The sequence below is a fragment of the Enhydra lutris genome, unplaced genomic scaffold (assembly GCF_002288905.1).
Source record: "Enhydra lutris kenyoni isolate GAN:26980312 unplaced genomic scaffold, ASM228890v2 scaffoldscaffold6, whole genome shotgun sequence".
Taxonomy (NCBI): domain Eukaryota; kingdom Metazoa; phylum Chordata; class Mammalia; order Carnivora; family Mustelidae; genus Enhydra; species Enhydra lutris.
In genome coordinates, this window is record NW_019154090.1 from 9,186,085 (window position 1) to 9,258,173 (window position 72,089).

The following is a 72,089-nucleotide window of genomic DNA, read 5'->3' on the forward strand; positions in this document are numbered from 1 at the left end:
GTCGCAATTATTAAAATGTGTAAAGAATTTGTCAAATGCGCAATGGGCAATAATTAGGAAGATATCAAATAAACCTTTAATGGATATTTTTAATTTGGTGTTCAGCAGGAATATTTAAATAATGCAACAAAATATGTCATTTCTCGCCTCAGGACTATAGAAGCCAAATCCCAATGTGAAAATGCACCTTTCAGTTGCATCGACTGGGTCGTTCTGGAGGTGACACTCAAAAGATTTTCTAGGTCTTAGCAAAGCTGTAAAGCGGGACCCCCCTCATCCAGCAGACAGCACAGAATCCAAAAATCTGCCTATCAAAAGCATCATTCAAGCCACAGGGCTCTTCTGTGCCTGGTAAAAAAGCAGGCAGAAAAAGAGAAGACAAAGGTCAGCCGTTGTCAATTCTTTATAAATGTGATGGTGCTGGCAGTTTGCAAGGAACTGCTATGTTTCCCTAGCAACTTTGTGCGTGTGCAGATGCGTCTAGTACATTTTTTCCCCTTGTTATTTTCAGACCGTCTTTTTGTACTGCGGACGATTTTGAATGTATCCTCTCGGTTACAGGGGCCTTTTTATTAAGAGGATTAAGAGCTGACATTTTTTGGAAGGGAAGTTTGCTGAATTGGGGGCAGTAAAACTCAGAGTTCAATCTTTAGTCAGATGGTAGATAAAAAGCAGGAGGGAAAGGCTAGGAGAGAAAAGGCATTAGACAGGGAGAAAGCAGAGAGTATCCAGTTTCCAGAAATTGGAACCTGAGATGCCATGACTTTCCTGAATTGGTCCTTCTGTCATCTCTTAAAGAAATGTTCAGCAAAGCTTCTAAGCCGACTCCACCCTGCCTTTCAGGGTCCCCCTCCCCGGCCCCTTGGCTTTTCTGATAGTTCTAAGAGCCTGGAGTCAGTATTTAATTTTGATTCATCTGTTTCTTTTTCTTGTTTATTAGTGGCAGGGAAGGGACATCTGCAAATAACCTTCACCAAGCTCTGTTCTTTATTAATTCACCTGCTGCATTTATGGGGTGCTTATGGTTTACCAAGCGCTGCGCTGGGCATATAGCAGGGGTCTACAAACTTTGCCTGCAAAGCTCCAGATAGTAAATCTGGGGCAGCGATCCTGTCTCTGTGACAACTCCTCACCTCTTCGTCTGTACGGTGCAGCAGCTGCAGACGATCCAGAATGAATGGGCGTGGCGGCACGCCAGTAAAGCTTTCCATATGGACACTGAAACCTAAATTTCCCATCATTTTCACAGATCACGAGATATTATCCTTTTGATTTTTTTCCCCACCATTTAAAAATACAAAAAGCATTCTTAACTTCTGGGCCACACAAAAACAGGCAGCAGCAGGCTGGATGTGGCCTGTGGGCCATGGTGGGCTGACCTTGCATGCAGACCCAGAGGTTGTGTTCTCGCGGGAGTGACAGTACGGACACAGACAGCAGAGAATGCAACAAGAGGACATCAGATTCCTCGAAGGAACATGAAGGAAATAAAACAGGAAGATGTCGTAAAGAGTACCCGAGAGGTAGAGGTCGCTTTAGATGGAGCTGGCAAGGGGGACCTCGCTGAGACCTACCTAACAAAGCGTGCTGATCACCTATGCATCTCTAAGCAAACCACTCACTCCGTAAGTCGTAAGTCGGCTGCACTTAGGCCTAACTTGAATTCATAGACTCACTCTGCAAAACACCAGAAAACAAAGCAAGCGACTTCCCTGGCCCCGTTCTCAAAATCGTGGAAGATGAGCATATGCTAGCGAGAATAACCATACCTATTAATACCACAGATTTCCAGGTGCTGTGTGGAACACCTAATCCCCAGTCCCTAGGAGATAGGAGTTTTAAAGCCGCAGCACACTTTTTCAAAGCAGGGTTGTTTTTGGTTTTTCTGTTTGTTTGTTTAACTGGAAATGGTGCCATGACCTTAGTTCATTTCTCTCCTCCTTTCACTACTCACAGAGTTGAAATAATAGCATGCTCTTAAATTCCAAATTTGAATGGACGGGGCCTCTTTTATTTACATTCTCTTGAGCTCCACTAACTTTATTTTTCATGACTGCTAAACTATTTTTTTAAAGAGAAACCAAATTATCTTCATGAACGTTCTCTCAGAGAAAGAATCATAAAGGGACTCGGTGCTTCATTTGTCTTTGGGGGACGGGCCAAAGGTGAACAATATTTCTACTGGTTTCATAATTTTCTGGTTAATATCAAACATAATGTCAAAAGATTTGATGGTAGTTTTTATGTTATTTGAACGCTCTTGCACTGGACCTTCCTACCATTGTGAAACAGGAGGCTCATGCCCAGGTGGTTATTAGGAGGTGAATTTTTTTTTAAAGGTTTTATTTATTTATTTGACAGAGAGAGAGAGAGAGAGAGAGATCACAAGTAGGCAGAGAGGCAGGCAGAGAGAGAGAGAGGGAAGCAGGCTCCCCGCTGAGCAGAGAGAGCCTGACGTAGGGCTCGATCCCTGGACCCTGAGATCATGACCTGAGCCGAAGGCAGAGGCTTAATACACTGAGCCACCCAAGGTTCAGGGCACCTCTAGGCAGCCTAGAGGTGAATTTTGACTCCAGAATTCTCACTTGGAATTGTCTTTTGCAGTGCTAGGGCTTGAATGGTTGGTTGGTTGGTTGGTTTTAATTCAGCAACGATTGGTGGTTCTTTTTTTTTTCATTTTCTTTTTCTTTTTTTTAAAGATTTTATTTATTTATTTGACAGAGAGATCACAAGTAGGCAGAGAGGCAGGCAGAGAGAGAGAGAGGAGGAAGCAGACTCCCTGCTGAGCAGAGAACCTGATGCGGGGCTCGATCCCAGGACCCTGAGATCATGACCTGAGCCGAAGGCAGTGGCTTAATCCACTGAGCCAGCCGGGTGCCCCCAATTGGTGGTTCTTTTAAAAGGCTTTGCTCTCTCTCACACCGAACTTGTATTTGTACTTCTGTGGCATTTTCCAAAATCAACAGAGTATGGACTAATACATGCACACCCCCTCCAGATTCTCTTGAGAATAGATGGCCATGAGCCCTTTCTAAAACGCACTCAAAATTTTCCTCCTTTTTAAAGTATTTCCACTACTTTTAGTGGAAGCTCTAAGAGTTCTAAGACCTGGCTCCTCTGCTAGGCATCTCACTCAAGGTACAACCTCCAAGAAGCTGCTCTATTTTCCTGCCTATGAAATGGACTCTTGATCCACGGTTCCTCCTTCTCACAAAGCTATCGTTAGAATCAAATGAAACGATTACACAAAAACAACAGGAAAACTATAAAATGATAAAATGCCTGTAGATATTATCATGACTCCCCCTGTTGTGATATTAGCAACACTTAAGCCTTGTGTCTGAATGAGACCACGTTATTTTGTAATTGTTGACATGTCACCTATAACCAAGTTCAAATTCAACTACAAACTCCACAGGAATACAATTAGGTTCGTCCCTTCTTCCATGAGCCTTATGGAGGATTGTGCACGCAGCGGGCTCCCAAATGTGCTCCATAACTGAGAGACCAAAGAACTTTCTCACTCGCCGGTGCTGTGAGTCCCTACACATAATGCCCGCCACCACTGAAAGAGGGTGAGTCCCCAGATTCATGTTTTGAAATATGGTTCCAAGTATGTTACTCAGCACTCAAGTCCCAGAGATGTTGTGCAAACTAAGTCAGCAGTCAGACAGTTGGAGGTGGCAGCCATATTGTACCCCTTTTACACAGTCATGGAGTTTGAGGTAGGCCATAGGGTCACAGCATTTCTGCTAAAAGGCAGACATCTTTCTTCACTTTGGAACCCACCTGACATCTCACAAACCCACCTGAAGAACAATGGTTGCTTTCCATTAGCAACTATTTGCACCCCTGCCAAACAACTATCATCTTCAAAGTCACTTTGGAAAATGCTCAGGGAGAGTGCTTTGCAAACTACAGTTCAGAAAGTCCATTCAGTGGTCTAGAACGGGATTCAATAAACCATGGCCCAAAGACCAAAACCAGCCCACTGTCTGTTTTCTATGGTCTGCAGGCTAAGAACGGTTATTACATTTTTTACTTGGCAGTTTTAACTTGATTGACATACATACTAAGATTTATGTCCATTCAAAAGGTTAAATAAAATGTTTAATACTCCTTAGTTTTTTGTATGGGCTTTATAATTTTACTAGCTAATGTTGACTATTTCAGGAAAAAGGATTTGAAAACATAGAAAATAATTTTTATATTTGAGAATTTTCCATAAAGATATTTAATAATTTTTACATTAATTTTTTTCCATTGGAACATGACTGGCACAAAGTGATACCTACCTTAGTTTCAGGTACACAACACACCACAAGTGTAGCTGCCATCCATCACCATATAACACTATTACACTGCCAAGGATGCAAGTCCCCATATTCTACCTCTCATCCCCGTGACTTATTCATTCCATGACTGGAAGTCTCTACCTCCCATTCTACTTCACCCATTTTGCCCATCTTCCCACCCAAGAATGATTGTTATATTTGTAAGTGGTTGAAAAAAATCAAAAGAAGTATATTTTGTGACACAAAAAATTTACATGAAATTCAAATTTTAATGTCCATAAGTAAAGCTTTCTGGGGACATGACTGGTTGATTTAATTGTGTCACCTATGTTCCCGTCACACTACAAAGTAGAGCCGAGTAGTTTTGAGTTGGCCTTCAAAGCTAAAAATATTTACTATCTGGCCTTTCACAGAAAAGACTTTGCCAACTCCTGATTTAGAGCAGCCCTTTTTTAAAATGACACAGAAAGGAGTAGAAAATTCCAGAAGGTATCCCATGTGGGAAGGAACACTAAGTAGTGTCTCGTGGAACATTCACTTCAACAAAATGTATGTATGTGATGTATGTGGGCACAGACTGGGTCACAATGATTGTGTTCCTCACTGAATCACAGTTCAAAAAAATTTTTTTTCAGTGATTCTAGAAGCAGATTAAAACCTGCCTATGTCTTATGCTTACAACTCAAGAGATCTTTGGTACCATTACATAAGATAGCTGGATGGTGAGCAGGGAAGAACAGAAAAACAAGGCTGATTAACAAATTCAGTATTCAACTAGCTACGTCCACATAAAGCATCTCATTGAAGGTTCTTTCCTAATGAAGAAGAGATGAAATTTTCCCAAAAAGCATTATCAGTGATCCATAGAATATTTTTCCTCACGCTCAAGGGTTTATCAAAGACTACACAGAATCAAGGAACATTGTTAAGGTTTCTTGAAGCTCAGAGAGGGCTAGTAACAGTCCAATACACAGTCATCAAATCCAAGAAGACTAGGAGTAGAGAGATTCAGGTAACCTGAGTAAACCGCCCCCCACCCCAAGTAATGACCATACTATACAATAATTATTATAATAACTAAAATAATATTTATTCAACACCACTTGTCAGGGATTGTACCAAGACCATTCATGTCACTCAGTCCTCAAAACAACTGTATTATTTGGGGTCGTTATCCCCCCATTCTCCAGATAAAGATAGTGAGGCACAGAGAGGCTAGATAACTTGCTAAGGTCACCCGGGAAGTCAGAAAATGACATGGGATTGGAAACCAGGCAACAGGATCCCAAACCTGCCCTTTTGACCATGTCATTATATTTTCATGCCACACTTATATCTCATCAAGTCATATCTGCCTGGAGAAAAAAATGAACCAAATGAGTGATAGATCCATAGAATATACATTTTACTATGAAAATTGTTCTATAGAGATAATGCTACAACAATCAAAATAATAAACACTTCCCAATAACACATGTATAACCTGATATTGTTAGAAATGCAACTGCCCCCATATTGAATGATCAGAGGCAAATGAGTTGAATTATAGAGGCATAGCACGCATTATCCCTTTTGCCCGGGACCTAGCCCAAATGACATATTTTTTAAAGAAACATTTTGTGCTACCTTGCTTCCTCATGCCACACGCTGCCAGGTGAGAGCTACAGCCTTCCGAACGTGATTCATCAGAAAAATCAAGGGGGAAAATAGTCATGATCTGATATACCGAGCACTCTTAAATTACACAGCAGCCCCTTCCTGCATAGCGCAAGGAGAAGACAGAAATGCGGTGACTAAGTACATCGCAGCCTGTCTCGTCGGTGAACTGAGGAGTGGGGCAGGTCACTGAATCATGGTCCAGCACCTCCGCACATCCATCGAGACACAAGGTAGCCAAGCCAGCTTGCCCGAGATGAAAGTCTGAGTAATTCAGAGGAGGCTGTAATTCTTTATAAAACATACACTAAGGAGTTTTGTTGACGCTTACACGACATTTCCAAGGTGGTTGGGAGACCAGACCATTTGTTATATAGAATCTAGATCAGTAGAGCATGAGGAGGAAGATGAGCAGTGTTTAAAGAAAATAATTTAATTGCACAAGCGTTGAATAATTCCAGACTCACAAAGTCTCCAATGTTATGGCTGAAATTCAAAATCAAGAAGAATGAAAAAAAATCATAGCAATATGGCACAGCACCAGGAGCCCATCTCTCTTCTTAGACACCATTTAAAGAAGAAAGGAAGATATTTTGTCCCATTAGACAAAAAAATATATATATACACAATACGGAAATGGTCAATTGCTTTTATCCCTGCTTTTTTTTTTCTTTTTGCTTTTTTTTTTTTTTAAGTGGCTGTCGTCAGCGTCACTCTGACAGGAGCCTGAAAAATTAACACATCACTAGGACTTACCATGTAAGATTTAACTTTTGATAAACAACAAAGTGGGTTACTGCTGTGCTAGCTATTTTTAATCTACCTTGTGAGTGTGCTTTTTTTATTGCTTTATACAGCATATCTGATTCCCTCTAAAGCACCAACTGAAAAATCTCTCCAGCTGTCATTTGCTGCCCGGTTACATCTATCATCGCACAGCCTGGCAGGTCTAGTCTATGAGGCAGAGGGGAGAGGCGACAGGAGGCAGAGTCAAGGACTGTCACATGGGATGGGAAAAAAACCTTGTCACAATTATTTATGACTCTTGCTGGGGTACATCATAGGACATATAAGCCTGTTTCAGTTTCAAGCACCCTTGCACGGCTGTTCCCTTGTCGAAGTTGGACGCAGGCAGGTCTGCTTTACACATACAATTTCCTGAACAATGCCAAGCACTTGGGAAGTGACAGTGACAAATACTGGGGTTGGTGGCTGGAGCTCTGTGGGCTGCTACGAGCGTGCGGGTGTCAGTAATCAGGAGAAGTACCACGTGAAGCCTCTACGTTCCTACTCCTTTCTTCCTGGCAAGAGACGTCCTTCCTCCTCATTGCTTTTTAACTGCTGGAGGCACGTGTTTCCAGAAATGGGAAATGGTGCATTCCAGCCGTATTTTATGATTCTAAGTGCGTTCTTCCTACCCGAGGAGGAAGAGTGGGCTTGTGTTCCCTCCCTGAGCCATCTCTACACCCACAGAGCGAGAAGCCAGTTCCCAGGCTTCATCACCAAGTGTCCTTTGGTTTCACATCCTCTCAGGATCAGGCTTCTGAGCACTTGGTTCAATGAATGTTCTGCCTTGGATGAATTCTCAAGAGCTAGTGCTGAATGAGATGGTAATTTTCTCCAGTTCTGTCACCTAAGTCCTGCCGCAAGGCCCTCTGGTCTTTGTAACCTCATACAGGTCTAACCCTTTGGCCCTTTGGAGAGACCCGGAGGAAACTCCATCAACATTCTCTCTACCCGACAGACCATAGCACACCGAAGAGCTGAGCTTGCAACGTTTAAGATAATTGCACATAAAATGGGGGTCTGGTCCAATAAGTGACTCTTGCACACTTCCTGACTCTAGCACAGCCCGGCATTAACCCAGGTGCCCGCACAGAGCCCTCGGGCACCTTGGCATCGCCTGCCTGGCCCCTGACGAGGAAAAATGGCAAAGACCCATATTAAAGATAACAGGGGCACAATGGCCTCTATGTACCCTGGCAGCCAAAGCAGAAATTAGTATGGGGAAGGAGAAAGCCTATGAATAGGAGCACCAGGAACATTGGAATTGCTCCAAATATCTGTTCAGACATCCCTAAGCCCAAAGTCAGCCACCCCAGGTTTGCAAATTCATAGGAGGCTGTGACGGGAAGGAGAAGATGCGGGTGTCTCTGGGTGAGCCCCAACCTGTCAGGCCAAATGCACAGAAACCAAAATTTTAGGATGCAGCTACTATCAAACAACACCACGTGGTTAGTGGGAGTCGGCCTCCGACTGTCTTAAGCCACAAAGGCATCTATACTCCTATAAAGAATGACGAAGCTGATAGCAAGCGCCCAGACCCGCCATCTGCCCAGGGACCACCCTCTCTGTACCACATCCTTCCCTCCCTGCTTCTTTACTGGTTCCCCATCTCCGTCTTCTGGGGAATTGCAAAGCTGAGTTCTACGGGCATCCCTGAGCTTGCTATGTCCTGTTTGTCTGCAAAGTGATTTTTTTTAAGCATGTCGAATTCGAATATCTTTAGGCTAAATAGAGACCCAGGTCACCAGAGACCTCCTCGTCCCCTCTCTTACACGCAGCCCTTCCTACATACATGTCCCATGTCTGGCCTCTGAGGATGGTTCAGTTGGCAACCCCTGTTTCCCTTCCTCTCTGATTGTTTTCTTGTGGTTCTTCCATAAGCAGTTTTAGGCAGCAACCTTCACCCACACATCCACACGCTTCTCAGATAGGAGAGGGACGACCTCTCCCCTTCCCAGGCGGGAGCACACAGCACTCCTCCCCTCACTCCCTCCACTGCCTCCCCATCTAACCAGCGACTCAGTGGTCAGGGGAAGACCTGAGATCTATGAGACCACACCCCCCCCACCTCACCCCCCAGCATAGATTCACCACACTGGAATTCCTAACGGGCTCCCTGCAAGAAGGTTCCCACAACCAACTCAACTTATAGGACCGCACGTATCGTTATGATGCAGACTTTGCTCAAACATGCACAGTTTCCATTTCCATCATTTTTAGGAAAAAAAAAACAAACCACTTATTCAGTAGATAATTTTTGAGCACCTAGGGCCCAGGAGAGACAATAGAGTGGGGAACAGGTACATCATTTCTGTTTTCATGCAGTTTTCCCCATGACGCCCTCTTAGTTGCAGAAGTGAGCCAGGCGTGGCAAAGGAGATACAGGCGCAACAGAAAACACATTTCATGCAGGGACCTGCCCCCCTCTGGAGGAATAAGGGGGTCTCTCAGGGGACATGGCAGTGACATAGTTCTTTGAGGATAAGGAGAGGGTGTTCAGGGTGGTGACTTAGGTGAGTTACTTAGCGTCTCCACTGGGAGAACAAAATGAGCTCATGCAGGTAGGTAAACCCCACATAAACTATGAAAGGGTCAGTTGGTGATGTTGTGAAAAGGAGAAAGGTGACAGCATACCCTAAATGTCACTAGAGGTACAGATCAGAGGCTATGGAGTCAGACGGTTCAAGGCCTAACTCTGCCACTCACTCCCGGGGTTGGGGGTGGGTCGCTAGACCGTGACTGAAACCCTGTCCATCTCAGTTTCTTTGCCATTAAAAGTGAGATCATAACACCCGATGAACCAAAGAGGAGGACACACGTAAATCCTGTTACAACTGTCCCTGGAATACATGTAAAAGTGCTCAGTGAGTGTAAGTTTGTTTTTCATTGTTATGTCTCTGGCATCCAGAAAAATGGGAGGCAGGGGATAACAATGTAATTGAGAATCACTGACAGAGAACCATCCAGAATTGCAACATAAAATGGATAATCAGTCCTTGTATTTGAGTAGCACCTAGAGCTCCGTAAGCACTCCCACATTCATGATCTCATTCAGTCCGGCTGCAACCTCTTTAAGCAAGAAGAACAGGTGCCTCTATTTTCATCTAATAAATGAGAAACTATAAATCAAAAAGTCACCTATTCAAGATCTTCAAAATGCTCAAGATTAGTCTGGTTCTGGTTTCTAATGCCTGGTCTTCAACCACAACACACTCTAGTCTCCAAGGTACTACGGACCACAGGGTTTGCAGACCCTCTTTGGATTGCTTTCTCTATAGCCAGGGTCAGCAACCTATGACCCAAGGGTCAAATCCAAGCCCCTGCCTTTTGTTATAAATAAAGTTTTATTGGAACACAGTCATGCTCATTCATTTATGTATTATCTTTGGCTGCTCTTACTTACAACGGTAGATTTGATTAGTCGTAACAGAGATCAGATGGGCAGCACAACTGAAAATATTATCTGGTCCTTAAAAGAAACATCTTGCTAGTACTGATCTATACCACTAGTATTATGACAACTCCAAAACATGTTGCAAAACTCAGGGTGGAATGGGAATGGAATTATGAATTTCCAGCACAACAATTCATTGAAATAGTTACTTACCAAGGCAAGATTTTCTGAATGTTTTAAATGCCTCTACTATTTAAAAAGGGTCTTATAACTGATCTTTTGTGGTATTTCTAATTTGTGGTTACATTTTTTAAAGTCTTCCTCTGTAAATATATATATATGTGAATATATATATATATATATATATAAAATAATTTACAATGAAAATATACATGACTGGTATTTGCTTTAAAATACACCAGAAAAAAAGGCAGATGGGGGTAGGGATTAGTGAGGCAAAGATGAAATAAAAGTGGCAAAATGTCAATAATTGTTGAAGCTGGTTGATGAGGTACAAAGGAGATCATTATACTTTTCTCCTTACTTAATACATGTTTGATAATTTCCATAATAAAAAGTTATATTTAAACAGGGAATTTCAAAAGGCTAGATGAACTCTTTAAAAAAAAAATTCATCTGACTATAACAATGTGCATTTTTTTTTTTTTTGCCGCAGAATAATGTTTATTATCTGAAGATATGGCCCAAATAAGCAACCACGTGATTTGCTTTCTCAGCAAAGGGAGACCTAGTGCAACATTCTACAAAGAGCCCATTGTTCGTCCTTCATCTCTGATGTTCTCTCCTCCCAGCTTCCAACCTGCTCTCTGCTCTTGCATTTGTACATTTTTTAACATGATATTAAATATTTAAAGATTCATTTAGGGAACTAAAGTTCACTGTAGTTTGATGTCTTATAACCACAAAATAATGTTGTTCTACCTGATCTTTCACATCAAAAGAGACCAAATTACTTTGGTCTGTACACGGAAGCTGTAACCCGATCTATGTCACATGGTTCAGAAGAGAGTGCATTGGGCTTGCGAGCCATCAAGTAGAATGAAATTGAAGTTGGAGTTGCAGTTTTCTGTATACTATTAGAGTCTATACCCAGATTAATTCCATTGACTGATGGAAGGGATGTCTTACGCTTGAAATTCTCCCCCTCTTTGTCCATGTGGAGGATCCTACAATAATCAACATTAGTCTGAGGAAACTGGTGATGGTTAAAATCTTCAAATCACCTTCTTCTTCTCTGTCTTCATCCTCTTCTTCGTCTTCAACTTTAGTATCGTCTCCTCTATCACTTATACAGGATTGGCAATTTGCCAATCATAAATAATTCCTTTTACTCCTCACAACTCCAGGAGATAGATAAAATGGAGTTGCATCATTATGTGAATGGGGAAAAAAAAAAGCAAGAAATATAAATAGCCATCTGATGGCATATCTAATATACTATAAGATTGTATTTTGCATATGTGCTATTTTATAGTGTACTTTATTGTATGCATTATTATACATTTACAAACACCTAGGCTGCATAATTCTGTATAATTATATGTATGTCCGTAAAACCAAGAGTAATCTTTTTAATGGGTGATCAGAGTTCTCAAACAACAACATTAACTACATCCAATTAATGGCTTGTGAGTTCATTTAAAATCTGAACTCTGGGTAAGCTGTGACTTCACTGTTTTATTACACCTATTGTATGGACAAGGAAAGTAGACTAAACAGCTAAGTATCTCGTGTGAATATTTAGACACAATCACGGACAGATTGCAAAGTGGTCCTAAAGCTGTGTGAGAACAAATGTACCATGTCAACCACTACCCTCTACTGTCTTCTGAGAGCAGTTCATACTGATCAAGTACAGAACAAGAGAGTGAAATAAAACAGGACTTTAACATCTTATTTTTTGTTTTCAACTGGCAAACAATAAGACAGGGATGGGATTAGGGACAAAATCAACCAAACTAAAATAGGAATAGTAACCTTTCTTGGATGATACATCTCAATTTGCTTTTCCACACTGGCAGAGAGATGTTCAGTGATGAGGTCATCCTTCTAAAGGAGTTCTGAACCTCTGATCAGTAACAAAGCACAATTGATTAAGACAGTAGTTGAGTAGCTCTCCTAGCCATCTTCAATTTCTGTCCAGAAGCCACCTTCCTTGTTTTTTCCAATTTCTAGGTTGCCATCTGCTTCTCTTCCTGTTGTAGCAGAGCACAAAACTGTCATATGAACTAGGTGAGAAATGGAGATAATAAAACCTAATCAACGTAACAGAACAGTCTGCCTAGAATTGTAATGTTCCTTTAGAAGAGAAATCGTGCCCAGGCTGCACTTCATGTAGCATGTGGAACTTTCCTGAGGTCTGTGGTCTCCCAGTGTCATAAACCCAGGAAAAGTATTCACAGAATTGGTATTTCCAGAATTGGTCGATTAAGAAAGTTGCCTGCAGAAAGTTCCTCTACCACATCAATGAAAGGGGCAGTTCTGGAAGGAAACAAGTTGTATATTTGACAGTAAATAAGCTTTGGTCCTCAAATAGATCTTGGATCATGTCTTCCCAAACAGTCCTCTTGGGGCTTTGGTGTTTGAATAACAGTTAACCCCACCCCTTTTCAAAGTTCCAATGAAGCTCCCAGGCCCATGATACCTCTTTTGAAATAGTGCACCAAATACAGACATGTGTGAATTACTCACGCTCTTCAGGCCCCAATATTGATGCCATTTTTATTTAGAAAAAGAAAAAACAGAGCTCAAATAAAATGAGAAGAGGTAATACAAGGAGAGAAGTAAAATTTATCATTAAGGAAAGAACAGACAAGGCTCCAAGTTTCCAAAGGACAAAAAACACTCACACTGTTATTTACTCATCAGGCACGTATTTCTCTAGTGTCTACAAGGCCTGCGACCTCAGATACGTACTAAAATAGATTCTTGAATGCTTTAATTTCCTTAAATCCATCTGTAGGTACTCAGAAAAAAAAAAAAGACAGAGGGCAATTGAGCACAATTTAAATAGTTTGGAATATTCCACCAATATGATACCAAATAAGCATATGTCCCCAGAGGTGTGAGATGAACGATAGGAATTTGCTGTATATTTGGAGAGAAAGGGTCTCTATTTTCTCTTGGTATGAAATCCTCTATTTCATTGAATAAAGATGCCTATCTGTCATTCAAATAATGACACAGCAATTGTTTTCATTGCCAAAGGTAAAACTTACTGTGCTGGACTTATTTAGGGTTGATAAAGGACGGAAATCTATGGGAGATTTCAGGAATTCTCAGGTGTCACTGGAAATGAGTTAGGTTTTACTGTAAGCAACTTTCACCTTAGAGATTAACTTCAGATTTTACTGAAGAGTGACTAATCCCCTGCTTCATAAAATTCAGAGCTAAATGGATGAAATAACAATTAAAAAAAAGAAGTAATTCTATTTACAATTTTTAAGGGATAAGAAGAAAAGAGAACTATGCATACATCTCCTAACCCTGCCCATTGAGAGGACCACGAGACAAAGACGACTCTAGCAATGAGCGCACCGAGTGCCCAATCTTGGTCTCTAAATGCCGTTCTCTGGTAAAAGAAACCATGAACCCTTGGAGAAATGGCTGATTCCAGAGCTACAGCAGGCCAAGTAAAAGATTATCTCAGAACATCTCATGGTATCAAAATAATGATGGGAACACATGAAAAGGACACAGAAGCTAACCTTAACAGACTCCCATATACCCAATCTCAAGTAATCTGAGCATCAAAATACTAGTATTAACAGACTGAGATCCGTTGAATAAAATACAAAACCGATGCGCCCATAATGGTAAAAAATAGAATCATAAGCTGAAATTTTGATGAAGAATGGAATTGTGGGAAGCAGAAAAATTGATCCCAAAGCCATCTACGCCTTAATCCCTGGAATCTGTGAATATGTTATGTTACTTAGCAAGGGTGATTTAAATTACAGATGGAATTAAGTTGCTAAACAGCTGACCTTAAAATAGGGAGATGACTCCAGATTACATGGTAGAAGCCAGTGTAATCATAAGGTTCCCTAAAGTGGAATGAGGGAGGCAGAACAGTTAGTGTCAGTGTGATACAGTGGGAGAAAAACTTGACTGGCCATCACTGACTTTGAAAATGGAGGGGAGCCACAAGCCAAGGATACGTGGCAGTGTCTAGAAACTAGAAAAGGCAAGAGAAACCATTCTCCCCTAGAACTTCCAGAAAGAAGCACTGGCCAACCAACATCCTGGTTTTAGCCCAGTGACACCCATTTCAGACGCTGACCTAAAATACGGTATTGTATAAATTTGTGTTGTTTGAAGTCGCTGCATTTGTGGTCATTTGGTATAGCAGGAGTAGGACGCTAATACAGAATACTTCTAAAGTTTCAGAATACTTCCCTATGAGATGCTCGTTAACTATGAACAGACAAATAGCAACATGATGGGGGGGAAACCTGGCAGACACCACTGTAGCTGAGGGATCAAAGGGAACGTCTCTGCTCATAAGACATGTTGGCGCCATGAACCTCCAGAAGTGAGGCCCTGAGACAGACACAGCTCCAGTCCTGTGGGATCCTCCCTGGTGCTGCTCAACACTGGTCTGATCAAGAGAAATCTTCAGACAAACCCAAATTGAGGGGCATTCTACAAAGACCCAAATCAGAGGAATCAAGGAGACAGAACAACTAAATGCAATGTGGGATCTTGGATTAGATCCTGAACCAGAAAGGGGGCATGAGTAAGACAGTTTGGAATTTCAAATAAGACCTGTAGGTTAGGACTAAATCCATTTTAATTTTTGGTTTAGGATATTAGACTATGTTTATGTAAGATGCTAGCATTTGGAGAATCTGGGTAAAGGTGTACCCTGGGAAATCTGTGTGCTATTTTTGTAATATTTTAAGTCAGGCTTTTTCTAAATAAAAAGGTTTAAAAAAATGTGATAGCGATCTTGTGCTAAAAAGGTCTGGGTATTCCAACTACCTTTTAAAGAGCCCATTCATTTCTTTCTTTAGAGAAGTCACTTCAGTGGGATCTATGTGTCTACCTGACTTTAAGTTTTGGTGATCTCTTTCAACAAGTCATGCAGGACTCAGCAAAGGCTTCACAGGTTTTATGATAAAAAACAAATATTTGTAATATCTAGCTACTTTGCAGGTATCAAAGCAAAAAAGCAAATATTTGTAACATTAAAACTGAAGTCTTGGTTCTGGAGGGATTTCCCCTAAAGAACAAATAAATAAGAAACATTCAACCCAGGTTAAAAAAAAAAAATTGTTCTCCTACTCCTGCCCCCTTCTAGGTCATTCTTCATATAAATTTTGAACACTCAAATTTTGTCCTATCACTCCCTTGGTTTAAAGCTTTGAGATTTTTCCCATGGAGCACAAGGGCCTGCGTGGCCCTCTCTGGTTGCTTCTCTGTCTCATTGTCTTGTCTTCTACATCCTCACGCACTAAGTCCCAACAAACTAGACTTCGTTCAATCCGTTCAGTGGGTCAAGGTCTTTCCCACCTTCATACTCCACACAGGTTTCTTCTGCCTAGACTGTTCTTCTTCTTGTCTTAACCTAAGTCAATAAATTGCCTAAGGGCAGACAGCTAATAAACAGCGAAGTCAGGATTCCAATGCTCCATTAATAAACCATGGCCTTTCCAAAGAAAGAAATATTCACTTTAAAAAGTATCAGGTAGGGGCACTTGAGTGGCTCAGTTGGTTAAGCGTCTGCCTTCAGCTTAGGTCATGATCCCAGGTCCTGGAATCAAGCCCCAGGTTAGGCTCTCTTCTCAGCAGGGAGACTGCTTCGCCCTCTCCCTCTGCCTGCCACTCCCCCTGCTTGTGCTCTCTCTGTCAAATAAATATAGAAAATCTTGTGTAATAAACAAACAAACAAAATCAGGTAGCTCTGTAAGTACTGATAAGGAACACAGTCTTCCACAAAGATTCCATAAGACAAGCATATACAATCAAAACCTATTTCTCACATGTTGATTATATATTCACCTATTATATGCCAAAAAAATAAAAATAAAAGAAAGAAAGAAAGAAAACATCTGGGAAGATATATTCAACGGCATTAACCATGATTAATTTGGGGTGATTTTTAAATTTCAACTTAAGAAATATTATGGCGATGATTTTAAATGTGGCTAAAATGCCTTGTGAATTTTGAACTCAACCTGCCGTTGGATTTGACACCCCTCCCCCGCCATCACCAGAAACAGCAGACTGCTCTCTGCTGAAGTGCTACAATGCTGTTTTCATTTTGCGGGGACCTCTCCTGCTTCATGCTTCCATAGCAATGAGGAATCCAGTCCATCATCCTGTCCTACTGAGGGAAACCCAGAATGCCGCATGGACACTTCAGAGAAGCTCAGTACAGGTTAGAGTGGATGGGATCCCCTTGAGGAAGGGCATCAGACTCATCTGAGTCTGAGATCTCAGGGCCATCGTGAATGTCCATTTGTCCCCCTAACACAGTGAGCTCTTCCTCACCAGCCTTTGCAGTGGTTGATCCGATCAAAATGTCTCGAACTTTACATATCTCTGCAGAGCTGACTTTTCATCCTTCATCTTGCAGGTGAAATACTGCCCCCCAAGAAGATACGGTCCCCCACAAATCACTTCATGGGAGCCCTCGATTGGTACATCCCTTCAACTTTCACCAAATGAAAGTTAATCTCTCAAAATGTAACTACTTAGCCCATTTTATTTGAGTATGATTCTTAGACTTTATGCCAGACACCAGTCAATACTTTGCTGTATAAGAAGCTATATCAATACATAACATAACTAACTACACATAAGACCCTTTTTTATTCCGAAATTGTATCTCAGAGGGAAGAGTGCCATGGAAGAAAGCCTCTCAGATTATGGGACACACTTTCAGGGGCTTGCACCAAACTTTTTTGTTCAAAATAAAGTAACCTTCCAAAATAGACTCTACCATCTTCTGCCCGAGAACTATCAGATCATTCCGTGAAATTCCTCCTCAGCATTTACCATTGTTTGAAATTATCTTGTTTTTGTATTTGTTTCTCTTTTTAAAATTTGCCACTGAGTAAATATGTCCTGGAGGGACAGAAGGAGAAGGAGGGAAAGGGAGGGAAAGGGAAGGGAAGGGAAGGGGAGGGGAGGGGAAGGGGAGGGGTGAAAGGGGAGGAGAGGGGAAGGCAAGGGGTGGGAGGGGAGGGGAAGGGGAAGATGAAGGGAAAGGAGGAAAAGAAAGGGACAGGAGAAGGAAGGAAAGACTGAGGGAGGGAAGGATAGAAAGGGAATTACGAACTGTGTATACGTCCCAGTTAACAGCTACTGAAATTCAGCAGACCACCAGGTAAAAGAGGACAGTACATACCGCCTTTCGTCTTTCATCTAGGAGCTCAAAATCTTTTCTTTTGCTCTTAAATACGAATCATTTACATCATCTTACATACATTTTAAAAACAGCTCTTTCACCTGGGAACCTTCAACAACAATTAATCCAACAGTTTCCCAAATCTTTTTAGCCATAGATTCCAATCTTAACACAAAAAAAAACAATAGAAACCCAATCAATAAAACAGATGACCCACAGCTGTTTCAGATGAAGCCTGGGGTGAAGGGCTGGTGGGCAAGGCCGCCTGAGCACCCAAGCACTCAGCCGTCCCTGGGATCCTGAGGCCCGCCAGCCCCCAGACCCACCACTTGCATCCAGAGCACAGTCTGGAAATCACTGAAAACTGAAATTTAGAACTTTCCTTTCAAAATACAAAAGAGCTTTCATTAAAATTGCTGTATCAGGGGCGCCTGGGTGGCTCAGTGGGTTGGGCCGCTGCCTTCGGCTCTGGTCGTGATCCCAGGGTCCTGGGATTGAGCCCCGCATCGGGCTCTCTGCTCAGCAGGGAGCCTGCTTCCCCTCTCTCTCTCTGCCTGCCTCTCTGCCTGCTTGTGATCTCTGTCTGTCAAATAAATAAATTAAATCTTTAAAAAAAAAAAAATTGCTGTATCAGCAGTTCTACATTAAGCTTCCATTTTATTCCAAATGGTTATGATTTGATGATGAGCCCACTCATTCGGGTGGCAAAGCTATGCTTTTTTATAATTAGATAACAGAAGGTCTGAACACCAACAATATTCATCTTCACCATCGGTTTCGTGCAATCTTTCTAGGTGGCACCCTGATACCACGGATGTACTGACATTTTTTTAACTTTTATGCAAATTGCATGTATAATAAATCCATGATATACTTTAGCATGAGTTGTTCCTCAATTTGAGGAAATGCTGATTTAAAACACAATTTAACAAATTATTCCGTGGAGCATAATAAGGACAAAATTCTCCCCCCCCCATAAAATTTTCAGACATTTGGACAAAGACAGCAATAGTTTAGTGAGATTTGCTGAAAAACCTCTAGCTCGCATATTGTTTTTTTTTTCCCCAAGTAGACAGTTACGAAGTACTGATGTCCAAGCAGAGACTGTCCATTAAAAAGCATCCATCTAATGCAATCTTTAACAAACTTCTCTGGAGCTACAATGATGACCTCAAAACCCACAGCATGAATTTTTTAAAACAAATTTGATGCTATTTAAAAGGGACGGATTGACAGCCCTGGAGACTGAAGTCTTCTATTCAACCACAACCCCGGGTGAAACACAGACAGAGGCGATGAAAATCTTCCCTGCTTCTCTACTTCTGCTCCTTGAACTTCTAGAAGAGAAAGACACTTATAGGCAAGAAAGGGGAGCTGTGTGGCTCGTGCTGTGTTTAACCACGGCCATTTCACAGGCCATCTTTGCAAGGATGGACGTTCTAATCCACATGAGGGAAAAGGACTGGAGATTTCCTCACACTGACACCCTTTTGTGGACCAAATCAGAAACCAGCTGCTCAGAGGTCTGGGCCACTGGCCTCTCACCAAACACAAAGCAAGAACCTAGAACAGATGAGGATATGATGCGTTGGTGTCATTCCTGAGGAAGGCAATGCTAGAAATGAACCCTCACAGTGACAGCAGAGCTCCGGGCTCCCCACAGAAACACCTGTGGTAATCCCAAGGACTTCAGATGATGAAGTCCTGTGAGTAAAGTCTCAAACTTACCCAACAGTTCAAGGTGCCACCTCCCCACAAGATTTCTCAATCTCGGCACCCATCGACACTGGGGACTGGGTCGTTCCCTGCTGGGGCAGGCAGACCTGTGTATGGGAGGATGCTCGAGTGCGTTGTAGGATGCCTGGCGGCATTCCCTGGCCTCCTTCCCCCAGACGCCAACAGCACCTGCCCCACTGGGACAACCACAAGCATCTCCAGACTTTGCCGGGGATCCCCTAGCGGTCAAAATCCCCCACAGTAGAAACTCTGCTCTGTATGTTCGGTATCCGTTCCACTTCTTCAACCCTAAGATCAGCACGGTTGTACAAATGTCTTTTTTATTTTCACATTCTCTTCTTTAACCCCAGCCCTGGAAGGATAGTTCTAAACACATCGTCTGACAGACATGTTATTATATACATGGCGCGGCTGGGCAGAATTTGGCGAAGAGCCATGGGCCCTGGGCTGTCTTCTGCCCTTTGTCGGGAGTATCTTCCTGTTTTACAGTTGGGTGAGTTATGCTCGGGCTCCCAGGCAGAGCGGCTGGAGGAGATCTGACGAAAACCACATTGTTTGGTTCACGGAATGTGATTTACACCCCCTAGATACTGGATTTTAATTTGTTATATATGTCTATTAAACTCTGCCTTCCTCCTCCCCTTTCTTAGGATGAAAAGCAGATTATTTAGTGCACAATCTAAAAATCGGCCGGTTATTAAATTTTCCTTTTCGTTTAGTTTTGAAGCTTTTATGCCTCTAAAACTTATTTACATGCTGTATATATTAAATAAAGTGTAATCCATAGCACTCATAGGATTCAAAAAATGATGAGGTACTCTTCCCAGGGTCTCAAAGCAGAGTCTACCTGACTCCTCAAAAGAGGGAGACATTTATGGCATTGATCTACAATTCAGGGATACACTTCCCCCAAAGCGGCAACTTACACCCATATTAGGGAAGTACACAAGACGCAGAAATAGAAATGGCCCATATCTTCTAAATCATCCATTGCCATATTGACCCCTCATGCCATAAAATATAGTCCTATGAGATGCTAATAAGCAAAATGCGAGTACTTATATATTATTGTTTATATCATATATATATTTTATATTTTATATTTTATTCAGCAGCATGCTTAGGAAACAAAAAAAATAAAAAAGACAGGGAAAGCCACAATATTACATTTTCAGTTAAATTTTCCTTGCAAAAATTAAGTCAACCTTTAGCATTCTTAAAAATAAAATGCATTAATTTGCATAATCATGAATAAAGCACAGGATAGCTCTCATAAATACGGCTTCCATATATTTAGCACCTACTACTATAGGAGGCATGTGACATGTTTATTTTTTTTTTAATTTAATGCTCACCATGCCTTGAATTGGCATCTTTAATCCCATTTTGCAGAGGAGAATAAGGAGTCAGAGAGGTTAAGTAATTTTCCTAAGGACATGTGGCTGGCAAGGAGCGGAGCTGGAATCTGAATCCAGTCTGGATGACCTTATTGTGCGTGCGCTGGACCCACCTCATTATCCTACCTTCTTCTCTAATCAGCTATCTGCGGCATGAAGTTGTTTGAAATCAAGCCAGTATCTTGTGGGAAATACAGAGTCAATTGCATGCATAGGCTTTTGGTAAAAGTCCATCCAAACAGACTCATTAGCATTTTTTTAATGTTTAAAAAGGTCCTCTTCTCAGATTCATGGAAATTAATAGCTACATATACTATTTTGATTGGCAAAACAAAGCATTCCTGGTAGTCTTGTCCCTCTGCTGTCTTCTGGTCGCTCCTCTTTCCGTGGCCCCCTCTTGGAGCCCCATCCTAGTCCACAAGCATTACGACCCCACCCTCACCTCTCCCGATCCCAACCTCAAATTCCACGACGCAGCCTCCCTGACTTCCTTGCAGCTCCCATAACATCCTGGGCCTCTTTTAACATCGATTATGTTCCTGTGCTCAGTGTTGAGCTTGTTTATCAGGTGCCCGCCCGTTGTAGGGGCTGGGAAGACCGTGGTGAGACAAAGTTAGTGCCTTCATGAAGCTTATAGTCTACCTTGGGAGAGACATATAATGAGTGAATCGGAAGCATATTTAACAAGTAAGGTATCCAGCATGTCAGGGAATGATAAAGGCTTTGGTAGAAAAATAAAGCTAGATGGGGCGCCTGGGTCACTCAGTCGTTAAGCATCTGCCTTAGGCTCAGGTCATGATCCCAGGGTCCTGGGATCGAGCCCTACATCAGGCTCCCTGCTCAGCGGGAAGCCTGCTTCTCCTTCTCCCTCTCCCACTCCCCCAACTTGTGTTCCTGCTCGCTCTCTCTCTCTCTCTCTCTCTCAAAAAAATAAATACATAATCTTTAAAAAAGAAAAAAAAGAAAAGAAAAAGGCTAGGAACAGCATTAGTGAGTGCTGAAAAGCAGAAAGTTCTTGCAAATTTAACAAGGAGAGCCAGGGAAAATTACCCTGACAAGGTGGCCTTTGAGCAAAAACTAGAAAGAGGTGAGGGAGTAGCACAGGCTTGAGTCAAGCTGAAAGCAGCAGACCCTGTGGTAAGGGCCGGAGGACAAGGTGTCACGTAAGGGTTGGGCGGTCTTAGGAGGGCTGTGACACTTATGAGTGGCATAAAGGATCTCTCCCTTTTTCGTGCCTTTGGTATCTTGGAAGCTATGTCCTATCATAGTATCTGGAACTATCCTAATGGTCATTGGTTTTAACATAGGGGTTGAAAACTTAGGGGGCCAAGAAGCTGCTGGAAGTATGAAAGGTGGTAGAAAGGGATGCCTGGTCTAAATGAGGCTCCAAGGACGGCTGCCAAATAAAATATAGTCCTAGGCCTAAATATCACACAGCTGGGCCAGCTGAGCCCAGTGGGTCACCAGTGTGGCCTCTCTTGTCACTAATCATCTGTTTCATGAACAGATAAGACACAACAGCGCAGCATTTTTGAGAACTATTGTGAACCTCAAGAGTAGTCTAGAAACTCAGTATCCACCCACATTAGGCCTTCTATGACAGACTGAAGGTCTGTGTCCCTTCAAAATTCCTATGTTGAAATCTAACACCCAGTGGGATGGTATCCGGGGGTGGAGCCTTTGGGAGGTAATTAGGTCAGGGGCACTGTGCCCCCCAGGAGTAGGATGAATGCCCTTAGGAGAAAAGCTGAGAGAGCTAACTCTGCTCTCTGCTCCCTGCCAAGTGAGGATGCAATGAGAAGATGGCCATCTGGGGATCGGAAATCAGGCCCTCACCAGAACCAAATCTGCCAGTACCTTGACCTTGGACTCCTGGCCTCCAGATCTATGACAAATAAATTGATAAAGGTCACCCAGTTCGTGGTTTTCTGTTACATCTGTCCAAACGACTAAAACAGCTTCCATTTCATTGATGGATCCAAAGTTTAAGAGTGTTCTCTCTAATGCACTATCAAACCAGCCACATTTGGGAAAATGAAGCTTCCTACATCCTATTTGCCAGAGATCACTGCCGCGTCCTAAGGTTACCGAGACACTGCCTGCCTCCTCTGAAACACCTTCCCGTTTCTTCTGCCAGAGCTGCTCATTTAATGGAGCAGGGGGGGCGGAGGGGACCTATACATGAAATTTACTTAATTGCCACTAGAAAGGATTGCTACCTTTTAATGCAGGTGTAAACAAAAAAAAAAAAAAAAAGGAACTTTGTTTAAAAATGGGCCAAGTTAAGCTTAAGTGTGGAGAAGATTTTCTGTTGGCTTTAACTGGGGAAATGCTGAATATGCAGTGATTTTTTTTACATTAATAATAATAGGAAACAGTAGATAGTGGCACCTCAGCACAATTCTAATTTAATGAGAAACAATAAAATAGTTTTCCAAAGGGGCCTATTTAGGTCCAAGAAAGGGAGATATTAAAGTTCCAAGATTTATTCTACTTTCGTTAAGGTATGCTGATACACATTTTCTAAGGCTATATTCTACTCACTGATTAGATCTCTCTCTTTATAATTTTCTTACTTGTAAGGGAATTAGATTGGTATTTTCCAGGCCAAATAACTTTTAGACAAAATATTTAAACTGAATCCATTCATTTCCGGCACAAGGAAGGTTGATCAAAATCCTATATCACTCAGACAGCTCTATGAGGCATACATTTAATATATTTAGATATCATTAAGTGCAAAACCATGGGAATCAACTATTACAAAATGGATTTTAGAGAAAAACGGAATATACATAAAACTTCTGGCAAAGTACTATCTTTAAGAACCGCCCCCTCCCCCAGCCTTTTTTTTTTTTTTTTTTTTTGGTGTTTTTCCAATTAATTGCACCAGCTAACCAATAGGGATTAGTCATTGCAATGTTCAAGCAGTATGCTGTGTAGGGTCAGATGTGATGATGATGATGATGGTGGTAAGGAAGGTGACAGCTGACATTAATTGAGCCCTTCCTATGAAAAGCCCATTCTATCCCTTGCTCGCTACATATTCTAACATTCACTCTGCTCAGGTTTGTGTTAAATGTGTAAAGGATTTTCCAGTGCCTTGTAAGTTACACTGCCCTGTGCTCCCATTGACAGATGGGCCAACTGACACCAGGACAGGTTGAGCAACCAGGAATCACCGGACTGGCCTGGACAGTCCCTACAGAGAGGTGCTCACCAACTCTGGGGCATGGCCTTAGAACAAACGGATTGGATGTGATTTCGAAAAACAGAGGCTCACGACACTGTGTACAGTCAAGATGTAAACTCATGCGGCTTACGCAGAGACAGATGTCCAACCAAGTCCCTACCTTCCAGAAACACAAACTCTAACATCATTGCTGGGAGATGGGAGTAGCACAGAGGACGCACCCCAAGATGGGGAACACAGAAAGCAGGCAGCCCTCCACTGGGGGAAAAAAAGACGCCAGCGCTCAGTCCTTTGTTGGGCTGGAGCAGAAAGAAAGTGCTGCTCCTCATTCAATAAGGAGCATGGCCGTAGCTGCTCCTTAAAGAGTTCAAGTTAGAGCTATTCATTCAATAGCACTGAAGAGGACAGACAGCAGGTGTAGACATCCCATTGGAAGGCATCATGAAAACCCCGAGGACCTTGAACATAGAAATGGCAGCAAAAAAAGAGGCAACACAAAGAACAAAATTCAGAAGACCCAGGACCAGAGTCTAAAAAGGTGTGTGTTTTCCATAATAGATTTTAGGGTCAAAGTCAGAGGCTGGGGAAGGTCTGCAGAAAACAGGGTGAACCCCAGCTCTGCCACCACCTAGCCATGGGGACACAGCTGGGCAACTACTCAACCTGTCTGAGCATTTGTTTCTTCATCTGTAAAATAAAGGTAACTGTGTCCCCACCTCTTAGGGCTGCTATACAGTTTAACTGCGTACATAAAGCATTTGCATACCGCATAAATATGCAGCAAGCACTCAATAAATCCTACCTACTAATACCATCAATGTTCTTGTTTCTGCCAGCACAGATAAAAATATTTCTACATTCCTCTTGTGAAAAATCCCTGCTTACTGGGTAGCAAAGAAAGGAGGGAAAGAAATCAACAATAGCACAAAGGGAAAACCCATGAGGAATCTTCTTCTTCTCATTCCCTTGCACTTAAGATGTCCTGTGTGAAGATGCCAGATGGAGTCCACTTTGGTGGCTGAACGGGAGTCCCTGATCAGAGGAAATGAATAAATGCACTACAGTTTAACACCTAAACAGGGCTGATAATCTGGCCAGCTCTCATCCCTGAGGGCTAAATGTCAAGCTGATATCTATCTAACCTGAACTAAGTTCCAAAGCTGGAAACAGTGACTGGTTTGAACCAATCTTCAGCACCATGTTTAAGTTTGAGCTCTGCTGCCAGCCCCTCGTCTACAATACCACAGCTCTCTGATCCATCCAGGGCCAGTGACCTCTCCTGAGCCCCACATCCGAAAACCCCAGTGCATCACCCACAAGAACGAGCATTCCTCCAGGGCTTACTGTGTGCCAGACTTTGTGCTAACTGGTTCACATACAGCGTTTTCTTTTTTTTTTTTTTTTAAGTTGTTTTTTGTTTTTTTTTATTTGACAGACAGATCACAAGTAGGCAGAGAGGCAGGCAAAGAGAGAGAGGAGGAGGAGGAGGCAGGCTCCCTGCTGAGCAGAGAGCCTGAATGTGGGACTCGATCCCAGGACCCTGGGATCATGACCTGAGCCGAAGGCAGAGGCTTTAACCACTGAGCCACCCAGGCGCCCCACATACAGCGTTTTCTTTGAGCAAACAGAGGTACATCAAGACTTAAGCTGTAAAGTGAAAGTATATGATTTCTCTTTCTCCACCTCCTTCCGCTTTAGGAAAACCATTTACTGAATTCCTTCCATGAAACTTCAATATAGACTCTTACTAAATAGATAGGGTCGATCGCCTGCTCAAGCCTCAGAGGACGTCTCATGACATTTAGAATAGAACCTAAATGTATTTAAATGGTCCCAAAGTCCTACATGATTTAGATCCCACCTGGCACTCTTATCTGCCAATGTTTTCAGTTTCTAAACCCTAGCCCTGTGGCATCCTCTCTTCCCCTGGAGGACATGCTAAGTTTGTGTCCACTTCAGGACCTTTGCACCTGCAACATACCCACTCTGCCTGGGGAGCTCTTCCCTGGGATCTTCCTTCCCATGGCTAGTTAAAATCGACCATGGTAGAAGTATTTACACCAAAGAAATTGGCCAACAATCAAATCAGGGCTTTTGCCTCCCAGAGAACCACTTACTGAACATTTACCAGTATAGAACTACCTACTTCTATTCTCCTACTGTGACTGTGCAACACGAGACTACTCAGTTTCTTCTGACCATCCATCACTCTGAAATCATCTTTTCCCCGTGTTGTTTACTTTATTAACACTCTCTTGCAGCTATCATTTAAAGAGAGCAAAGACATTATCCAAATCGCTTGCTACCATATCCCTGATACTCAAAAGCATGTGTACAAGAGCTTTAACTGTTTTTGTTGAAAGAATGAAATCAATTCCGTGCACTTTCTTTGCATTACTTGCCCCACTGTATCTAAGATTTCTGATTTTCCTCATGGGTTTTTCACGGCTAAGATTCTTTTAGAATTTTCTAGGAGCTACAGCTTCAAGAACAATCAAAACTGACAGTGTACGTATGCCTTACCAGTCACCAATTAAGGAATGGAATGATGATTTAAAACATCATTTACTAGTTTCCCTACTCTATAATATCTGTTTGGAAATTGTGAAGAGTTCACCATTGTCTCTTTTCATTCGAGAGTTCTATGTAGGAAAAATGTCTCCGTTTTGAAGGGCACTGACTGTATAATCCCTTTGTTAGGATAACAAGACCATCTGGCCCCATCCATCTTGCTGCAATTTGATCCTGGGTTAATTGCACCCTGTCACTAGCCAAGATTGACACTGTATGTTTTCTCTCTTCACTAAGTCTAGTTCATTATGGAGGCAGCTTTTTGAAGACTCAAATTCTTGAGGACTTTTTTACAGCAGGATGAATGGGACCAAGGACTTCTGCTGGGGTTTTCCCAGTGGCCCACAGAATCAGTGCATCATCAAAAGTAGGATATGAGAGAGGAAGTTGGCCACAAGAGGAAAGAAGATATAAGTCCTTTGGAAGGTTGACAAGCAGCATCTAGTGGGCAAAGGAGGAGCGGAGAAATTAAGCGATCCCTCTAATTGATTATCTAAGCCGAATGACGTCAATGAGCAATACCACTTAACAAAAGTAATCGCATACTTGAAGTGTTTACATATAAGATCCCAAATTCAATTGCCTGTAGGAGCTAAGAAGGTAAAATAAATATTGAGGTAGTTGGGATATAAAATAATATTGGCGGTGGGGTGCCTGGGTGTTTAAGCAGCCAACTCTTGATTTCAACTCAGATCATGATCTCAGGGTTGTGGGATCGAGCCCCGTGTTGGGCTCCATGCTCAACACAGAGTCTGCGCAAGGAACTTCTCTCTCCCTCCGCCTCTCCCCCTGCTTATTCTCCCTCTCAAATAAATATATCTTTAAAAAATAATAATAATATGACAAATTGAAGACTCCATGAACCCTCTAAAGGGAGCAACTGACACCAGCTCTAGCCAACTTCTGCCAAGAGGAAGTATGAAACCTACAATGTCAGGTTGTAATGGATACCGTTGACTGCTCGCAATTCCCATCCTCTCCTTCTTTGTGTATGTAACCCTCTCCCCCAAGATGACCCCTTCTCCCATTGCATCCTCCAGGTCTAGAACATTGGTCCAAGCCAGTTGAGAGAATTCTGTTTACCTTGTCAGTAATTAGCATAAGAACACGTGCGTGACCCAGTTCTAGCTAAGGAGACATAAGGGAAGGCCAGTTCAAGGCTTGGAGTTCCAAAGAAATAAAAAAAGATCATCTTTCTTCCTCCGGACAGAGTTGTGTCTTGCTATAATGCCAGAAACTGCTGTTGCCATCTTGCCACACAGAGCCTGGGGCATCTGGACCAGATCCCTGGAACACCACATCTGGCCAGCCTCTGGAGCTTGTTTTATATAAGATAACAAATTCTTACAGCTTAAGCCAGTCTATGTAAGGTTTTTCTTGCTACTTGCTGACAACAGTACCCCCACGTGATATACCAAGCTTCCAACTTTTCAAGAGAAATAGGAAATCCCATTTTTTTGCAATTCCATTTTCTTAAATTGTGGCCACTAATTTTTAACATTGTACAGGAGATTCCCTCTCTGATTAAAACAACACAAAACAGAACACACTTGAGGAGGGTGGGGCATATGTTTTTAACTCATGGCCGAGCTTGACACCTTCGCTTCAGGCTCTTAGAGGAATCTATCCCAAATTGCACATCCTGGGGATGTTTTAACTTCCTGGAGCTTTCTGTCCCCTCGCCACTGATCAAGAGAATGCTCATCCCTGCCTGACTTTCAGAAATTCACTGTCTGCATAATTTAGATAGAATATCAATATCCAAACACACCATAGTGTGGTGCTCAGCAAAACTGATGTGGGGTTGTTGGAGAGAAGACCTTCAAGAAATGAAAGGTTTGTTAATTAAGTTTCTTTGCCAGAAAAAGGTCATGGAAATGAGAAAATACTTACCTTATTAAAGTCCAGCAAAACCAATAAACTCGAATTATTATGTATATTAACATGGTTAGTTCTGCAAATATGATCCATTCTTGTCTTCTGAGCTCTGCTCATAACTTGCTCCCTCTTGAAAAATACTCTCTCCTGTCTCCTTTGCCCACCCATGGTTTACCTAGATTTTAAGACCCAGTTCAAAGCCTACCTCTTCCAAGAAGCCACCCCAGATGGGAATTTCTCAAACTGTTTCTTTCTGTGTCGTTCACACACCAAATGTGGTTGCAGAGTCATCTGGGGCTGTCTGTCTGTTGAACAGAAGATTTCTGGCTCAGACCAGAGCCACTGGGTCTGAGCTTGGAAATCTACAAATTATATGCTCTTCAATTTCGTCTTCTACACACTATTCCAATGTACTCAGTAGAGTATCATTTTAATAGAGTTTTGAATCATTATCTGGGTTTATTTTCATATAATTCTTTCCAAGGAGGTCATATCTTCTCAATTATAAGCTCCTCAAAAGCAAGAACCTGCTTTTCTACTTCCATATTCTTACTTACACTGAGATCCAGATTCCTCATCAGAAAAAAAAAATGCAGATTTATAGTTCAGGGGTCCTTTTGAGGATTAAGTGAGGTAATAAAAATTTTCAAATAGGTTGAATCCTAAGTATATAGTAAGACAGAGTTCTAAACCTTAGGTATCTTGTTTCATCTCATCTTCCAAACAAACCTGTTAGGAGGTAGGAGCCTCCTCTCCGTGCAGAGCAGGAGACTGACCCCAGAAAAGGTGGGAAAGCTGGAAAAGTTCACAGAACCAGTAAAGGTGGAGCTGGATTTCAAAGCCACATTCCTCTGATTCAAAAGTCTGTTTTTACTCCTATTCCGATGTCTGTGCAAATACCCATCACCGGCGATACACAAGTCCTGGGACACCGCAGAAGCCCGAAATGTACTAACACCCACCCAGCCCAGACCTGGGGGTAAAGAACAATTGCTTCCGTCTTCCTGTATCAAGAATAACGGATCCTGGGAGCCTGGCTGGCTCGGTCACTGAACGTCTGCCTCCCGCTCAGGTCGTGATCTTGGGGTCCTGGGATCAAGGCCCACATGGGGCTCCCTGCTCAGGGGGAAGCCGGCTCTTCCTCTCCCACTCCCCCTGCTTGTGTTCCCTCTCTCTGTCTCTGTCAAACAAATAATCTTAGACAGAAATGTGTCCCACCTCAGAGGGCACTGGGCCCTCATAACAGAAACTCAGGGGAAGCAGCAGCTCCCGTTGGAAACCCCATCAGATTGGAAGCAACCCGTGATGTCACACCAGCAGCCTGGCCAGGAGGAAGCTGTTGCCCTCTCACTCATCCATGACGGTATTCTCAACCCCCACTGCATCTCAGAATCCCCGGGGACCTTGTTTTTAAACTAATCCAGATGCCTCCGCCTCCGGCATGGAGATTTTGAATTATTCTGGGGTGTGCCCAGGTGCCTTTGCCTTGCACCCAGCTGAGAAATCTGTCTGACAACAGACTTGGCCTCCTCAGCTCAGCCCCCATTGTGGCCTGCCCTGTGGGCTTGGGCTCACCCTTTCTTTTGCATCTCGAATGCAGCCCCAGGAGCACCTGCCACATAGCAGGCACTGAAGAAATATTTGTTGAAAAAATGACCAGTGAATTTTGAAACTTGCTAACCTAAAAAAGGGCCTCATTTACCCTCTTCCTCTCCCCGAGGACTCTTCCACTCACCTCTGATGATCAATGGTCCTCTTGCCTCCCTCTGGAGTCTGAACAATCAGGAAAACAGGAACCGTGTTACTTAACCCGGCCCAGAACGACATCAACTCATAAAAGTGCTAATCGAGTTTGGGGTTCGCTAACTCAGTCTTCCTCGGGAAGCGGCTCTCCATGGGTTTCTCACGTTTCGTGTTTCTGCACGTCCTGTGAGCAGAGGCCCTAACAGCTTTTGTTCTGGACTATCTTTTCCAGGATGTTCATACAGCAGGTGGCCTTGGAAGACAGAAATAGTAGCGCTCTCCGGGCAGAGGGCAGATTTGCTTCCCAGCCAGCCTAGCAAAGACGATGTCCTCCTCCAGGGCAAAATTGGAAGTCTGCTAGCAGCTCCCTTATGAAAGATCAAGTTTCCTAAGCTGTGAGTTCCTTGCCTGTGCTGCAAACACTACGCATATAAATCTACCTGGGCCGTTCGTCTTGGCCCCCATGGACCTCGAGGGCAAAGGGAACCAAAGCGGACACAAAGCTCACAGAGCCTGCTGTGCTGAGTAATGAAGCCCATTCTTTGTCTCTGACTCCGGGGACTTGAGTCTTCTGCCAGAGCCTCTGGAACCGTGATGGTCTCACTTGTTAGTCTGCAGGGAGGACAAGGCCAGACCCTCCCCACTCCTTGACAGACTCCTACAGGTCTGTCTTCCTCACTAGATCCAAAGCCGCCTGTCCCCATCTCCCTTCCCCATCGCGCTGACCTGAGTCTACCACCGTCTGCCTCCCTCCCTGCAGCCACACTAGCCTCCTAGCCTCAGAGCTTTGTCCCGGCTCTTCCTTCAGCCTGGAACGTTCTTTGTCCCAACCCCAGATGGCTCCCTCCTCCACCTCATTCAGATCTGTTTCCTTAGTTAAGCTCCATGAGGGGCTTGGTCGACTTTGCTCACCGTCATAACCTCAGCGCCAAGCACTGTTCCAGGAACAGAGTCTGACACAAATAGGTACACGACACAGATGACAGATTCACTGCACAGACAGATGAATTAAAGGGTAAAAACACCCAGCCTAACACTGCATATACTGCTATTCTGGAAAAGTAGTTTCCATCAGCGTCACTGTGGTGGATATACAAATTTTAGTCAGTAACACCCAATACACAAAATGTGGGGTTTTTTTTTTTCCCAAAAATAGAAGATATTTAATATTAACATATTTTCCTCTTTTTATATGTATTGTTTTTCACACAATAATGTATTAAGAATATCATATCTGGATGTTTACGCATTATACTGTAATTACTACACAACTGAAACTTATAAACAATGATTTCTTATGGATATATAAAATTCTATCCTGTAGATATTTCAAGATTTACTTATCCATTCTGTATAGGTGGGTATTTGAATATCCCACTTTATCCCTACAATGTAAAGCTTAAATCATCATCTTTGTGTGTGTGTGTGTGTGTGTGTGCATAAACAATGAATTCTGTTACACTGAAAAGAAATTAAAAAAAAAGACCTTGATCAGAGAAATAAATAAATATATAGTTGCCTTCTTTTTTTTTTTTTTTTTTAAGATTTATTTATTCATTTAAGAGAGAGAGTGCACGCACCCATGTGCAGGGGCAGGGGTGGGGGAGAGGGAGACAAGCAGACTCCCCGCTGAGCAGACAGCCCAACACAGGGTTCAGTCCCAGGACTCTGAGGTCATGACCTGAGCCAAAATCAAGTCATCAGACGCTTAACAAACTGAGTCTCCCAGATGCCCCCCAAATGTGATGTTTCTGTATTTCTTGAGATGAAGCTTAATCTGCTTCAAGCCCCCTCTCCTGGGCTGGTGAGAAACTCAATCTTAGTTACTGGGAGGGGCTCTCTAGGCCTCTCTGGGATCATGCAAGAACCCAAGGGGGTGGACGCAGCTCAGAACACTCAGAAAAGGGATTTTTGGTTTTGGGATAATAGTTGTCACTACCGATATACATTGCGCCCCCCCAAAATACACACACACACACACACACACACACACACACACACACACACACTTCCTCCGAAAAAAATCGTATCTGTAGAGCACCACAGATGTCCCCTCTAAGATTTAGCCACTGCCTGGGACATTGCAGTGGAGCATCTGACCCATCGGACCAGCAAAAAGCAAAAGCAAATCCCCTTTACCAGCTCCAAGGATTCTCCCCAACTTCTCTTTCTCTCCGTGGGCTCCTACCTCCACCTCCCAAAAGTTCTCATCTCTACCCACCCAATGCAATACCCTTCAAATGACTGTAGATTTTCCAAAACTTAAACTTGGAAAGTTTTGCCTTTGGCCCTACTGCACACAAGCTGCCGTAAAATGCTAAATGAGGCATTTAAACAGACTTGTTGAAATTCAACCAGGCAAACTCAAAGTCTCAGTTTCCCTCCTTCACATGGCGGGGGAAATACAGCAGAGAGAATAAAATACACAGTGATACCCGATAAATTACCTACCACATTAGAATTAGTCTGTGTGCGCGTGTCCCAGCATTTACCATGGTGCCTGGCACAGGGGTATTGAATCATTGTCGGTGGAACTCATGACTGCATGAATGAATTTAATTTATCTCAAGTAAATGTACCTCAAGAAATGCCCCTTAGGGTGGACATTTCCCTAGAAATGCTTTGCTCCTCTAGATTCTCTCTCTACTCTTCTCCATCTTCTCTTGGGCTCCAGGAGGCTGACCTTCCGCCTTTGGGTGGGTTTCCTTAAAGGGGTGTGTCCGCAGGACATCTCAGTGAGGGAGAAGAGTATGATCAAGGTATGAATTCTCCCCACCCCTGGTCAGCTTCAGTGGCATCACCAAGAACGGTGTTGCCTGTTCTGGTGTTTGTCATGGTCTGATCCCAAATTCGCAGGTGGAAACCCTAATCCCCGTGTGATGGTGTTTGGGGTGATTAGTTCACAGGATGGCACCCTCATGAGTGGGATTAGTGTCCTTCAAAGAAGAGGCCATTGAGCGAGCTCACTCTCTTTCTGCCCTGTAAGGAGACAAGGAGAAGTGGACCGTCTGCCACCCAAGAGGGCTTTCACCGGAACCTGACTGGGCCGGCAGCTTGCCCTCAGAATTCCAGACTCCAGAACAGCAAGGAAAAAACTTCTGTTACTTAAAAACCACCCAACAGGGATGCCTGGGTGGCTCAGTGGGTTAAGCCTCTGCCTTCAGCTCAGGTCATGATCTCAGGGTCCTGGGATGGAGCCCCACATTGGGCTCTGTGCTCAGCAGGGAGCCTGCTTTCCCCCTCCTCTCTCTGCCTCTCTGCCTACTTGTGATCTATCAAATAAATAAATTAAAAATCTTTAAAAAAGAAAACTCACCTTAAAGAAAAAAAAGAACCACCCAATGTATGGTAGTTTGTTAAAGAAGAGAACCACTCAGAGAAATATATAAATGATGTGTGTGTGTGTGTGTGTGTGTGTGTGTGTGTGTGTGTACACACACAGGTGTGAATGCACACAGGTACATCTGTATTTATTTCAGAGTCCTCACTGCCAGCACTCATGGGAGCAGGTGACATTATCAGTCCCCAAAGAGCTACTGTCTCTGTGTCAGGTGCTGGAGCTCGAGGTCCATAGGGCAGGCAGTGAGGAGGAAGACAGATGGAAAGTGGGGAAGAGGATGAAAAAACTAAAAGCCACCAAGATGATCTGGGGCTCATGTGGACAGACTGAAACCTGCCTCAGTTCCCATTGTCCCTAACCACAGTGACAAGGCTGTCCGGGAGTGGCCAGGCCCTCCACCGCGGAGAGAACACGCACCCGGCCTAGGAGTGCAGAGACTGAGAGAGCCGGCCACCGGGAGAAGGGGGAGCAGTGGCAGGCCCAGCCGCTGCCTCAGGCCAAGGAGGCAAGCCAGCAGGCAAGCCACAGGGTCCCAGATTTCATACCGGATCCTTGGTGGCCCTCCGTAGAAGGCGACTCCGGGAGACGTGGTTCAGCCCAGCCACGCCAGCACACCCAAAGCCAGCAGTTTCCTCAAGGAAAGCTCGTAGCGAGCCAGGAGGCTCCCCTCCCCGCCAGCGGTTCTCTCGCAGGGTCTCCCTCCACCCACCAGCCCCCGGACACTGCACTGTCCCCTGTGGTTTCCACCCACACTGCCCATGCTGCTGGCGATGCGCCCCCTCCACGCTCTCCCCAAACTTCGCAGCTGGAACCCTGCTGGGACCCTGACGAACCATACAACCACCCTCGGTGTGGAGGAACAAAGAGAACATCAACTGGTAGATTTTATTGTTTTTCCCAGCTGGAGCTGGATTTGCTTAAAAATATTAATTGAGCATCTACAAATGGAGACCCTACATGCCACACAAATGCAGTAGGGGTCCAGAGGCGGCCAAGGGACGCGATCCCCCACCTCCCACGATGCTCACCCTCCAGCAGAGGGCGTGGAGCATACCTACCTCTGCTTCCCTGCCTTGCGGCCTCATGGAGTAGACGCATAAACTGGGGATACTCATTAAGTTTCCAGAACCTTCCGAGGAAAGGTGGTTTATGAAACAGAGTTATTGTCCTACTGCATCTCCAAAGATACAGTTTATCTTGCCTCATTTTTAAGAATAAAAGAAAGGGGGATTTATCATGAACACAGGCGGAATGACAGACTCTGGACCAGACTCTCTCCGCAGAATATCTTGTTTCATTTTCATGCGATGGCACAAGATGCATGGCCAGAAATTATTATCTCCACTAGGTCAATGGAGCGACTAAAGCCAGGAGAGGTAAAATGGCCAGCCCAAGGTCACACGGCTAGCAAGGGAAGTAAATGGGATGCTTATTTTTGGTCGGGGCTCCCTACATGGAAAGGAATTAGGCCAAATGTTCTATTTTTTAAAACCTTACAACAAGCCCAATAAGATAGGTTTGATTACTAGCCCTCCTGTCATGCCAGAGGGGGCTCCAGGGCAGAGAGGACGCACAGATACTGAGTGAAGGAGTCAGGAACCGGACCCAGCTTGGCCTGATCACAGAGCCCACCGTCTTGCTACTCACCAGAACCCATAAAACACAGCTGACATGGCATTTGTTCAGGCCATGTTTCATTCCTGAATATCTTTCTCCATAAATACACAGAGAGATCTACATATCAGTAGAGATAGAGCCCCACATATCCATTACATTCCATTCAACACATAATACCGATACTCCATCTAATGCTTCAAGCTGTTCTACTCCTAGTATTGAATTATTTGCTTCTCCCAACCTCCATTAACCAAGTTTGGGGAGAAAAGCTAGCTGCCACATAAGTCTTGATGAAAATAAAGTCTCTTTATTACTATTATTATTCCCCTAATGGTCTGTGCAGTATTGTACATAACTTTTTAGTCCTTCATAAAACCCCGTTGATAAACATTTGACAACTTGTTACGATTTTAAAACTTTCATTGCCAGATCTGAGCCAGCACCACCGGAATCTAACAATGTGATATGAAGGCAGCCGCAGTATCGGTGATGCAATAAAGGATTTTGCAGCCCCTCTCAGGGCCTAATTTATGACATGCGCACTGATGAATGATCAAGATTCACTATTTGCCATTATAAGAAACAGGCCAACCAATTCATAATTTTCAGGAAAGCTGGTTTTAACAGCCCTATTAGTTTTACAATTCCGACTTTTGTAAGCTTCAATTTGTTATGTTTAAGTTATTTGCTCTGAGGAGTTGGAGTGCTCTTACTGGGGTCTTAAGGTCTATTTTTTTCCAAACAGAGTTTGCAGAGAAAGACAATAGCGGTGCTGAAAAGTTCAATTAAGATAAACTCTGAAAGTCAAAGGGAAAAGCTGTGGATATTCATTCAAGTTGAAAATACACAGAGCCTTTCTACCCCTCTTCTGTTTATTAAAAAATATACATAATAAGCTGGAGGGGATGTGTGTTGCCGTCTGTGAGGTGCATTAGAGTTTTTAGACATTTGCTAGACCAGATCTGATCTCCAGACTTCACAGTATTAATCCCTCTGTCTATTAAGGGATGGTTAAAATGTTAAAAGAGTGAGATACATATATTCAAAAAGCATATTTGATCTGGGTCCATATATAAGCTGCTCAAATATGGAAGCTAAAAAATAAGTTTTAATACGTACATATTAATATGTACTTAGCCCATACATGGTCATTCATTCATTCATGAAAGAAATGGTTTTTAAACACCACACAGTTGTTGGTAAACTATAACCTGCAGGCCTAATTCAGGCCTTTGCCTATTTTTGTGCAGCCTAGAAGCTAGGAATGGTTTTCACATTGTTTTAGTCAAAAAGATCAATAATATTTCCTGACATGGGAAAATGATAGGAAATCCAAATTTCGGTGTCTGTAAATAAAGTTTTATTGGCACACGGTCACACTCATTTGTTCCCATGTTGCTGAGGTTGTTTTAACACTGCAGTGTTGGAAGTCAGTAGAGTCAACAGAGCCATGTGGCCCACAAAGCCTAAAATATTTACTACTTGGCCCTGATCCATTCTATTCCTGGTCCTGGAGTTGAAAGAAAGAAAGAAAGAAAGAAAGAAAGAAAGAAAGAAAGAAAGAGAAAGAAAGAGGAAGGAAGAAAGAAAATAGTAAAACAGAACCGGTCTTCCTTCATTAGGGACAGCAGTAAATATGTCAAATGATTTTAAGTGCTATGGAGAAGAGCAAATCAATAATAAGTAAATCAAATACAGACTGATAAGGTGGGTTGAATGTATGACTCAAATATCAAGGTGCCACTGCCATCAGGGACATGACTTTTGAAACAGGGAATCATTCTTGGTGAATTTCCAAACAGAACAGAGTAAACTCTCCTTCCATTTATGCAGTGTATATTAAAACTATACAAAGAACACTTTGTGCTATATATAAAATGGAATTTGGTTCTAGGTCAAGATCATCGTAATCAGGGCTTTTCAACTACCCAACTTTCTGACATGACGCTAGAAAGTCAAGCAGGATGTGAAACAATCCTTCTTTGTGCTGCACTCTCTCTCAGATGGCAGGATGTTGAGTAACCCTGGCCCTCACCCACCAATTCAACACAGACATTAAAATCCCTGAGACTGTTGTCAGGCTTGGAGGGGGAAAAACAAGGTTGAGATCTGGGAGCCAAGTTTTCAACAGATGAGGAGGGTGGCCAGGAAGGAGGTAGATAATCTCAAAGAAGTGATCGTGGTATGCTGGTAAATGTTTAATAAGTCGCTCTGATTTGCCAATTTCCATGGTGTAAATACTCCCACAGTGGCCAGTTTCAAGCTACCAACATGATATCATTGAATACGGAAGGTGGAAGGAGGTGTATTCAACTAGCTCTCCAGAGCCAGTATGAGCCAGCCCCTGGGATGGATAGTGGTTGATACACATAAAGGGCATGAACCTCCACCAAACAGAACACTTCACCTGAGCGAGCAGGAACAGCCATCTGAAAGATACATCAGTGAGTGACCTATCACCGACCTAACTTCCCAACCCAGAAGGATATGGAGGCAACAGAGATAAAGCTTTCCCTTCACTAAGCGGCGACCTCAGGGATTCAACTAAGGTGAGAAATGAAGAAGACAGTTTTTGAGGCTGATAAAGATTTAGCAGTGTGTTTACCGGGAAACAGAATTCTGGAAGAAGAAATATGGGGACATTTTGGAGACAAGTTAGCAGAGGGAGGCTGGGTAAGGAAGTTTCCAGGCCAAAAACATTCTGGGTATGACCAAGGGTGACAGAGAGCCTCTCCCCATTCCAAACCAAGCCCGACAGCCATCGAAGAAGCAGTATTCCAGCAAATTCATCTTGCACACAGTCATCAAATTATTATAAGTTAGCTTCTGCAACTACAGTAGCTGCTCAAAAAACACATTACTACAGTAGAGCTCTGCGAAATATTTTGCACATACAGCAAATGTGGCAAATTTTGCCACTTCATTGACTCTGTAAAACTGAAAGATCTCCCCCTTTGTCTTGTATAATTTCACTAATTACATCATTAGCAGAAGGCCATTGGACCAACATGAAGGAGATAAAAACTACTTTTTCTACATCTAAGTGGAAATGTAAGTTAAAATACAGAAATATCCATGCCTATATGGTACAAAATCCACAGGAGATAAGAGAGTCAAGTGATTAAGAGAGACGTCATCTTTTTTTTTTTTAAAGATTTTTTATTTATTTGTCAGAGAGAGAGGGAGAGAGAGCAAGCACAGGCAGACAGAATGGCAGGCAGAGACAGAGGGAGAAGCAGGCTCCCTGCCAAGCAAGGAGCCTGATGTGGGACTCGATCCCAGGACGCTGGGATCATGACCTGAGCTGAAGGCAGCTGCTTAACCAACTGAGCCACCCAGGCGTCCCAAGAGATACGTCATCTTAAAAAAAAATCAAAAGAATTGACATCTTTTATGTACAATTGCTGTGATCAGACAACCAATCTCAGTTGCTCAATCTTGCTAATACGGACACTCTTTGATGAAGACAGGAAGGCAGGGTGAATGAAAAAGCTTCAGCACAAGGAGTGTCTGAATAGAAAGGGATGAGTATAAGAGAACAAATAAATGAAAGTGAAGTTCTTGAGACTGGCCAAGATAGAAGTGATGTCTCAACCCTTCCCAGAGGCACGTGGTCTCCAAAGGTGGGACGTGCTGGCAGTCAATGGCAATGCATAGGGCAGTGGGCCTGAGGACAGGAATGAATTTTAATTCTCTAGGAAGTGACACGCACAATGAACCTGACTTCCCAAAACTTCACTCTACTACATACACAGGAACAAAGAGTAACATATGTGGCATAATGAAATCTTGTCTGGAAAACTTTATGCCTGTGGTTATAATTATGAGTATCTATGAGTCGGCTGAATTCTGTCCCAATTGAGGCCGTGAGCATTAGCATTCAGTTCTTGGAAATATGACTCAACCCGTGCCAGCCAACTCCATGGCGAAGTTCCCAGTGGGGACTCAGCTCTGGAGAGCCATGTGGGTCATGCAGCAAGAAGGCACTGAAAGAACTTGAACAGGAGAACCCTGCGGAGAAGCACATGGACTTTGAAGTCAGCCCTGGGCTTGCAACCTGATATCTTACACAACCTCCTAGTGTGAGATTGGGCAAGTCAATTAAGCTTTCGAAGTTTCCTCATCGGTAAAATGGAGGTTGAATAGTATGTACATCCGAGAGCCAACAATAAAGGAACTAAATGAGATAATGCATTGATGTGGTTAATGCAGTGACTGGCATCTATTTTGTCTGCAGTAAATGTTGGCTGGTGATACCAGTTATAACAGGAATAGACTGGCATGAGTGTTTCTGCTACAGAGAGACCAACCCTAAAGCAGCAGTTATGAAGAACAGAGGATGGATGGGTTGACCAACTGGAGGTCTAGAGTCCATTCTAAACATTTCTTTGCTTAAGTAAACTTTATCTGTCCCTGAAGTAAATGGGTCCAAAAATGTAACTCAGGGGCTTACTATATGTCCCAGGCACTGACCTAGGTACTGGGAATACAGCAAATTCAAAAGATTAAAATCCCAGCCATTGTGCAGCCTATATGGCAGTGGGGAGAGACAGACAATAAATTAAAAAAAAAAAAAATCAACAGTACCGTATAAACAGTGACTCCCAAAGTGGGGCCCTTGGGTCAACAATGTCAACATCAACCTGGGAACTTTTTAGAAACACCCAACCTGGGGCTTCCCTCCAGTCCTGAAGGGAATGAATGAATCAGGAACTCAGAAGGTAAAGCCCAGAAATCTGTGGTCTAAGAAACCTTCCAGGGGATTCTGACACAAGCCAAAATTTGAGAATCACTGAGACTTTGCATTTCTGACAAGCTTCTAGGGGGCCCTGATGTGCTGATATGGAGACCACACAGTTAGAATGACTGATATAAACAAGCCAGGGATAAGAGCTCACCGAGTAAATAAAACAAGCAAGGGGGTGTCTTAAGCCAAGTTCCTGCAGAAGCAGACCCTGAGATGAGAATTTGAAATGCCGGTGGTTTGTTGGGGAGATGGGAAGCCCAAGAGGGGAGTGAAAAAGTGAGACAGGCTAAGGGAAGACAGCCAACATGGTTGTGAGCACGTGGCTCATGGCTCACTGGGACCTCCAGGAACTGTACGGAATATGCCTCAGCTGTCCAGCCCAAGGAGTGAGGAAGCTGAGGTACTTACTTAGCACTTCGTCAGCCACTGACTAAGGTCACACTCTGCGGGATGTCTGCCCTATCCCTCACAGAGGAGAAGAGAAAGCCCTCAGCGCGAGAGAAACAGGTTCTTGCAGCAGGAAGCAGTTTCCAGGGGTAGGAGGAACGTGGGGTATGAGGGAAGGCAGAGAAGACGAGCTCGTGGAGAAAAAGTGGGAGTTGAACAAAGACCAGAGGACAAGAGGGAGCAAGTCCTGCCCATATCTGGAAACTTCCCAGGCGAAAGGAACAGAAAGAACAGATGCCCTGAGGTGGGAACACACCCAATAGCCAGCGCATGAGCAGAACAGTGAAGAGGCCGCCAGTGTGTCTGGAGCAGCAAAGGGCGGGAAGGGGGAGGGCGTGGGGAGCTACAGCAAGGACTGCAGGGGGTGGGTGAGGTCACTGGAGGTTTTGAGTACAACACCTGACTTCAGTTCAAAAGGACGTGGAGGGAGAGAGGCTGTTGGTTGGATACAGAATATGAATATTCTGGTAGACAGAGGTACAGGGATAGAGAGATATGGAGACATGGACCCAGGAGAACAGGGACCCCTGTGAGGAGATCACTCTAAACTTGAGGCAGAAATGCTGGTGGCTTGGACCAAGGTACAAGGATACTTCAATGACGTCATGAGCAGCCCGGTTTTCTCAGGTGAACCCCTCAGCTTTCCTCCGTATGGGCTTCAGAGGGCCAAGAGGAGGCAAAACCACGAGGAGCTGCTCCAGGATTACACACTCAACGTGCAAAGCCATCCTGGAAGTACGAGCAGTCTCTCCCCGACAAGTTGGAGCAAGGACCCAGGACCAAGCCTGGGTTGCCTGCGGGGCTGTAAACTACCCTTCACAGCCATGGTCATGGGGTGCCCTGACGGACCACGTGTGGTTCACGCACCCACGGCTGGAAACCAGAGGCAGGAATAGCCGCACCCCAACCATGTGTTCTGAGAGAGCTGGGGGGGTGGGGAATTTCTCCTGAAGACGTCTGATGGCGGTGGTACATGACGCTCTCCATCCTCCCTTCCATAGTAATAGAGTTTTTAGCCCAACCCATGGCCACCTGAAGTCCACACTCCCCAGTCTTGCTCACAGATCGATGGGGCCACATGATGAAACAGTGGGCGAACAGAAGGGATAATACCCAGGGGCGGCTGGATGGCTCAGTCGGTTGAGCGTCCAACTCTTGGTTTTGGCTCAAGTCATGATCTCCGGGTCATAGGATGGGGCCGCAGGTCAGGCCCCCATGTGGGGCCCTGAACTGGGCTCCAGGCTCAGTGTAGGGTCTGCTTGTCCCTCTCCCTCTGCTCCTCCCCCCGCACTCACACTCACTCTCTCTCCCTCTCTCTCTAAAATAAGTAAATAAATCTTAAAAGAAGAAGGAGGACGAGGAGGAAGAGGAGGAGAAAAAGAGGAGGAGAAGGAAGAGAGGGAGAAGTGATAATGTACAACTTGCTATTTTGCCCTTAAAACAAAGTGGGTGCCATAGCCCTTCTCCTTCCCTCCCGATGGGAATGCAACTCCAGTGATGGCGATCCTGGGGTCCTGAGGACAATGGAAGCATCATAATAACAGAAAGCAATGGGACAAAAGGACCCAAGGTTCCTACCAGATTTTCAAAGCAGGATCACACTATCAGCTTGGATTTTGATTTCTGTGAAACCAAAATAAAATTCCGTTTCTTTTTTTTTTTTTAAGTTACCATTTTGAAGGGCCCAGGCAAAGCAGACCAAAATCCTAACTTATACAGAGACTGGGTTTTATTATCACAAGGAGGAGAGTTTTATTATCACAAGGGGGACTAAGGAGGCAAAAAAGGGAAAAAAGCAATGATAGTCTTCACTGTCACCATACAGTTAGTTCCAGAACTTTAACAGCCACTGGTGTGGGGTTTTTTCACAGAAATTTCCTAGTTCTGTGAGAATTCTATCTCATCTAAGATCTATGGCTTCAATTTGTTCAAACAAAGCTTTGAACCTTTTTCATTTACAAATGTAACCAACCTTGCTAAATCTTGGCATTATGTCTTCACTACTGAGCTTGTCGTTGGGAGTCTTCGAGAACACCTCTGAGATCCAAAAAGACACCAAATCATCAAGTTAAGCGGGGCCTCCACAGCTGGGGTGGAGCCCCAGATATCACCAGAATGGGGGTGAGGGAGGGGAATTTTAAAAATCTGATCACTGTATCTTCTCCTAAAAGACTTCATTTAGGGGCAAGAGTCAAGATTCTCACTGCTCTGACAGGAAAGAAAAATGCACACAGGCCACAAACAAATGTATTTTGTCCAGTGATCGAGGAGACAAAGATGGTCCTCAAACCCAGAAGAATAAAATTTTTACCAAATTATCTACAGTATCGATAAAACTACCCTTTCTCACTAACATTTCATCATCCCAGTGTGTTCCCACATAAAAGCAAATGAAGACTCCATTTGTTTTTTTTTTATTATTTTTATTAACATTTAATGTATTATTTGCCCCAGGGGTATAGGTCTGTGAACTATCAAGCTTACACATTTCACAGCACTCACCATAGCCCATATTACTTAATAGTATACTTTTCATTACATAGCATATGAAATAGTGTTATCATACGAATGGTAATTTTTATTAAGTGCCTACATGGACCTTCAATCCATCTTTTGCACCAAATCCTCAAACTACCTTGTTAGGTGGGTATAATTAACATCATCCTATGGATAAGAACACTGACCCACAAAGAAGACAAAGAACCAGCCAGGGTCACTCATTCAGGGAGTGGCAAGTCCAGAAATGGAAGCCAGAAAGTCAACCTCTAGAGACCACATCACTGAACATGACTCTCCCAGCCTCCTGGACAGAGTCCTGGGCCACCCAGCTCTCCCTCCACAGACATCTGCTGCCCAACTTCAGGAATGTGGTCAGCACATGACCAGAGAGCTGCTCCATCAAGGTCTACACAGGCAGCAGGCTGTGTCCTCAAGGCCATGCCCTATGAGGGAGGGACAGCCCACTGGCAGTGACCAAGCAAGGCGTGGCCATAAATTCCCGCCATCTGGGGGCACGTACTTCCCCTCGGAGCATTCTGTGCTCCAGAGCTTCCCACAGGGTCGAACAGGACTTTGTAGACTGGCACACCAACTCCTCCGCTGCTTCTGTCCAAATGTGCTTCCCCCTGCTCGTCCCTCAGCAGATGTGGAGTCCAAAGAAACACCTCGAACCCCAATCTCCGTCTTGGTGCCTGCCTCTGTCACCTGCGCCACCAGATTTACCAACAGAGATGTCTGTTGAAGGAATGAATGACCGTGTGACTATAAGAGGAATACGGAATACTCTATCTAAGCCTTGGTTTCTGCATAACAATCCATTCAACAAATAAATAACCTAACACTGTGTTCCAAGCGCCATCCTAAGCAAGAACAGAACGCGCAAGGTCCCTTCCCTTAGATGCTGATGGCAATTATGGGACCTATGTCAGTGGCTCTCAATCTTTTTTTTAATTTTATTTATTTATTTGAAAGAGAGAGAGAGAAAACATGCATGCACAAGTGGGAGGAGGGGCAGAGGGAGAAGCTAGGGCTCGATCCCAGGACCCTGGCATCATGACCTGAGCCAAAGGCAGATGCTTATCCCACTGAGCCACCCAGGGGCCCCAGTGGCTCTCAATCTTGATGGCTCAGGAAAATCACCAAGTACTTTTTGGTGTTTTTGTTTGTCCATGCCCAAGGCCCACAGAATTGAGCTGAATAAGAGTAAAGTGAAGGCAGAGAACCAGAGAGAGGATTTATACCAGGCCTTCTCAAATTTTCCTGGGTATATGAATCCCCTGCAACTTTAGTTAACACCCAGATTCACCCAGTAGGTCTTCGGCAAGGCTGCCGGAGCTGGGGTTGGTCCCAAACCACGCTGGATTTAAGGGAAGAAAGATGCCGGGAAGCATCAGTAGAGGCACAGAGAGCCCCCGACTTATGACCTGCAATTATTTGATGATTTTACGTTATAACTTCAGACCCTGCACATTAAGATCTTACCAGTTTTAGAGAAACTGCCAAACACCCCTCTATCCGTCTTGTTTCTTTAAAGATAAGAGCCCGGCTCAAGTGACCGTGAGTGTGAATATTGTAGAAGAATACAGAACACCAAACCACTTCTCCTTATACCATTGAAACATTCAAATAAAACTTTGCATAGTTTACATTTTGCATTTAGAGGCTAAGCGTGCAGACCGGTGTGTGTGTGTGTGTGTGTGAGAAAGAGAATTCCGAATGTATCAAGACTTTTCTTCTTTCTAAACACCGTCATCTTCACAAACAACTTTGACAATACACTTTCATTTTGTCAGAGTTGCCTGGGATGAAATTCGCTCAGCCATTAAAAGGTGGGAAAGTGTCCTGCTGCTGTGTGTATAAGACAAGGCCACTGTTTTGTCATACGTCAGCTACCCATCAGTCGAAGCAGAGAAAGCGATTGGTACATGATGGGGTCGGTAAGAAGCCCTCCAAACCTTAATTATCGGAGCGCCCCCCAGTTTCGCTGGGCTTGTCAGTGACTCCTGACAAGCTCAGAGGCAGATGAAAAGACAGGGCATCACCAACTGGTTAATTAGCAGCCAGCACAAAGCAACCTAAATTACAAGCCCAAGAAAATATGCCACAGGGTTGTATTTCGTATGTGGGATTTAAGCAACACGTGCAAGGGAAAACGTGAATTTTTCATATTCCAAAAAGTATCTCAATTGTTCTTTGGGATCAGCTTGGGCAGACAGGAAGACAGGTCACTCTTTTATACCTCGACGAGCTGTTGAGAACCTACTGGAGTCTGGTCCTGAGGCCAGGAAGAGGCATCTAGGGTGGCTGACCCATTCCTTCCTTCTTTCATGCATTCATTCATTCAACAAATATGTATTGTTGTCTACAGTGACCCATAAGGATCCAAGCACTGAGCTAGATTCTAGGTATGTGGTTATAAAAACAGGCATATTCTGACACAGGCTGCACTATGGATGGCCCCAGAAGGCATATGCTAAATGAAATAAGCCAATGGCAAAAGGACAAGTAGCCTGTGATTCACTCTTACGTGGTACCTAGAGCAGTAATATGCACAGGACGGGGAATAGGAGTGTGGTTGCCAGGGACTAGGGGACGAGGGAATGGGAACTACTGTTTCATGGGGGCAGAGGCTCAGTTTGAGAAGATGAAAACACTCTGCGGGGTGCCTGGGTGGCAAGACGGTTGCACACTGGACTCTTGGTGGGATTTGGGGGTTATAAGATCGAGCCTCATGGCAGGCTCCACACTCAGCAGGGAATCTGCTTAAGATTCTCTCTCTCCCAGGGAAACCCTCCTACACTGTTGGTGGGAATGCAAGCTGGTGCAGCCACTCTGGAAAACAGTATGAAGGTTCTTCAAAACGTTGAAAATGGAGCTACCCTACAACCCAGCAATTGCGCAACTGGGTATTTACAACAAAGATACAAATGTAGTGATCCGAAAGGGCACATGCATCCCAATGTTTATAGCAGCAATGTCCACAATAGCCAAACTATGGAAAGAGCCCGGGTGTCCATCAACAGATGAATGGATAAAGAAGAAGTGGTGCACACATACAATGGAATATTATGCAGCCATCAAAAATGAAATCATGCCATTTGCAATGACATAAAGGGCATTATGCTTAGCGAAATAAGTCAATCAGAGAAAGACAATTATCATATAATCTCATGGATATGTGGAATTTAAGAAACAAGGTAGAGGATCACAGGGGAAGAGAAGGAAAAATGAAACAAGATGAAACCAGAGAGGGAGAAAAACCATAAGAGACTCTTAATCATAGGAAGCAAACTGGGGATTCTGGAGGGGAGAGGGATGGAGGGATGGGATAACTGGGTGATGGACATTGAGGAGGGTATGTGTTATAATGAGCACTGGGTATTATATGGGACTAATGAATCACAGACTTGTACCATTGAAACAAATAATATATGTTAATTAATTGATTTTAAATTTAAAAATTAAAAAAAAAAAGATTCTCTCCCTCTCCCTCTGCCCCTCCCACTTGTACCCTCTCTCAACCAAATAAATAACTCTTTAAAAAAAGGAAAAAGCCACTCTGCAGGGGGATGGTGGTGATGCTTGTACAATGTAAATGTGCTTAACACCACTGTACTATACACTTAGAAATGGTCAACATGGGGCACCTGGGTGGCTCAGTGGGTTAAGCTGCTGCCTTCGGCTCAGGTCATGATCCCAGGTCCTGGGATCGAGCCCCACATCGGGCTTTCTGCTCGGCAGGGAGCCTGCTTCCTCCTCTCTCTCTGCCTCTCTGCCTACTTGTGATTTCTCTCTGTCAAATAAATAAATAAATAAATAAAATCTTTTTTAAAAATATTTTAAAAAAATGGTCAACATGATAAATTTTATGTTATGGATATTTTACCACAGTTTAAAAAAAAAAAAATTCTTTAAGGGAAAAAAAAACCACCACCCAAAGGCATGATTCCTGCTCTAAGAGAAATGACAACCCAGTGGGAAGAGAGATGTGAAATAAACTGAAAAGTTAAGATTTAACTATACATAGAACCGCTGTGAAGGCAGGTCCCTCCCACCAGGGTCAATGTGACTAACTTTCCTAAATGCAGAAACAACCTTAATATTATTTGCTTTAGAAACATTCCTCGCTCGCAAACAGATCTCTCTGATCATAGCACTCCTGAGTATGCTGGAGGTTTACAGATAAATCATTCACCACATAACTAAAACCTAAAGGCAGAGAATTGTCAAGATAAAGTGTTACGAGGCAGTGCCGATTGAAGATCAATCAGAAATTACAATAAGCATCTTGGTAATTACAGCAAAAAACCACCGGAAAAAATGATCTAACTCATAAAAGTTTACTAGAGACCCAGTCTTATACACTTATCCGTATGAAATGATGCGATAGAAAAAAAATCCATAGGAGGATGTGTGGTTTGCATATCTAATAGACACAATTATTGCCTGTGAGCATAATATTCCATATTTAGTCGTCCAATATCCCCTCTCCTGCTGATTACTTGAGCACTGGTGTTTTTCAAAATATAAAAACAGCATGTCACTTCAATACACACTGCTCTTGTGCAAAGGGTTTAAACTTTTGTGCCTTTGTTTTAAAAAAAAAAAAAATCCTTAGCAAAAGCTTCTCATTAAAATATAGAGAAGATAAGCATCCAAAAATTTAACTTGGAACTTGCATTGAGGGAAGAAAGGGAAAAACTACACAAAGCCTTTGGATTGAACACTGTGCTTTTATCCTCTGACAACGCGGCAAACGTTCAGCATTTCCTGGAATATTTTCCAGCTCCTTTAAACACCTGAAGGGTTTCTTCTTGTATGTTGGGCTGGTTGGCAGAGAGGGTGTGAGCAAAGAGAAAATAGTGCAGAAGAAAGAAGGAAAGAAAAAGGCAGGGGGGGTAAGGGGACCTATTAGATTCACTCACCAAATAATCACATCCCTTAACAGTGACTTTATCGGGTCTAAAACAAAGAAAATGCTGCCAGGATAATTAACAATCCTGGTTTTAAAAAGCCGAAGTTGATTATCTAAAGGGCAGGCTGCTCTTTAAATTAAAGATGATATCAGAGGCATTTAGAGCTATGCATGTTATAGCCACCAAGACCGCACATAAATATATAGGTCGGGGTCCTCTCCCAACTGTCCAGAAGAGTCCCGGCAGGTGAAACAGTGGAGTGGAGCCGGCTGGGAAGGGGCAGAGATGAGCTAGAGAGACCATGCTCTTCGTCAAATGGGTAGATGTTTCTCTCCCAACCTTGGCCAGGCAGACATGGCCCTGTATGGACCGAGCGTGCAAATTCCAGAAGCCAGAAATTCTCATCTTCGCGTCACATTTTCCACTTTTTAAATATTGACACATAGGCAATTTGGTAAATATGTATAATTCTATAATTGCTATGCAAGCCAATAAATATATCAGCAAGCTGAATTTACTGGGGGCCATGCACTTTGACTTACGTCCCGGTTGTTCTCAGTTCCCAAACATGGTGGCAGGAGACTATTTTGGCTGGCCGGCCCCACCAAACCCTTTGGCGGTGGGTCCCACCCAGAGAGCAGAAGCTCCTTGAGTCCCCGGGAGAGACTGGCTCACCATGCAAGGCCTTCAGGAATGCTCTGCTAGCAGATTTCATAACCTTGGCATTGGATGCCATGGGTAATATCAAGGAATCACCCTCCAGGGAGAAGCGTGGCCTTCAAGTCTTGGCTTGGAGACAGTCCAACAAGCACTCCCTAGACACAGGCAGAACACACTCTGGGGTTTGCATAAATGCCTCTCCATTTCTTCCTGGTTCTCCCTGTACTAGAACCTAAACAATATGAAGGTTGTACCCAGGCTGCTTTCCAGAAGTCACAAACGGTTTTCTGCATGAAGATACGAGTCCATGAAAAGAGTAAGAGACAAAATCTCAAGATCCATGTCTGGCAAAGAAATTAAGGTATTTCTTCCAGCTAGTTCTTGCCCCAGTTTCAAATGGTTGTCCTTTCTTTTTTTCCCACCAATGAAGTACCTGGTAAAGGAGGGTAGGAGAGATATCTGATACACTACAGATACATTTCCTTAGAAAAACAAAATAAAACTTCCTTCTGATATGCCCAAATCTTCCAAGCTTTAGTACCAGATTCCCAAACTAGTAGGTTTGGGGGAGAATCTGACCTTGAAATGGTTGTACTTGCCTTTTTTAATATTTTTTAATTTTTTTAATATTTTTAATATTTGTAATTTTATCACTTGGGGATGTGCACTCTTGGGTTTGGCCACCGGCCCCAATCCCCCCATGTGTCTTAAGCCCAACTCTTTTTTTTTTTTAAGAAAGAGGAAAAATGTGGACACTCCTCTGCTCAAATAATGTTCGCTCATCAGTTGAGCTGCTTAGCAAAAATGAGAGGGATCCATGACAATATAAATAAAGAAGTGGAATAAAATGAGAGGATGACGAGCAAACTCTCTACCTTTTTCCCACTAAATATGCCCTTCCCCAGTCATTTCTGTCCCTTTCAATAAATGGTAACTCCATCCTTCTCATTGTTCAGAATGGTGTGGCCATCCTTAGTTTCTCTTTGTCTCACACTTAACAGCCCAATCAACAGCAACTTCTGTCGGCTCTACTTTGAAAAATATCCCATATCTGCCCCCTTCTCACCATAGCCCCAGCCGCAACCCTCCTCCCAGCCACCATGATATCCGGCCTGATCTACTACTTTTGCCCCATCACCTCAACTGTCTACAATTTACCCAGTTTTCAGACAAACCATATTAAAACCAAATTCCTATCATGCCCTCCTCTTCTTTAGCACTTTATTTTTAATTCTTTTTTTTTTTTTTTTTTAGATTTTATTTATTTGAGTGAATGAGCGAGTGAGAGGACATGAATGGGGACAATGGGCAGAGAGCGAGGGAGAAGCAGACTCCTCTGAGCAGAGAGCCCGACACGGGGAGTCGATCCAAGGACTCTGGGATCATGACCTGAGCTGAAGGCAGACACTTAACCCACTGAGCCACCCAGGCACCCCTCTTCAGCACTTTCCAATGACTCCCATCTTGCTCAGAGGAAAAGCCTAAGTTCTTATAATAGGACACCAAGTTTCCTGTTCTTGCTCGGAATCCAGCGCACCGATAACCTTGCTTCTCCTCCAATAGGCCACGCACTTGCCCACTTGCTGCTGGTTCTGCCTGGACTGCTCTTCAGGGAGAGCCCAAAGGCTTGTTCTCAACGTCCTTCATCTCTGGACTCAGGGAAGTCCCTTCTCCCTGAGGCCTTTTCTAAAAGTCCTATGTAACAGAGCAACGCCAGTCCCGTGGCTTCCCCTCCTATCTTTACCCCAGTTCATCTTTCTACACAGCACGTCCCACAATCTGACAAACTATACAGTCAGTTCTTACTCCAGTTGTCTCTACTGGAAGTGAGCCCCAGGAGGATAAGAATTTTATTCTGTCCACTCCTTTATCCTCAACTCCTGCAAAGTGCCAGGCACATAGTTACGTACTCAATAGATATTTTTTGAACAAATATTGGAATCAGACAGATGGACATGTGAACTCCAGCTCCGACACTTAGGAGCTGTGTGACCCTGGGCAGGTCACATTACCTCTCTGAACTTCCAGTTCATTAATGCCCTGTTAAATGTGATAATGATCTTCTCCCGGCAAGGTATAGAGGCAATGCATTTTAAATGCCCACACTGATCAAGGGTAGCTGTTCTTACCATAGACACTGCTTACCTCCCCCCTCTCCAACATCCTGGTTCACCCTGTTCCAGCCACACAGGCCTGAGCACTCTTACCAAAACATATCAAGAGAGCTCCCACGAGACCACGGCACCTGCCGCTCCATTTGCCAGGAGCACTGGTCTCAGCTCCGGGCATCACAAGCTTCTCATTCCTCACATTGTGACTATGACGGGGCCCCTCTGCAGAAGATGTCCCTCGCCACCCTGCCTCAAGCACCCTACCAGCCACATTCAGTTACATCATCAGTGTTTTTCCTGGATGGACTTAACACTTTGTTATTCATTTGTTTGCTTGCCCTCTGCGTGGCTGTCCCCAGGAGAAGACAAGCTCCAGGAGGAGAACACTCCTCAGTTGTGACCACCAGCACATCCACAATACCTGGCACGTAGGACACACATAATAAATGTCTATTATGTAGATAAGCAAAAGACTTCATGGCAGAAACACACATGGAGAACAACGTATATGCACAGTTACGTGTTTTTATGATCCGTCTGGTAGAATCTCGGTCCCTTATGGATTTAGAATCGAGCGAGGAAGGAACAGGGAAAGGCAGAATGGCAAGAGACTTTTGAAGGATTCTACAGCCCAAAGGAAGAGACCTGGAAAAAAAATTTTTTTTTTTCCAAGAGAAAAGCGAGAGTGTAGTTTGGGAAAGGTGCTCAAATAGAAAGATCATCAGTCTTATCCCGATGACATCAAAGACCTAGGAAAATAAGGAGCCTCTGGCCAGAATCACAGCACCGGTCTTCACAGAGGACAGCCCGCGGCGCGGAGGACACTAAGGACCCCGGCAGGATTCGTGTCTGAGCAGACACAACAAAGCTTGGGTGGTGGGGAAGCAATGACGGCCGGCTCATTCCGGGCCGGCTCATCTTCATTCCACGCCCGCATGGAGACAGTGTTGCCCTTTGGGCATAGATCTTGAAATGCCTCCTCCCCTTTGGGATTCAAAACAGAAATGAAAAACATCTCTGAAAGAAAGGTCACGACTCAGGTTTGGGAGATCTGCCAGTGCAACCCAGAACCAGATCAAAAAATAAAAATACTGCTTCAGTGTCTGCGATGGCTTGACACAACCCTGAGTGTCTAAATGGAGTCCGTAGCACAATAAGACCGTGACGTGGCAAACCTGAGGCAAGAAGACACAGCCACACTCGGGCGCACAGAATTCAAGGAGCTGCTTTGATGTCTAAAGGTATTTTAAAGAAGTTACTGATCATCGTTTGGGAGAACAGGCATGGAAACATCAGTGTTTTGCTTATGGTCAGTTGAGTAAACATAGAGAATGCTAAGCAACCTGGCAAATTTTGTCTTTCCACTTGTGCAAATTCAAGGCTGATATTGAAGTAAATGTCCCATTCAGGACAATTAGTGAAAATTCATGTCTTTCTTTCCTTTAGCATTCCCTATAATTCACTCTCATCATGGTGTACAGGCAGCAAGAAATGCCTGTAAAGAAGGGCTTTTAAACTCTTAATTGTTTGCAGAATATTAGTAACACTATAAAAAGTTTATGTTAATTAATGCTGCATTTTAATAGATTTCCTGGAAGTTTGTAACTGCATACTATAAAGGCTTTCAAGATAATGTATTATACTATGGTTAGCATAAACTCCAAAGCCGTTCAAATATTCCTTTTATGTCTCAATAACTTTCCCCCAAAAGTTACAGTATTTAAAAGATTCAAATGCAGAAATAAAAAGAAAAATTTTCCCCACCAAGGGATATTTTAAATTTTTATTTCTCTCATCACGATCAATCTCATTTCTCAGCAACACTGTACTTAAGCTCGCTTATTAAGTGCAAAGCCATCTGCATGTCCTATCAGCTGTATTAGGACAGACCGTCCCCGCTACCCCGGCTGTGGGGCCGGTGTCACAGAGGTCAGGCAGGTCGGATACCTCATGACATTCATATTCTTCTGTTCCAAGACATTTTATACACACACACACACACACACACACACACACATATATGAATATCCCTTATCATTGTTCTCTCTCTGAATTTGGGCAAAAAGAATCATTTGCAGTTCAAAGCAACACCATTTTTCATGATCAGCAGGCAGACCAAAGGGGGAGTTTTATTGTTTTAAGAGTTTCAAGAGAGATCAAATCCAAATTACACTTCCCCATTTGGATTTGGGATCCTCAACGTAAACCCCAAATGCAAGACCTTTGTAGATGTTTCAGGCAAAAGAAAGTCTTGTCTCTATTCCCGCTCTGAAGGCTTTGAACATCATGGTAATTCCAATACGAATCACCATTTCTTAGGTAAACAATGGAGATTTTCTGGTGACTTTGAAAAATAGTGAGGGTTGCCAAAGACCAATTTTTTTTTTAATGCAAAAAACCTGAAGAGTGGCCGCAATGGGCAAATTTAGAGCAGAAATCTGAAATTAGTTACACAAATGAGGTTCCATTTCACTCTCTTGTAAGGCGAATGAGTTATAAACAAGGCCACCGTAAATCCAGATGGACCCTGTGAAAAATACACAATACTAATACACACACACATATCTCACCTTTCTCCTGCCAAATTATACATACAGCATTATGAGTGCTTTGCGGCTCTCAACGAAGGCCTTGGAAGCGATGTATCTCTTACTTTTCTCCATTCCCTAAGTCCCTGTTATAAAACATTTGTCATCTGGGCTCTGTATCCCACGGCATCTGCATTATATTATGTTTAATCTCAACTCCAGGAAAGGAACACATTTCCTGAACTTCTAAGCACTATTATGATTTTTCCATCAAAATTCTAAGCCCTCCCGGTGACCTTAATCGAAGATTCTTACTGGAATCTCAAACTGATCAAAATACATACATCTATGTATTTAAGTGTCTGGGTGTGAGCGCGCGTGCACACGCAGACGCACCAGCTTTCCTAGTTAATAAGCCAAAAAGTGAACAATCCAACATTGCAAAACTTAAGAGAATTAACAATGGCCAAAAACTCATGTAATTTGCATGGGAGCCATAGTCATCCGCCATGTGGTGACGGACACTTCCAGTTTGCCCAGGATGTTAGGATTCCCATGACGTGAGATTTCAGTCCAGAAACCAGGACGGTCCCGGCCGAACTGAACAATCACTCTACACACTGCGCGATGAACTTGGCAATGGAGATTTTTTTTTTTAAAGGTCAAAAAACTCCACATTCTTCTTAGAATCGATGATCTTTCCAGAGGAAGAAAAAAAGTATACTTTGCTCTTGTTAATCCTTTATTATTATCATCCTGGAATGTGTATCTCCATTATAAACCCCCTCAGACCAATCAGTTTTCCTCCTTCCCTCCCTCTCTCCCCCACCTCTCCCACCTCCTCCCCCTTTTTTCTCTCCACTGCCCCACCCCGCATATTTCTTGCAAAAAAGTCTAATTTTATAAATACCACTTTGAACGATACTTTCGAGACTTCCTCTAAATATTTGTCAATAACACTCTTCTCACCCCACAGTCCTGCCTCCCGCTCCCCAATAACGTAAATACCATTCATTAATTGAAAGCACATGGCACATTCTGTGTGTCCGCTAAGCGTCTCGGGGATGGGGGCCATACCGTGTGAGTCACTCATGCATGGTCTCAAGGAAGAGCCAGAAGATGGAAGGGAAATACAGCCTGAGGAAAAAGTCTATAAAGATTTCTCGCTTTCCTAATCCCTTTTCTCTAATGTTTCTTTGTAAATTTGTCAGATGGGAATGAAATTGGCTCATAACTCTCCAGACGTGAAGAGCATCTCTGAAGAAAATTACGTACTTGTCAAAGCAAGGGGGAATTTATGTTGGTGTTCCTGAGCTGTGATTTTATCCCATCTATTTCCTTTGTGCACATCAGAGCAACTAGAGAGACAAAAAAACAACTCGTTTATGGATATTTTTTCACTCTGGTGCGTTTTTTGCTTCTACTTTTCCCTTTTGTTTTCTTATTCACCCCCCCCCTTTCATCTATGTTTATTACCAGTGACAGCAAACTTCCATACGACAATCCTGTGATGATAGCAAGCAATGATTTCCACCAGTATGAGGCAGTTCAAACAGGCACAAAGATGATTTCCCCATGGACAGTCCCGGAAGGTGCCGGCTACATTTTTGAGTCCTACCTGACGCTGGCCAGGGACGATCTGGGTACAAAAGCCTTGTTAATGTTCCTTCCGAGCGGTGGCATGCTTCCTGAAATTGAATTCTTCTCCCTGGACTGCATGTGATGGCTTGTACATCCTGACTTTTGTTTTTTGAACTTAGAAGCTGCAGAGCCTTGCCGGCTTTGTGGGCCCTCTGTAAATGACATGTAAACTAGCTAGGAATGTCAAGGCAGGTGTGCCTGGGTTCAGATCCCAGCTCTTCAAGTAACTGGGGTGGGGGCAGGGCAAAAATGTTCGCTGCTTGTGAGCTCGTGAGCCTTTCCTACTTGTTCCGTAGAGACACCAACTTCATGGGACCATCACAGGGATAAAAGGAGAAAGCTTCGGGATGGGGAGAGGCTGTGTAGCTCTGCAGTACAAAGTCTAAGCTTTTGCCCAATGACTCAACCTCTCCGTTGCCTCAGTTTCCCCACCTGCAAACTGGACATGTTAATAAATAACCCTACCTCCCAGAGCTGTGATGACGAGCACACAAATCAAAAGAATACCAGCGAGGGGCGACTGGGTGGCTCAGTGGGTTAAAGCCTCTGCCTTCGGCTCAGGTCATGATCCCAGGGTTCTGGGATCGAGCCCTGCATCGGGCTCTCCGCTCAGCGGGGAGCTTGCTTCCTCCTGTCTCTTTGCCTGCTTCTGATCTCTGTCAAGTAAATAAATAAAATCTTTAAAAAAAAAAAAAAAAAAAACACCGACGAGACTGCCTTGCATTTTCTAGCTGTTTGCTATTTCATTACATTTGCCAAGGGCCCGGCACAAAGTATTTGTTCAATAAATATTTTTCATGTCCTCCTTTCCATAAGCTCCTTACTTGAAAGCCTGTTTTCATTCACTGCATTTCTTCAACACCCTGCACGAGGCCTATCGCACCGCAGGTGTTTGAGAAATGGAGAATTCATTAACGTCTGGAGGCCCTGTTATTGATGATACCCTATATATTTTGTTCATTTCCCTATTTGCTTTGCAAGACCTTTTCAATATTGAGAATAAGGAAAACATTCTTCTTTTCATGTTGAAGCTTACCAAAAAATGATTCACTGAAAATTTAAGTAAAATGTTTTAGGGGAAGGCGTGTACAAGATACAATGTGGCATATTTTCAAACAAGCCAGGATTCTACAGGGGAACCGTAAGGTATTTCGAACCTTTCTGGAAGTCGATTCTCACGTAATAAAAAATAAGGCAGATGCTGTATGGATGTTTTAGATGAATTAGTAAGATTTTTCCAGAGGAGTTCCTTGAGGAAACATTAACTGGGAATCGGGGCGATTACTTACCTTAGGTAGGGTGCGGCCAAAGAACTGGAAGCCGGACGACCAGCGCATCAGTCTTCTCCTCCAGGAGTAACCACGCTCGCTGGGAGAGAAGATACAGGCGAGCTCCTCCGCCTTCACAGCTGAAATTCAGTGGGAGCGCTGAGGTTGGAAATGCGCAAGAGAAAGTTCTCGCTGGGCCCCGATCCTTCCAGCTGGAGAATCTTACCAGTAAGCGATTGTTATTCCACATGCTGTAATTAACCTGGCCTACATGAAATTCAGTAAATTTCAGAACGCAGCGAGCCTGGTTAAGTGTTTCAGGGAATAGTTCAATGCCTCCAAAATGCCAACTAAGGGGAAAGCCGGTCTCCCAAAGACTGGGACGCCAATGTAATTTTGTTTTCCTCCTGTTAGATAATGTTCAACCATTAAGGTAATTATAAGGCTTCAGGGAAGCCCTACTTTCCCCCACCCCCCACCCAGGTCTATTTCCTCTGCTGTTCTGATCAGAACATAGATTGTTTATTACCCCCTCGTTTACCAGCCCCCAAATATCATTACAATGTCTGTGCCATGATATATGTACGGTTGTTACCCTTTTAATGGATAAAAAAAGATTTAAGTACTTCATTCTGTTGCATTTTGACAGCTGTTAGCCATCATTTTTCTATTCACCTGCACTTAGCAATCCCATAAAGGAAGGCAATCTCCAAAGGAACACGCACCGGGCACTGCAAGGTGATAATTCTGGATCATTCTGCACTATAAATACTGGACAAGTTTCTGCTGAGTCAGCAGTCTGTGACGGAGTGGCAGCCGTGCCCTTTTATCTGTGTGAGTGTCTCCCAGCAATTGGACCACCAGCCCCTGCAGTGAAAATCCATAGTATCGATCAGGCCATTTCTCCACTGTAATTCTTTTGTAGGAAATCCCTGATGACAAATTTTATCTGCACCACTTTTTGATCGCTGCTTTGATGTAAAGGATCTTCAAGGGCAGAGTTAAGCGCTGGGCCGTTCCACGTTATCAAGCAGCCGTTTTATTTACTGAAACTACAATTGTGGTCACATGCACGCACAAAGAGAGAGAGAGAACCGGGAGGGGAAAAAAAAAAAAATGGAGCCAAATAATATTTCAAAGAGAACAGAAGGCACAAGGCGTCGGGGGGAGGGGTCCATCAGCAACTTGATCAAACACGGGTCATCAAAGCTGTTCCCATTTGCAACCACGGGAATAGTGCAGATCGTGTTTTGATAATGATGCTGAGATGATTTAGGGCTGTGTATGGAAATCGAGTTGGTCTTTCCTGTCTGCCCTCAATGTGTTAGGAGAATCCCTTTATCTGAGGATGTTCATCAGAGATTAGGATCAGGTAGGAATCTGAGACCCAGATGAACTTCTGTAAAACACCCAAACCCCCGAAGAAAGAAGGGAAAGGTTACATAAGAACCTATATCCTGGGCGCCTGGGTGGCTCAGCGGGTTAAGCCTCTGCCTTCAGCTCAGGTCATGATCCCAGAGTCCTGGGATCGAGTCCCACATCGGGCTCTCTGCTCAGCAGGGAGCCTGCTTCCCCTCCCCTCTCTCTCTGCCTACTTGTGATCTCTCTCTCTGTCAAATAAATAAATAAAATCTTTAAAAAAAAAAAAAAAAAACACCTATATCCTCCCAGAATTGCTAGTCCCGCTATTTCTGGGCATGAGTACAAAATGCAAAGAAAAGAAAATGTCCCTCCTTAGAGACTGTCTGCTGACATTTCCCCAGCTATGGATTCGGAAGGAGTCCCCTCGAGCCCCAGAGGCCTGGGGTGTGTAGGGAAGGCTGTCCTCCTGAATTGTTTAGGCAGGCACACACTCATTCCTACTGTAGCCTGGTTTCTCAGCCTCCGGAGGGTGACTATCTGGAGCCATAAAATTCTTTGTTGTGGGGGGTTGTCCTGTCCGCGTTGTAGGATATATGGGGCTGTCTGTGGCTTCTGCTCATCCAATTTGTGGCAACTGAAAATGTCCCTAGACATTGCTAAATGTCACCAGGGGTGGAAGTGGGACTACCCTCTGGGCTGCAAAGCCGTGGTCAGGGGGGCACTTGTGGGGGTCAGGGAGTGGGGATGAATAGAGAAAGAGAGAAATATCCAAAAATTGGGAGATGCACAGAGGTGAGACACACAATGATCAGTAGCAGAAACCAAACAGTGATGAAGCTCATCTTCCCATTTCGATAGGTGCAAACTAGATTCTCTTAACCCAAATTCTGCCCACAGAAGAGGTTCATTTGGCCAGCGAACTTCATAATTGCACTTGAACTCTAGGTGCCCCTCCCTACCCCCATGACCTTAAAACTTGAAACTTGACTCTCACAGTGAAGTTACTGCCTGGCCTTTGGGGGCATCTACGCCCTAATCCATCCTTGTGGTGATATTTCTAGTACAGTGGTTTCAACTGGGAAAGAACCTGACTCTCAGGAGACATTATGCAATACGGGACACATTTTTGGGATGTGACAGCTGGGGTGGATGGGGAGGGCCTGGCATCTAGGAGGTGGGGGTCAGGAGATGTACAGGATGAGCCCCCTGACGACAAAAAAATAATATCCAACCCCAAGAGTTAGTGGTGCCAAGGTGGAGACACCTGTTCGAGCTAATTCACTCCTCTCCTGCCCAGGCTTGCCTGTTTGCATTTGCTGGAAGCCGGAGAGAGAAGAAAATCTTCAGTCAGCATGCAAAACAGTCTTGTCACAGGTATCTACCTCTCTCTTCTGTCCAATGGAGACATAAACAGTTCTTTATTGAAAACTGCCCACCTCCTTGGCAGGGTCTCTCAAGCTGATGTGAGGAAAACCCCAGCATCCTTCCCGTCCTGGCCCTGCAAGATGGCTGCCGTTTCCACGGGGACCTTATCACGCCTGAGTCTCTATCTGAAACACCCCAACAGCATCGAGAGTGCTCTGGGTCTATCTACCCTCGCTCACACACTTACAGGCACTCACTTGGCACTCTGCCGGCAGCACTGAGATGACCTTAGATGGTTTTATCCCTCGAATGGCTTCCACCATGGCCATGCCAAGGGAGCAAAGGCCCCCAAACTTGTAGCCAGTTCATTAAACAGCCGAAAACTCTACTTCAGTGACCACACTTACGTGCAGCTTGTCAAATGTTACCTCTGCTTGGAATCTGAGCTCCCCTTCTGGAGTCACGCCTGGTCTGTGCTGATGCCCGCAGAGGTCAAGTGAAGCTCCTGCGGGGGTCAGGGAGGGGTTGCCCGATGAAACACAGGAGGCCTGGCTAAATTTGAATTTCAGATAAACAACAAATCATGTCTTAATATTTTAAGAAATTTTTAAATACTTTTTTTTAGTATGTGTATGTCTCAAATATGGCATGGGACATACTTGCGCTAAACAATTATTCAGTTATCTGATATTCAAATTTAACTGGGTTTCAGTATTTTTATTTTCAAAATATGACAATCACGGTCTGGGATGAACTGGAGAGAATTCGTTTCCTCTCAAGAAATCTACTCGTCGGGCGCCTGGGTGGCTCAGTGGGTTGAGCGTCTGCCTTCGGCTCAGGTCATGATCTCAGGGTCCTGGGATCGAGTCCCGCATCGGGCTCTCTGCTCAGCAGGAAGCCTGCTTCCCTCTCTCTCTCTGCCTGCCTCTCTGTCTACTTGTGATCTCTCTCTGTCAAATAAATAAATAAAATCTTTAAAAAAAAAAAAAGAAAGAAAGAAAAGAAATCTACTCGTCTGCAGATTTGGCCGTGAGGGAAGGTAGGTTGCCAGATCTGATTTTTGTAGGATTTTTCTTGGGTCTTTAACACAAGCCAAGCACTGGCTGTTAGAAGGGACCCACTATTATCTCACTAAGTCCTCCCATCAGTGGAAGGCATGAAGGATTATCATCATCTCCATGGAGAACATCAGGAAAGCGAGGCCCAGACAGCATAAGCATTTTGGCCATGTGGATGCCATAAAGGGCATATTTGGGGGTTGAAACCAAGCAGTCTTCACCCTTTCAGGAGAAAATACCCAACAGATAGCTTCCCAAAGGGCTTAATAAGAGTAATAAAGTTGGTTCTAGGTACCTCCTTCCAGACACCAATTATGTTTCCTCAGCCAGGACTTTATCAAGAACAGCACCGTTCCTGGGCCATATTAGAACCTAAGGCTAAAAGGAAAATCTGCAGTACTGACCCTGCCCTTATTCAAAATGGATTTGGACTTTGGGCAATCATTCATTTTTTTTTCTTTTTTTTTTTTAAGATTTTATTTATTTATTTGTTAGAGAGAGAGAGCACAATCAGAGGAAGCAGCAGGCAGGGGGACAGGGAAAAGCAGGCTTCCCACTGAGAAAGGAGCCTGATGCGGGTGTCGATCCCAGGACCCTGGGATCATGACCTGAACCAAAGGCAGATGCTCAATGACTGAGCCACCCAGGAGCCCCCGTTTACATTTCTTTCTAAATTTGCACTGAAATATTATTTTTTTCTCAATAACTAAGATTTGGGGGTGCCTCCAAAGCAAATGTCTTAACTGCCCCTTTTACAAAGTAATATTCTGTTTCTTGATAATTTTTCAGAATTTTGATGTTTTATGGGGGGGGATGTCTCATACTCAAAGGTGTCCATTACCTCTTTATTTAAAACAATGAATTGGGGCGCCTGGGTGGCTCAGTGGGTTAAGCCTCTGCCTTTGGCTCAGGTCATGATCTCGGGGTCCTGAGATCGAGCCCCACATCAGGCTCTCTGCTCAGCAGGGAGCCTGCTTCCCTCTTCTCTCTCTCTGCCTACTTGTGATCTCTCTCTGTCAAATAAATAAATAAAATCTTAAAAAAAAAAACAATGAAAAGTTAGCAATAACTGAAATGCTCAACAGACTAGATTTGGTTAAAGTAATTACACTATACCAAATAAAGAAGTAGTAGACACCATTAAAAGGATACTTCCAAGGAGATTTTGGAAAGTGTCGGGAAAGGTCATTAAAAAGACATGACCACCAGTTGATCCATGAGCTGAACCCAGGCACTTGCAGGCTCCTCACCCCTTCCCCTGTCCTTGGACTCTGGGTTCTGCACTCTGTCCCTACTCTCAGAGGCTGTTCAAGGTCATAACCTTGAGACAGTGATGTGCTGTTGAGAACCCATACACAGTATATGTGACCAAGCCCAGTTAGGCCCCCTTTAGAAACTTTTAAGATTTGGCCAGCGGCTGCAGGGATCCATTTGTCCTGCTGTCACCTAAGACAAGCCTCTTACGTAAGTTCCCTCTCCTTTTTAAAACTGCCACCTACCAACCTGGAGTGGTCTGCCTCTCTCTTCTGTCTCTCCCAGCCCTCTGAAAATAAGGGCCACTTTCTCACTGCAGCTGGGAAGCTCCTGGGAGGGTCACCCACCAACAAAGGACACTAAAATAGTAATGGAAAGTGAAAAACAACAAGAAAACAAAATCATATTTGCAGTATGATCTCAGCTATGCTTGAAAAAATAGAAGGAAAACCAGAAAACCCTGGGGGAGGGGGAAAAAAAAAGCTACAGCAAAAGGTAACCACAGTTTTCCCTGAGGGAGATTGCAGGAGATTGCAAGAGATTATTTTTTCTTTCTTCCTAAAGGTAGTGGAGTACCCAGAAAAAATCAAATGGGAGTTTTGCAATCAGACAACTGTGTTTGAATCCTGCCTCCAACATATGCTTTGGGCAAGGTGTTTAACTTCTTTCTGCCTAAAACTAGCTACCTCAAAGATTTGTCATGAGTCTTTAGGATTGTGGGTGTGTGATGTGTAAATGCACATACACACACACACACACAATGACTTCCACAGTGATGAATAAGAGACTCCATAAATAGTAGGTTGTCAAACATTATCCTTTTCCAGTAGCTGCCAAATTTTTGATAAGAAACAAATATAGCTATTATAATCAGAAGAAAATAAATAATGAAAATATTTGGGGAGCCCTTGATACAAGAAAATTCCCTTGGTAGCGTTAGGTATCATTTAACTTTTTCATAAGATACAGCTTCGGGAGAGAATGGGCTGCATTCAAGGAGTTTCCAGAGACCATGAAGAGAAGAATGTGTGGGATGAGAGAGAGAGCAGGAACCCAGCAAGCCTGCAGCCGGCTCTACTCCTCAGCTACGAGCAGGTATCTGCTTTTCCTTTTTTTTTTTTTTTAATTATTTATTGACTTTTGAGAGAGAGAGAGAGAGAGCACACACGATTGCAAGCAGAGGAAAGAGCAGAGAGCGCGATGTAGGACTCGATCCCAGGACCCTGAGATCATGACCTGAGCCAAAGGCAGATCCTCAACCAACCGAGCCACTCACCTACTCTTCTTTACAAGAAACATCACCTTATTCTGTTTCACAAGAAGCAGGTGCTTTTCTCCCACCCCGCCAACCCTACATGTACACACGTCAAATCTAGGTGGTGCCTCCCTTCTCTTGAATTCACCTTCTTATCTCACACCAGCTGCTCTTGGAGCGCCTAAGTCCCTGAACCACTAGAGGAAGGAAGACGGAGCATTTGGAAATTTAAAATGAGGATGGAAGGGTTACCTGGGTGGCTCGGTGGGTTAAGCCTCTGCCTTTGGCTCAGGTCATGATCTTAGGGCCCTGGGATCGAGCCCCGCACGGGGCTCTCCGCTAAGCGGCGAGCCTGCTTCCCTCTCTCTCTGCCTACTTGTGATCTTTGTCAAGCACATAAATAAAATCTTTTTTAAAAATAAATAAAAAATAAAATGAGGATGGAAAACAAGAAATCACCAGAAAACAACATTTTCCATTACTCCAGAGCTCTGCTACACCCACCCCTGCCAATGAGGACCAAGGTGTCACAAACTACACCCGGACACCCAAGTCCAGCTCACTGCCTGTTCTTGTAAATAAAGTTTTATTGGAACACAGCCACGACCATTCACTTACCTCCTGCCTACAGTCGCTTTCCCTCTATGTTGGCAGAGCCAAGCCATAGCAACAGAGACAGTCTGGCCCTCAAAGCCAAATATATTTACTCTCTGGCCCTTTATAGAAAATGCATGCTGACCCCTACACCACTGAATGAGCTAACAAAGCATACTGTAAATGCTTTCATTATTTGGTGGCTAAGCAATAAACTGAACACATCAAGAAGTCCATCCCTCCTGTAGAGTGGAGAGATCAAGAGGACATGAAGGACCAGAGGAGGGGGCGCTAACTGACAATGGGGAGGGAAGATTAATGAGAGAAAATGAGAATCCAGGTGTTAAATACCCCAATCTCAACATGTAAGACCCAACTGGTCCTAAGGAGAAAACTCTCCTAAATGATTTTTTTTTTTAAGGACTCCTAGGCCCTCATTAACTTAGACATATCTTTCATATAATCGTTCCCAGCTGATGAGACTGAGGAAAGCCAGCATTCAGATACACTTTTATGAGGATTCAGACAAACACTATAGATCATTCTCTATTCATCCTTCTCCCTTATGTCAATCACAAATTCATTTCTGCACTCACAGTGTTCTTACTTTACTTGGAAGCATTCATAATATTTGTACAGTATCAGTGTTGTTCTTATACTGAAAAACTCAATTTTCTGCCCCATATTTCAAACATTGCCTCCAAATGAACTACTTGCATTTTCTCAATGGTCAGCTAAAATCAAGCAACTTTTCCCCTTTTTCTGGACCCTGAGCTTGCCTTCTGAACCAAAGGTGTCAACATCTCACTATGAAAGCTGAATTCTTTCAAGGTGGAATTTAGTCTTATTTCTTGGTGTTAAGAAGAAGAAATCTTATTAGGGCAAACTTATACATTCTGATGCAGGGGATAAGTATTTTGATATGTTAAGTGAGGTGTGTTTAATTCCTGGTAATTTATTCCCACCTCATGGCTTGTCTCCATTCAAAGTTTATTCTTTTTATAAATAAAAAGATTTAACTTGGCATATCTTGAGATACGCGTGGAGATTGGCAGATCTTGCCCCCAGCTAGGTTTATCATAGAGGATCTGAAGGGCAAAGGTGTCAAAGTCTCCAGTTTCGAGTTTCAAAGTAAAGGTCCAGGAAAAAAAAAGTTTTTAAAAAGTTACAGAAGAATATAGGATTAGGCAGAGCAAGTTTTTCCCGCCCAATTAGAGGTGGAAGAGAAAGAGCCAAGGAAAACAGATTTAGATGCTTGTGAAACTGTAGGTTCCTAGAAAGGAGCCCCAAATCGTAGGCCCACATACAGATTCCAGAATTGCCCTAAAATGGAGGGAAGGGATAGAAACCACAGAGAATTTCAAGGATCCGAAAGGAGAGGGAGCTGGGATCTGCTCCCTTGGTGAAACTTGAAGGGTACAAGGTTTGTGGGGATCGTTCAGATGGTGTGAGAGCAGTGAGAAATGGGTAGGCAAATCCCCAGACTGTCAGATGGGTCTGGGAAAGCTCTGGAGTAAGCTTCTTCATGCCAGTGTACCCAGGATGGTTTGTTTTTCCTCTGTATGGCCGGAATAATACAAACATAGCCAAAGTATGAGAAGATGAACCGGCCTTCTGGGTCAGGACTAGCACAAGGCAGGAGTATTACGTGTGCCCTGTACAACATTAGGTATCCCATCCACCGAGAGGATGCTGAAGATTAAAGTCAGTGTGCTGTCCCCATCCCAACTATCCACTGATTCTCTATCCTACTTAAGGGCCTTTAGAACATACATTTCCAGGATTTATGAGTGCAAATTCATGTGCTGAAGTCCCATCCCCCAGCCCCTCAGAATATGACTATCATTGGAAATACAGTCTCTAAAGTAGTCGATAAGTTAAAATGAGGTTGTTGGGTGGGCCCTAATCCACCATGATGAGTGTCTTTATAAGAAAAGGAATTTTGGACACACAGAGAGACACTGGGACAGACACACATAGGGAGAAACCCATATTGGGATACAGTGAGAAGGTGGCCATCTAAAACCCGGGGGGAGGGGCTTCAGAAGAAACCGAACCTGGTGACATCTTGATCTGGGACTTCCAACCTCCAGAACTATGGGAAAATTAAGAAACAAAAGTTTCTTTCTTGCTCTCGGCAAACCAACTATAGGTCTAGGCAACTCGGGACATGGGGGAGCCCAGCATTCAAAGCTACTTCAATCTTGGAGCATTTATGCAACAACATACCCTCCACCATTCAAGAAAGAGGAAGAAAGAACAGGGACAATTGAACACCAACTCCTAAATGCTTCCACCCAGAAGTGACCTGTTCCTGCTCACATTTCATTGGCCAAAACCAGTCCTCTGCTCACACCTAACTTCAAGGAGATGGGTGGGGGGGCACCATCCTTCTGTGCACTCAGAAGGCGAGAGCTAGAGCTGTGGTAAGAAGTAAGATCTGCCATAAACATGTGGACATAGATTGCTGGGCAATAACTGAGAATTACATAACTCCCCATCTTATGATAGAACAGGGGCTCAGAAGAGGAAACACATTTAGTCAAGAAAAAACAAAGTAACGTCGCACTTACCCCTGAATTTGCTCTCTGTGAATTTGGGATTGCTAACAAGAGATCAAGATCAGAACTCTTAGAATTGCACAATTATGGAATTTCCATCTTGTATGGCTATTGCCATGGTGATTCTGTATAACAAAAAGCCACAAAACCCAGTAGCTTAAAGCTATACCCATTGATTTCAGCTCACACGACTGTAGGTTGGCTTAGTATCTTCTGGATGGGCCAGGCCCACCTAATGACACCTGAGCTCACTTACGCATTTTTGTTAGCCAGCAGATGGCTTGGGGGCTGGCTGGTCTAGGACTGCCTCTGTAGCAATGACTCGGCTCTCTTCCATGTGGATTTTCATCCTCTGGCAATTTAGTCCAGGTGTGGGTCATGGTTGTGGCTAAGTTCTGAGAAATTGAAAAAAGAGACAAGAGAGGGAGAGAGAGAGGGAACCAGGTAGCTTGGAAATAGCATCCCATCATTCCTGCCACATTCCATTAGCCAAAGCAAGACCCCCAGTCAATATTCAAAATTTGAAGGACTGGACTCCACCTCCTAAGAGGAGGAGCTGGCAGAAGGCGTGCATACAAACAGGGATGGAGCCTTGGGGATCGTTCCACACACGTGAAAGACCTCATCCAAGGTCTCGTAGTTCCCAAAGTTGAGTGTTTCTTTCAGAGAATGTCCTGGAGCAATTCAGGGTCTGGAGTGGGACCCAATCACCTGCATTTCTAATTCATTCCCAATTCATTCCCAGGTCCATTTAATGCTGAAGCACTGGAAACACTGCCACGGGCTCACTTGCAAACTAAAGAAAAACAAAGACGTGCAAGCATTGCCTGGGTTACAGATCATGTTTGGGTTGAGGCGAGAACCAACGTTCCATCTCCAGCCTGGGCTTTCTTGCCATGACACCTTGCTCGACTCTGTGAGTCACCACCTTGCCTTTGTTCGCCTCTGCCTTGACTATCATCATCATTTTTATTATCATCATTAGTAATGATTAAGAAGATTGAGGCATGACAAGGTGTTTAACATTCTGTCCATATTAAAAGCTGGCATATTAAAAGCTCTGGGCCCTGCCTGAGAGGCGTAGTCTCCATCACAGCCAGACACTCAGCACCTTGGCTGAGAAGCCCCCACAATGTAACTCTGAAATTAAGCAGTCCCTGTCAACTAAACCATTAATCTACACAAAAGGTCAAATGTGTCCCTATGCATCACATGTTAGCTCAGTGTTCCCAGGTGAGAGCTCAGCCAGTCCATCCACATAGCCCCCAGTCTAGACGGATGGTTTTTATTATGCCTCTTATTTGCTTCCACAAGGGACAATCTCTATGATAGTGACATGACATTCATTTCTCTACGTGACCATGCTACGTAGCAGATTTTCCTAATCATTCCCCCTACGTGTATGCCTTATTCTCATGCCATGGTACATTTCTGGAAACTTCTCACTGAGTTGCTTTAACATTATAGCCTTGGCTATTCTTGAACAATGCTAACAAGGTATAATCCCATGCAAACTACCATTTATTACTATTTATTATTTATTTATTTATTTATAAATATTTATTTATTTATTACTATTTATTACTTAATTCATCTATCCCCCATGCTCTTATGTGAGATGCCTTTCCAAATTAAAGTTTATGAAATGTTTTGCATCTCCTGTGGATTGATGATACTTTGCTTTTTTTTCTAAACAAAGAGAATTATTAAACCAATTGGGCCACCCACACCTTTTTTCTTTGGTTACCAGGAAGCTCAGAGACCAATTTACAGTGCAGTTGTAGCTGAGCTTGGTAACACGCTCACTAAATTCTTCTTCTATGTGTTCTTGATTTTTTATTAGTTATTTCCCCTGATCCTAAATTTCTTTATTTACTCTCTTTTATTATTTCCTTTTGTTTACTATACCTTGCATGCACATTACCACATATTCCTTTTAGGACAGAGCACGTTATAAAGAGTAAATAGTAAATTTTCCATATTCCCAAGTAAGTCAGGCATTGGTTAGATACAACCCAGCAAACTTAAATTCACAATTTAATTTCTTGGTATGTGGAGAAGCACTGAGGAAGGATTGTGGGAGGAAATAAGAGACCCCTCTGTTTGGGGGAAAGAAAAAAAAAACTGTCAAAAAAAGTTTTATTTCAGAGGACTCAGAAATTTTAGAAAAGCAAGAAGTTGGCATCAGAAGGAAGTCTGTGCAACTTTGAAGCCACCCGCTGTGACAGAGAACTCTCCAGTGAGGCTGCAGAAACTCCAGTGCGTCCTGGCAGGCTTTGCCCCTGCCCTTCCCCAGCACTGCCCCTCTCTGCCGGACCACTCAGTGCCAGATCACGCAGAAAACAAAATGTTCTGGTGAAAAAGCACCGTACAGTGTTATATTACCCAGATGCACGATTTATGAAGTGCTCATGAGGTGAGTCGGGAACGGGCTCAGAGGAAAGAGGAAAGAAATAAAAAAGCAAACACCTTCCTTCTTTAATGAAATCCAAAGAAGAATGCGTTCTTTGGGTCAAAATAGTACTTTAGATAATTCTGCATGGGAAAAAAAAATTGAGTATTTGAAGCACTGTGTATTCTTAGGAAGGTTCCCTTTTAGGTGAAAACAGTGACCACGTATCCACAAGGTCAAAAAGCCCATGATTTGGGGCCATCTAAAAATACTTAGGTACTTCTCGGACCATTTAGTAACAAGCCTTTCGGGCACATTTCTTTCTAAACCGCACTCCGCTGCAGTTTCCTGGAAGATGGGCAGGTGACGACAGCAGTGAAATGACGTCACTGGCACGGAGCATCTTGAAGGGCTTGGAAAGGAGCACAGTAACTCCGAGCTGAGGGCAGGGGAGGGGTGCAGGGTTGGGGGGGGGCAGTGCAGGGAAGCATCATTTCAGCAGGAAGAGAAAGTACACACAGGCCCAGGGGTGCTCAATAAACTTCTTCGTCATCACGATACGATCCCTGGGGCTCAGCTCAGCTCAGGGGATGCAGAATCACAGAACAAGAAGTGATCAGCTTTCCCTTTCTGATTCAAAAGTCATTTTTGAAGACTTTCATTAAGAAATGGTAGAGGAAAAAGTCAACTCTCATTAAACGGGATAGCAAGGGTTTGAGACATTCTTTTTCCATCACCTTCTCATTACAGGCAAAGCTGCAGCCCGTGTCACTCAGACGTAAACCGAAAGGTCAGTTCCTCACCAAAGAGGCTTTGTAACAGATTGGAAAACTTTGCAATGACTTTACCCACCGTGGTGTCCGGATCATCTCTAGGTTGGTCAGCAGCTTCTGCTGGTCTGCTCTAAGCAACAGAGTTGCCCTTCTTGGGACAGATGTTTCTCGTTTCCCCATCCTTTACACTCTTCCTACACTTCATATCAAAAAAGGTTAATCCCATCTCCCCCTGAACAGGAGATCCAGCCTCATCCAAGCCCCCACGGCACAGGCTGGCTCATTCCTAGAGGCTGTCTCCAAGCCCATCGTCACTTCCAGGGAACTTTCTCAAATGCTCTCTTCATCTCTCCCCACAGGCTGCCAGGAGCCATTTCTCCCACTTCTGAGTTTTTAAACCCCAACTTTGCAACCCTCATTTGAAGTGCCATCTGTATATGGGTGTGTAGACGAGGGAAGTGGGTGCAGGTAAGCAAGGGTGAAGGGGGGTGCCAGGCTTGCCTCGGGGTATTTATAATTTATAATGATATTTATTAATATAATATTGAGGATGCTAACACCTTCCTCACAGCTGAGGACACCAATTCTTAGCCATACAAGGAGCCTGCTCTTGGAAGCTTATAAACTATCAGAGGGGATAGGCATTAAATCAAATACTCAATATATTCTTTGCAAGTATAAGAACTTGAAGGAGAACAGAATCCTTGAGAATGTGTCACAGCAGAACTTGATCTGGTCTCACGAGGAAGGTCAAAGCAGGCTCCCTAAGGAAGTATCAGATGAACAGGTAGGATGGTCAAGGGAGAGAAAGGAATGTTTGTGAGAGCAGCATGGAGACGGAATTTTTGTTTGTTTGTTTTGTTTTGTTTTGTTTTAAGACTTCAAAGTCCAGCAGTGCTGAAGCAAAGAGGAATTGGTAGAAGCTACATAGAGGCTCCCAATTCATGCAACACATTACTCAAAAACAATCAGGAGTCACAACGTTTTGATTTCTGATGTGATCTGATTACTGATAGGAAAATCAACTGTAGGATTTTAAATGGCATTTCTAAAATATGAAGAAACATGTAGGCCCAGGATCAGCTGGCCCCCGCTTAGCTTTCTGATCTCATCTCTCTACTCTCACTCACTGTTCTTTGAACAAACCAGGTCTTTGCACACACTGTTCCCTCTTCTCCCCAGGGAGCCATGTGGCTTCCTCACCCCCTCCCTTCATTCACATTTCTGCTCAAACATCCTCTCTTCAAACAGGTTTTCTATGAGGACCCAATACAAAGACCCAATTCCTATTCTTCGCCTTGTTTTATGTATCTCCAGAACACTCACCCCTCCCTGCTATTATGTATTCATTAGTTTGTCAGCTGTGTTTGTCTTACTGGAATCCGAGCCCCACCAAAGTGAGCCCCTTGTCTGTCTTACTCACTGCTTTAATGCCAGTGCCCCAAGTCATGGCCCCCAGTAGGCATTCAGTGACGATGTGTGGAAAAATGAATTTTTCAGGCCAAATGGGGAACAGGTTGGATTCAGAACATGTATTCCGGAGGTGATGTGTAAAAACTGAGTCAAAAAGGATATGATAAAGAAAAAAGAAGTAATTCATACAACAACAAACTTCAGTCTTACTTTACTCTGTGCCTAGTACCAGGCTAGGGGCTAGGGATAAAACAAATTAAAAATAATAAGAATAAGATTCCCATCACAGGAGTTTGCAACCTAGGAATTCATTATCTGACATAATAGGATAAGTGTTAGGAAATGACAATTTCCATTAATTGAATACCTACTATATACCAGACACTGGGCTCACTGCCACGTACATTCACCCCTTTCACTTGATGCATATGTCAGCCGGATCCCCATTTTACAGGAGGAGAAACAAAGACACAGCGGGGAAGTCCTCTGAGTGATGGCAAGGGGACTTGGAGCTAGGGTCACATGGCTCTATATCCATGCTGGTGCCCACCACCTTTTCCTGCCTTCGTGATGCCATCACTAGAGTATCTAGTATTAACCAGGCAACTACTATCCTAGTGCTATCCTAAGAATTTCACGTGGATTATTTTCCATTTCTCATGTAATTTTCCCCAAAACCCCAATCCCAAAATGTGACCATTACTATATCAGTAAGGATTTTTTTGGGGGGCGGGGGAGACAGATTTAGGGACTGAACTTCAATTTAAACTAGATTAGTGAAAAAAAAAAAAAACTTAAGGAAATGCTTCAAAAATAACTTTTAAAGGCGTGCCTGGGTGGCTCAGTCGGTTAAGCACTTGCCTCTGGGTCGGGTCATGATCCCTGGGTCCTGGGATCAAGCCCTGCATTAGGCTCCCTGCTCAGTGGGAAGCCTGCTTCTCCCTCTGCTTCTACTGCTCCCCCTGCTTGTGCTCTCTCTCTCTCTCTCTCTCTCTCTCTGTCAAATAAATAAATAAAATCTTTTTTAAAAAACGACTTTTGAAGAGAAATTACTCGTTTACAAAACTGGGGATTCCTCCACAGACTTCAGGCAGGGACAGTGGTAGAATCTCAAACCACCTCTTGGTCGGTCTTCAGCGACACTGGCTGGCTTCTTGGTCACGCTCTATCTACTTGGCACTCCATGTTGTTTTTGAGTCACAAAAAGTCCATCCACTTCAGGTTCAGTGGAAATATAGGCCCCCTTTCTTCCTAATATTGGGATAAAATCTCAGAATTTCTTCCCACTGGCCCACCTTGATTCACACACACATGCACGCACACACACACACACACACACATAAACTGGTCACTGTGCCTGGAGCAATTGGAACACTAGATTGGTCAGACCTGGGCACTTGTGTTGACAACCCATAGCAGTGACCACAGGGGAGCCGACGGTCTGATCCCCGGGGCCCCAATTCCCCTGGAATGGGGATGGAGTGAGTCCCAGCCAAACCACACGGAGGAGAAGGGAGGGCAGTTCCAAGAGATAATGGGTTTTGTCACCAGCTGATGGGGAAAGATGGCCCTTGTACCTACTGTCCCATTTCATAAATGAGGAACCCAGGACTCCTAGAGTTTGGGCAGTTTGCGTAAGGCCACACAGGTAACAAGCAGACACAGAAACCCAAGAGGCCAAGGCCCAGATATAGGTCTCACTTCGTCCTCTGTGTGTCTGTTTACTCAGGTATCTCTGTGTCCAGATTTGTGAGAATGAAAGTAATCTCTAAGATTGCTTACAAGCTGAGAAAATCACCGGATGTTAGAGCTAGCAATAATCTTTTAATGTACCTGATTTAGAGTTCAAAAGTTGATGGAGGCCCAGAGGGGTTAAGTAACTTACTTAAGGACATTCTTCAACCTGGACTTGAACGCAGATTATATTTAAAATCATTTCTTCAGCAAATAATGATTGTACCCTTATTATTTCCCTTCACTGGGCTATGTGCTAGGGACACAAACTTAGGTAAAGCATCTTTGCTGTTAAAAAGTTTCCAATCTTGTAGGTCATCCAAACCTTCCATCAAAGCTCTCTTTTTTTTTAATATTTTATTTATTTATTTATTTGACAGAGACTCAGCGAGAGAGGGAACACAAGCAGGGGGAGTGGGAGAGGGAGAAGCAGGTTTCCCACTGAGCAGGGAGTCTGATGCAGGGCTTGATCCCAGGATCCTGGGATCACGACCCGAGCTGAAGGCAGACGCTTAACAACTGAGTCACC